General features: G+C 46.4%; 2 protein-coding genes across 2 annotated transcripts; both read right to left on the reverse strand.

Moving 5' to 3' along the window:
• Positions 1–26,382: 26,382 nt before the first annotated feature.
• LOC138666480 (zinc finger protein 84-like) lies at positions 26,383–30,270 on the reverse strand. The gene is made up of 6 exons (XM_069754698.1): positions 30,264–30,270; positions 27,824–28,036; positions 27,590–27,730; positions 27,161–27,448; positions 26,495–26,944; positions 26,383–26,396 (listed from the first exon to the last, which is right to left on the reverse strand). The coding sequence occupies exons 1-6, from the start codon at positions 30,268–30,270 to the stop codon at positions 26,383–26,385; spliced, it is 1,113 nt and encodes a 370-aa protein (XP_069610799.1).
• On the reverse strand, positions 27,834–54,040 carry LOC138663488 (gastrula zinc finger protein XlCGF66.1-like). The gene is made up of 8 exons (XM_069749728.1): positions 53,842–54,040; positions 53,046–53,195; positions 52,737–52,916; positions 52,531–52,654; positions 52,353–52,447; positions 40,758–40,848; positions 30,260–30,294; positions 27,834–28,279 (listed from the first exon to the last, which is right to left on the reverse strand). Exons 2-7 carry the CDS (start codon positions 53,121–53,123, stop codon positions 30,287–30,289), a joined length of 576 nt encoding a protein of 191 aa, XP_069605829.1. The 5' UTR covers positions 53,124–53,195; positions 53,842–54,040; the 3' UTR covers positions 27,834–28,279; positions 30,260–30,286.
• Between the last annotated feature and the right edge of the window lie 18,049 nt (positions 54,041–72,089).

Below are 72,089 nucleotides of genomic sequence, written 5' to 3' on the forward strand. Positions count from 1 at the left end.
TGGGCCACAGAAAGCCTAGTGTCTGTTTTTTTTTTTATTTGGTTTATAAATTCTCCCTGACAAAAAAAAAAAACAGTGGGAGATTAATATTGGCCTTTGTGGTTCTGTGCCAGTCCTGTGTGTGCCATCTCTCTCAAATAGTGGGCCACAGAAAGCCTAGTGTCTGTTTTTTTTTTAATTTGGTTTATAAATTCTCCCTGCCAAAAAAAAAACAGTGGGAGATTAATATTGGCCTTTGTGCTTGTGTGCCAGTCCTGTGTGTGTCATCTCTCTCAAATTGTGGGCCACAGAAAGCCTAGTGTCTGTTTTTTTTTATTTGGTTTATAAATTCTCCCTGACCAAAAAAAAAACAGTGGGAGATTAATATTGGCCTTTGTGCTTGTGTGCCAGTCCTGTGTGTGCCATCTCTCTCAAATTGTGGGCCACAGAAAGCCTAGTGTCTGTTTTTTTTTATTTTGGTTTTTAAATTCTCCCTGAAAAAAAAAACAGTGGGAGATTAATATTGGCCTTTGTGCTTGTGTGCCAGTCCTGTGTGTGCCATCTCTCTCAAATAGTGGGCCACAGAAAGCCTAGTGTCTCGTTTTTTTTTATTTTGTTTATAAATTCTCCCTGACAAAAAAAAACAGTGGAGGATTAATATTGGCCTTTGTGCTTGTGTGCCAGTCCTGTGTGTGCCATCTCTCTCACATTGTGGGCCACAGAAAGCCTAGTGTCTGTTTTTTTTTTTTTTTGGTTTTTAAATTCTCCCTGAAAAAAAACAAAAAACAGTGGGAGATTAATATTGGCCTTTGTGCTTGTGTGCCAGTCCTGTGTGTGCCATCTCTCTCAAATTGTGGGCCACAGAAAGCCTAGTGTCTGTTTTTTTTATTTGACTTATAAATTCTCCCTGACAAAAAAAAACAGTGGGAGATTAATATTGGCCTTTGTGCTTGTGTGCCAGTCCTGTGTGTGCCATCTCTCTCACATTGTGGGCCACAAAAAGCCTAGTGTCTGGTTTTTTTTTTGGGTTTTTAAATTCTCCCTGAAAAAAAAAATAAACAGTGGGAGATTAATATTGGCCTTTGTGCTTGTGTGCCAGTCCTGTGTGTGCCATCTCTCTCAAATAGTGGGCCACAGAAAGCCTAGTGTCTGTTTTTTTTTATTTGGTTTATAAATTCTCCCTGACAAAAAAAAATAAACAGTGGGAGATTAATATTGGCCTTTGTGCTTGTGTGCCAGTCCTGTGTGTGCCATCTCTCTCAAATAGTGGGCCACAGAAAGCCTAGTGTCTGTTTTTTTTTATTTGGTTTATAAATTCTCCCTGACAAAAAAAAAAACAGTGGGAGATTAATATTGGACTTTGTGCTTGTGTGCCAGTCCTGTGTGTGCCATCTCTCTCAAATTGTGGGCCACAGAAAGCCTAATGTCTGTTTTTTTTGGTTTTTAAATTCTCCCTGACAAAAAAAAATAAACAGTGGGAGACTAATATTGGCCTTTGTGCTTGTGTGCCAGTCCTGTGTGTGCCATCTCTCTCAAATTGTGGGCCACAGAAAGCCTAGTGTCTGTTTTTTTTTTTGTTTTTGTTTTTTGTTTTTTTAAATTCTCCCTGACAAAAAAAAATAAACAGTGGGAGATTAATATTGGCCTTTGTGCTTCTGTGCCAGTCCTGTGTGTGCCATCTCTCTCAAATAGTGGGCCACAGAAAGCCTAGTGTCTGTTTTTTTTTATTTGGTTTATAAATTCTCCCTGACAAAAAAAAAAACAGTGGGAGATTAATATTGGACTTTGTGCTTGTGTGCCAGTCCTGTGTGTGCCATCTCTCTCAAATTGTGGGCCACAGAAAGCCTAATGTCTGTTTTTTTTGGTTTTTAAATTCTCCCTGACAAAAAAAAATAAACAGTGGGAGATTAATATTGGCCTTTGTGCTTGTGTGCCAGTCCTGTGTGTGCCATCTCTCTCAAATTGTGGGCCACAGAAAGCTTAGTGTCTGTTTTTTTTTTGTTTTTGTTTTTTGTTTTTTTAAATTCTCCCTGACAAAAAAAATAAACAGTGGGAGATTAATATTGGCCTTTGTGCTTCTGTGCCAGTCCTGTGTGTGCCATTTCTCTCAAATAGTGGGCCACAGAAAGCCTAGTGTCTGTTTTTTTTATTTGGTTTATAAATTCTCCCTGACAAAAAAAAACAGTGGGAGATTAATATTGGCCTTTGTGCTTCTGTGCCAGTCCTGTGTGTGCCATCTCTCTCAAATAGTGGGCCACAGAAAGCCTAGTGTCTGTTTTTTTTTGGGGGGGGGGGTTTAAATTCTCCCTGAAAAAAAAATAAACAGTGGGAGATTAATATTGGCATTTGTGCTTGAGTGACAGTCCTGCGTGTGTGGCATCTCTTTCATTTGGTGCCACAGAAAACCGAGTGTGTAACATTGTGCCTGATTTTCCTTGCAGTCTCACCCACCTATAAAGGGATATCTAAATCCTACAGAAGTTAGAGTTCACCTTGTAAGTTGTTTTACAGTAACAAATACCATTACTTTGGTTACGTTTTTAAAACAATGAGGAAGTCTGGTGGAAGAGGTCGTGGCCGTGGGCGTTCATTGCCAGCTGGTAATGATGGTAGTGGCGGTGGAGCATCAGGTGGTCGTGGGAAAAACAATATAGCACCTAAGTCTCGAGCTGTGGAGCCAGGTTCGTCGTCTGGCTACACAAGGCCTCGAACGCTCCCTTTTCTGGGAGTAGGAAAACCGCTTTTAAAGCCGGAGCAGCAAGAGCAAGTTTTGGCTTACCTTGCCGACTCAGCCTCTAGCTCTTTTGCCTCCTCTTCTGAAACTGGTAAATGTAAAAGCAGCGCGTCGTTAGTGGATGTTCACGGTCAGGAACAAGTCGCTTCCTTGTCCTCTTCAGCAAAAACAACAACAGAGAAGGATGCGTCAGGCGACACAACGGGTTACTCCATGGAGCTCTTTACACATACCGTCCCTGGGTTAGAAAGTGAAACAGTTAACAGGCCATGCCCATTACAAGTTGAATCGGACATGGAGTGCACTGATGCACAGCCACAGCCAGATTACTATGCTGTTCCTTTGACTCAGACCACAACATTGCCCTCGCAGTGTACTGATCCAGAATCAGACCCTGATGAGACTATGGTGCCCCGTCACGAACGCTATACCACCGACTTACACGGTGACACAGACGAAGTTGCACACGAGATAGAAGAAGAGGTTATAGATGACCCAGTTGTTGACCCCGATTGGCAGCCATTGGGGGAACAGGGTGCAGGTGGCAGTAGTTCTGAAGCGGAGGAGGAGGGGCCGCAGCAGGCATCAACATCGCAACAGGTTCCATCTGCCGGGCCTGTATCTGGCCCAAAACGCGTGGCAAAGTCAAAACCTGTTGGAGGACAGCGTGGCCATCCGGTTAAAGCTCAGTCTGCAATGCCTGAAAAGTTATCCGATGCTAGAAAGAGTGCAGTCTGGCGTTTTTTAAACAACATCCAATTGATCAGCGCAAAGTCATCTGTCAAAAATGTTCAACTACCTTAAGCAGAGGTCAGAATCTGAAAAGTCTAAATACAAGTTGCATGCATAGACATTTAACCACCATGCATTTGCAAGCCTGGACTAACTACCAAACGACCCTTAAGGTTGTAGCACCCTCGGCCAATGAAGCTAGTCAGCAACGCTACATCCCTTCCGTCACTGTAAGGCCACCATTTTCCGCACCACCTGCAGTATCTGTGCACGTTTCGTTGCCAGGCGAAAGCAGTCAGGGTCAGGGAATCACCAGTTTCGTAGTAGGAAACACTGCATCTAGGGCACCGGCAAGAATACTGTCTCCAACCGTCTCTCAGTCTGCCATGTCCACCGGCACCCCCGCTAGTTCCACGATCTCCAGCTCTCCAGTCCAGCTCACCCTACATGAGACTCTCGTTAGAAAAAGGAAGTACTTAGCCTCGCATCCGCATACATAGGGTTTGAACGCCCACATAGCTAGACTAATCTCGTTAGAGATGATGCCCTACCGGTTAGTTGAAAGCGAAGCTTTCAAAGTCCTGATGGACTACGCTGTACCACGCTACGAGCTACCCAGTCGACACTTCTTTTCGAGAAAAGCAATCCCAGCCCTCCACCAGCATGTTAAAGAGCGCATCGTCCATGCACTCAGGCAATCTGTGAGTACAAAGGTGCACCTGACAACAGATGCATGGACCAGTAGGCATGGCCAGGGACGTTACGTGTCCATCACGGCACACTGGGTTAATGTGGTGGATGCAGGGTCCACAGGGGACAGCAATTTTGGGACAGTTCTGCCTAGCCCACGGTCTAGGAAACAGTTGGCTGTAGCCGTTCGCACCCCCTCCTCCTCCTCCTCGTCCTCCTGCAGAAGCGAGAGCTCGTCCACAGACTGCAGTCGCACAACCACTCCATCCGCAGCTGCCACTGTTGCACACCAGGTGTCCCATTATGGGACAGCTACTGGCAAGCGTCAGCAGGCTGTATTGGCTATGAAGTGTTTGGGCGACAACAGACACACCGCGGAAGTTCTGTCCGAGTTCTTGCAGAAAGAAACGCAGTCGTGGCTGGGCACTGTAGATCTTGAGGCAGGCAAGTTAGTGAGTGATAACGGAAGGAATTTCATGGCTGCCATCTCCCTTTCCCAACTGAAACACATTCCTTGCCTGGCTCACACCTTAAACCTGGTGGTGCAGTGCTTCCTGAAAAGTTATCCGGGGTTATCCGACCTGCTCCTCAAAGTGCGCGGACTTTGCTCGCATATCCGCCGTTCGCCCGTACACTCCAGCCGTATGCAGACCTATCAGCGGTCTTTGAACCTTCCCCAGCATCGCCTAATCATCGACGTTACCACAAGGTGGAACTCAACACTGCACATGCTTCAGAGACTGTGCGAACAGAGGCGTGCTGTTTTGTATTTGTGGGAGGATACACATACACGGGCAGGCAGCAGGATGGCAGACATGGAGTTGTCAGGTGTGCAGTGGTCGAAGGTACAAGACATGTGTCAAGTCCTTTAGTGTTTTGAGGAATGCACACGGCTGGTTAGTGCAGACAACGCCATAATAAGCATGAGCATCCCCCTAATGCGTCTGCTGATGCAAAGTTTGACGCACATAAAGGAGCAGGCGTCTGCAGCAGAGGAAGAGGAAAGCCTTGATGACAGTCAGCCATTGTCTGGTCACGGCAGTGTACAGGACGAGGCAGCGGGCGAACAGGAGGAGGAGGAGGACGAGGAGGATGATGGGGATGATTATTTTTATAATGAGGAAGCTTCTCCAGGGCCAATAGCAACTGGTGGCGTTGCAAGGCCGGGGTCAGGTTTTTTTAGGGAGACAAGTGACGTAGATTTGCCTGAAACTGCCCCTCAACCCAGCACAACCGCAGATTTGACAACTGGAACTTTGGCCCACATGGCGGATTATGCCTTACGTATCCTCAAAAGGGACACACGCATTTGTAAAATGATGGCCGATGACGATTACTGGTTGGCCTGCCTCCTTGATCCTCGCTATAAAGGCAAATTGCAAAATATTATGCCACATGAGAACCTGGAACAAATATTAGCAACCAAACAATCAACTCTTGTTGACCTTTTGATTCAGGCATTCCCAGCACACAGCACTGGTGATCGTTATCACACGAGCTGCAGGGGGCAGCAGGCCAGAGGTGTTAGAGGTGCACAAAGCAGAAGTGGCGTTGGACAGAGGGGTTTTCTGACCAGGTTGTGGAGTGATTTTGCTATGACCGCAGACAGGACAGGTACTGCAGCATCAATTCAAAGTGACAGGAGACAACAATTGTCCAGTATGGTTACTAACTATTTTTCATCCCTTATCGACGTTCTCCCTCAACCGTCATTCCCATTTGATTACTGGGCATCCAAATTAGACACCTGGCCAGAATTGGCAGAATATGCATTGCAGGAGCTTGCTTGCCCAGCAGCTAGTGTGCTATCAGAAAGAGTATTCAGTGCTGCCGGTTCAATATTGAATGTTGATGATCTAACCTTCATTAAAATGAACCACAACTGGATTTCGAATTCTTTTGCTCCACCTTTCCCGGCTGACACCTAGCTTTCCTATGAAAAGGTCTTGCTTGTGGACTGCTCTGACTGACTTTTCCAATCTCGTAATTTGCAGCAGCTGTTTGTCCAGCAGCATACATGTTTACACCTCCCTAAATGGCCAAACTCCCCCCACGGGGCCGTGGTCTCGCCACTTGGTGCAAGCACCCGTGAGAGTGCCGTTTGTCTGAAGAGGTGGGTGTGCACGCTTTTGGTCGACGGCACTGCCACTGCGTCCCTCATAGTACAATAAAGTGTCTCTGGCGGTGGTGGTGCGCACCCAACGTCAGACACACCGTTGTAACATGAGGGGCCCTGGGCCTGTACCGCCGGCCACAAGAGAGTCCCCCCCAGCTCAAACAGTGCTCTACCACTTGCAAAATTAGCTCTCACAGTTCCACCAATGTTTAGTCTATGCGCTGACATCCTTCAATGCCTGGCACTGACAATACCAATATGTTGACATGTATGATGGTACTTAAAATAGTCAGGGGCAGTGTCCTATATTTACACCAGTAAATACTTAGCGCCAAATTACTAGGTCTAAAACTCAGCAGAGGAGCCCACCCCTGTACCTAAGTATGCCACCCTTTTGTGTTTTGGTTTTGTTGTATTGCGAGACATTAACATCTATTTATTTTTTGTGAGTACTAACTGTCAGACACTCATTACATTCGGCCTCCGCTGACAACACCAATGCTGCCTGTGTACCCCTGGAACCTATTTTAAAGTGCCTACAGCCCACTTTTGTTATGTTAGGCCTACTAAGCCTGTCTGCGGTCCATGATAGAAATTGTCCTTCACTGACCACACCACTGCTGCCCGTGTACCCCTGGAACCTATTTTAAATTGCCTACAGCCTAATTTTGTTATGTTAGGCCTACTAAGCCTGTCTGCGGTCCCTCCTTTCACTAGTCCTCCACTGACCAGACCACTGCTGCCCGTGTACCCCTGGAACCTATTTTAAAGTGCCTACAGCCCACTTTTGTTATGTTAGGCCTACTAAGCCTGTCTGCGGTCCATTATAGAAATTGTCCTTCACTGACCACACCACTGCTGCCCGTGTACCCCTGGAACCTATTTTAAAGTGCCTACAGCCTAATTTTGTTATGTTAGGCCTACTAAGCCTGTCTGCGGTCCCTCCTTCCACTAGTCCTCCACTGACCAGACCACTGCTGCCCGTGTACCCCTGGAACCTATTTTAAATTGCATAGAGCATCCTTTTTTTAATAGTAGGCGTACAAAGTCTGTCTGCGGTCCATAATTGAAATTGTCCACCACTGAACAGACCAATGCTGCCTGTGTACCCCTGTAACCTTTTTTAAACTGCATTGAGCCAAATTTTGTGTTTAAGGCCTACTACCTGTGTCTGTCTGCGCCACTCAATACAGCTGTCCTCCTTTTAAAAAAGCTGAGCGTCAATAGTCTGGTTTTCAGCCTATAGGAATTTGAAAACTGCATTGGGGCTACTACTTCGGTAGGGCCTACTAACGGTGTCTGCTGCTCCAAGGTGTTCTCCAGGTTTCCTCTCCATAGCTTCGATCTTCTAGCTCTCGTTTAGTAGTTGTTGAAAACAACACTGCATTAGGCCTACAAGTTGGGTCTGGGTTGTAGAGACGGTGTCTGCCACTCCAAGGTGTTCTCCAGGTTTCCTCTCCATAGCTTCGATCTTCTAGCTCTCGTTTAGTAGTTGTTGAAAACAACACTGCATTAGGCCTACAAGTTGGGTCTGGGTTGTAGAGACGGTGTCTTCCGCTCCAAGGTGTTCTCCAGGTTTCCTCTCCATAGCTTCGATCTTCTAGCTCTCGTTTAGTAGTTGTTGAAAACAACACTGCATTAGGCCTACAAGTTGGGTCTGGGTTGTAGAGTCGGTGTCTTCCGCTCCAAGGTGTTCTCCAGGTATCCTCTCCATAGCTTCGATCTTCTAGCTCTCGTTTAGTAGTTGTTGAAAACAACACTGCATTAGGCCTACAAGTTGGGTCTGGTTTGTAGAGATGGTGTCTGCCGCTCCAAGGTGTTCTCCAGGTTGCCTCTCCATTGCTTCAATCTTCATGCTCGTCTTAAGTAGTTGTTGAAAACAACACTGCATTAGGCCTACAAGTTGGATCTTGGTTGTAGAGACGGTGTCTTCCACTCCAAGGTGTTCTCCAGGTTGCCTCTCCATTGCTTCAATCTTCATGCTCGTCTTAAGTAGTTGTTGAAAACAACACTGCATTCGGCCTACAAGTTGGGTCTGGGTTGTAGAGACGGTGTCTTCCGCTCCAAGGTGTTCTCCAGGTTTCCTCTCCATAGCTTCGATCTTCTAGCTCTCGTTTAGTAGTTGTTGAAAACAACACTGCATTAGGCCTACAAGTTGGGTCTGGGTTGTAGAGACGGTGTCTGCCGCTCCAAGGTGTTCTCCAGGTTGCCTCTCCATTGCTTCAATCTTCATGCTCGTCTTAAGTAGTTGTTGAAAACAACACTGCATTAGGCCTACAAGTTGAGTCTGGGTTGTAGAGACGGTGTCTTCCCCTCCAAGGTGTTCTCCAGGTTGCCTTTCCTGAGCTTCTATCTTCAGGCTCTTGTTAAATAGTTGTTAAATGGAACAACTGCATTTGGCCTACTAGTTGGGTTGGGGCCTACTAACAGTGTCTGCCGCTCCTTGCTGTTCTCCTGGTTTCCTGTCCTGAACTTCCATTTTCAGGCTCTCGTTAAGTTGTTGTTAATGTTAGACTGCATTTGGCCTACTAGTTGGGTTGGGGCCTACTATCGGTGTCTGCCGCTCCTTGCTGTTCTCCACTGAACAAAGCTGTGCCGCCTGTTTACTACTGTTGCCAATTTTGAACTGCATTTAGACTACTTACTGATTTGGGCCTACTCTCTGTGTCAGCCTCTCATTACAGTTGTCCTCCACTGAACAAAGCAATGCCCCCTGGTTAGTCCTGTTACCAATTTTGAACTGCATTTAGCCCACTTTATTCTTTGGGCCTATATCTGTGTTTCCTCCTCATCCTGCCCATTGCCCAGCCAGTGATAGATGAGTCTGCTGGTACATTGACCCATAACGCAACATTCCCCGTGCACGCTACACAGCAAGATTGTGACCCTGCTGAAAGTCAGGTTCCCCTTCCCGCATACCATACCACCTTACACGGGGACAAAGAGGAAGGTGCAGATGAAAGTGCAGGTTCCTTCATCAGGTGGGGGGAGGAATACTCATTGGCGGCGTCACTGGCACAGGGCCCCTCATAGTACGCAAAAGTGTCGCTGCCAGTGGGAGGCGCCCCCGCCGTGCAAACACACCGCCGTACTTTGAGGGGCCCTGTGCCAGTGCCAATGCCAATGAGTGGGCCCCCCCTGCTTGCTCAGGATCACAGCACTTGCAAAATTGAAATACTTACCTCTCCCTGCTCCACTGCCGTGACGTGGTCCAGATTTCCTGGGCCCACTAATTACTTGAACCAGCCCTACCCCCCACAACTTTAGCCAAATGACCCCCAATTTCCAATGCCTTACTATTATTATAAGGTAAATTAAGATTGACAAGCTTCAGTAACAAGAATGTATGTTTTTGCCATTAAAATGGGCACTGTACATGTTTTCCTGGCCTCCACTCACTGCCGACTATGCTCCCCCATTGACTTGTATTGGGTTTCGTGTTTCGGTCGATCCCCGACTTTTCGCAATAATCGGCCGATTCCACTCGTCTCGACTTTTGAGATAGTCGGGTTTCGTGAAACCCGACTCGACTCTAAAAAAGTCAAGGTCGCTCAACCCTACTCGTGGGTGTATGCCATCCGGACCTGGAGATTTATCTATTTTAATCGTATTTAGCCGGTTTCGCACCTCTTCTTGGGTTAGATTGGTGACCCTTAATATAGGGTTTTCATTGTTTCTTGGGATTTCACCTAGCATTTCATTTTCCACCGTGAATACCGTGGAGAAGAAGGTGTTTAATATGTTAGCTTTTTCCTCGTCATCTACAACCATTCTTTCCTCACTATTTTTTAAGGGGCCTACATTTTCAGTTTTTATTCTTTTACTATTGATATAGTTGAAGAACAGTTTGGGATTAGTTTTACTCTCCTTAGCAATGTGCTTCTCTGTTTCCTTTAATTAGTTTTTTAGATAAAGTATTTTTCTCCCTATAGTTTTTTAGAGCTTCAATGGTGCCATCCTGCTTTAGTAGTGCAAATGCTTTCTTTTTACTGTTAATTGCCTGTCTTACTTCTTTGTTTAGCCACATTGGGTTTTTCCTATTTAGGATGTTCTTAAACATTGTCCATTTATTATCTGTATTCTTATTTCTGAGGATATTGTCCCAGTCTACCAGATTAAGGGCATCTCTAAGCTGGTTAAACTTTGCCTTCCTAAAGTTCAGTGTTTTTGTGACTCCCTGACAAGTCCCCCTAGTGAAAGACAGGTGAAACTGTACAATATTGTGGTCGCTATTTCCTAGATGCCCGACCACCTGCAGATTTGTTATTCTGTCAGGTCTATTAGATGGTATTAGGTCTAAAAGTGCTGCTCCTCTGGTTGGATTCTGCACCAATTGTGAAAGATAATTTTTCTTGGTTATTAGCAGAAACCTGTTGCCTTTATGGGTTTCACAGGTTTCTGTTTCCCAGTTAATATCCGGGTAGTTAAAGTCCCCCATAACCAGGACCTCATTATGGGTTGCAGCTTCATCTATCTGCTTTAGAAGTAGACTTTCCATGATTTCTGTTATATTTGGGGGTTTGTAACAGACCCCAATGAGAATTTTGTTACCATTTTTCCCTCCATGAATTTCGACCCATATGGACTCGACATCCTCATTCCCTTCGCTAATATCCTCCCTTAAAGTGGACTTTAGACAAGATTTTACAGAGACAAACCCCTCCTCCTCTCCGATTTTTACGATCCTTTCTAAACAGACTGTAACCCTGTAAGTTAACTGCCCAGTCATAGCTTTCATCTAACCATGTCTCGGTTATTCCCACTATGTCAAAGTTACCTGTAGATATTTCTGCTTCTAGTTCTTCCATCTTGCTTGTCAGGCTTCTGTCGTTTGCGAGCATGCAGTTTAGAGGATTTTGTTTTGTTCCAATCTCCTCGCTGTGGATTGTTTTAGAAATGTTCTTACCTCCCTTCTGAGTATGTTTTCCTGAGTCTTCTTTGTTCGAGTCTAATGTTTTTCTTCCCATCCTCTCTTCTTCTAGTTTAATGCCCTCCTGATGAGTGTAGCGAGTCTTCTGGCGAATGTGTGTTTCCCAGGTTTGTTGAGGTGTAGTCCGTCTCTGGCGAGGAGTCCATCGTACAAGTAATTCACACCGTGGTCCAGGAATCCGAATCCTTGTTGTCTGCACCATCGTCTTAGCCAGTTGTTCGCATTAAGGATCCTGTTCCATCTCCTGGTGCCATGCCCGTCTACTGGAAGGATAGAAGAAAAAACTACCTGTGCATCCAGTTCCTTTACTTTCTTCCCCAACTCTTCAAAGTCCTTGCAGATTGTCGGTAGGTCCTTCCTTGCCGTGTCATTGGTGCCAACATGTATCAGAAGAAATGGGTGGACGTCCTTGGAGCTGAACAGCTTTGGTATCCTATCGGTCACATCCTTGATCATCGCACCTGGAAGGCAGCATACTTCTCTTGCGGTTATGTCCGGTCTGCAGATGGCTGCTTCTGTGCCTTTCAGTAGTGAGTCTCCCACCACCACCACTCTTCGTTGCTTCTTGGCTGTACTTTTTGCTGTTACTTGTTGCTGTGTGCCCTTTTCTTTTTTGCTTGCTGGTATTGCTTCATCCTTAGGTGTGCCATCTTCATCCTCTACAAAGATTTGATATTGGTTCTTCAGTTGTGTGGTTGGTGATTTCTCCATGGTCTTCTTGCCTCTTTTGGTCACATGCTTCCACTCATCTGCTTTTGGAGGTTCTCTGACACTTTTTTCACCTTCTGTGACCTGTAGAGATGCTTCTGTTCTGTCTAGGAAGTCTTCATTCTCTTTGATGAGTTTCAAAATTGCTATTCTTTCTTCCAGACCCAGCACCTTTTCTTCTAAAAGGGCCACTAGTCTACACTTCTGACAGGTGAAATTGGATTCTTCTTCTGGTCAACCAATATTGATAGTCTGGCTCTCCTAAGGGGTTAATGGGGCAATCATATTTTGATAGCTATTGCTCCCCCTCATAAATCCCTAGAGAAGTACCCTACCTACCAGCGGAGGTTGGCACCCCCTTGGACTCAATGTGCCCCCGCTCCTCGGCAGCTAACCCTGGGAGCCCTGAAAGTCCCTTAACAACTTGCAGTATTGAACTCAGTCTCAAAACAAAAACACTACAGAAAAATTACCTCAGATCAGCTGGAATCTGTAAACCAGTCTAACGAGCAGACCAACAATTAGGGGACTATGAATTGGGAAGACTCACAATTTATTACCAGTATCAGCCACCAATGAAATTCACTGCCAAGTATAAATACCCAATATTGATAGTCTAACGCTCTTAATGGATCTTGATCAGCTGGAAAAAACTATAATAAAGAATCATAGTGCAACATATTCAGAAAAATATGATTATCTCAGAGAGGTCTCCAGTTATAAGCCCCAAATCGAAATATAATCATCAAAAATCAATGGACATAAACTCTCTGTACAGTGCAAACATATCCTTTCAGGCTAGGTCCTAGTCCCTCAATAATATATCGCTGGGAGTTAAATAAACCTTACATTGAAAGCATCATAACTAAAACTATATCTGAGATTGCATGTCCATCATAATTGAGGTATTTAACAGCATGCCTATATAAGTGCAACCCTAATGAAGCACATCCAAGATTAATAGTTATTGCAACATGCCCTTAACAGAGAAAATATCCTAAATCCATATGCAAAGGATAAACATTTCTTGCACTATGCCGAAAGTAGGTCAACAGATATGATTATAAAACCCAGTCAATACTGGCAAACTTATCTGTACTTTGTTTCTACTTTGTGACTGATGTTTTTAAGGGGTTAAATGACTTTGGGCCACTGATACCACAGTACATACATATAGAACAGGGAGCCCCACATGAAAAGCAGATCCCTCAAGCCTGGCCCAAATGGGTTCTGGGCATCAGAATTGGCATCAAACCCAGGTCTAGTGTGAGATCAAAATTAAAAATATCAGTTACTTATTCAAATGGCCAAAATCGATTGTCAGCCCACTTTGATGCCAGTTCTGATACCCAGAACGCATTTAGGCCAAGCTGGAGAGATCTGCTTTTGATGTGGTGCTCCCTGTTATTTATATATTCACTGTGGTATCAGTGGTCCAAAGTCATTTAACCCCTTAAAAACATCAGTTACTTATTCAAATATGTGAAAATGAGCTGTTTGCAGACTTTGATGCCAATTCTGATGCCCAGAACCCATTTGGGCCAGGCTAACGGGACCTGGCTTTGATGCAGGGCCTCACTATCTGTGTATTTTAAGTGTCAGATCAGTGGCCCAAAGTCATTTAACCCCTTAAAAACATCAGTTGCTTAGTCAAATCTGTAAAAATCGGCTGTTTGCCCACCTCAATGCCAATTCTGATGTCCAGAACCCATTTGGGCCAGGCTGGAGGCACCTGGGTTTGATGCAGGGCATCACTATCTGTGTATTCTAAGTGTGAGATCAGTGGCCCAAAGTCATTTAACGCCTTAAAAACATCAGTTATTCAAATCTGAGAAAATGGGCTGTTTGCCAACTTTGATGCCAGTTCTGATGTCCAGAACCCATTTAGGCCAGGTTAGAGGGACCTAGATTTTTTGCAGGGCATCACTATCTGTGTATTCATAGTGTAAGATCAGTGGCCCAAACTTATTAAACCCCTTAAAAATGCCAGTTACTTAAATGGCCAAAAATCGATTGTCTGCCCACTTTAATGCCAGTTCTGATGCCCAGAACGCATTTGGGCCAGGCTGTAGAGACCTGGTTTTGATGTGGGGAGTCCTGTTCTATATGTCTGCACTGTGATATCAGTGGCCCTAAGTCATTTAACCAATTAAAAATGCCAGTTACTTAAATGGCCAAAGCTTGACTGTCTGCCCAAAGGCATTTAACCCTTTGATTAACGCCCTTTGGTGCCCACTTTGATGCCCCTTTTTTGTGCCAGTTTTATAATTTTTGTAGCTGTTTTTAAGTGTATTCACATTAGGGCACCTCGCTGTATTTAGAGTTTCTGCTGCCCTAGGCACTTTTAGTGCTGCCTCCCCCTTTGGTGAGTATGACACTATCGGCAGTGACTTTGGCAAAAATCGCTGATGTAAAAGTCGCCTTTTGAAGCAGATCCGACAGTTTTTTCGCATCTGCCGCGTAATGGATCACTTACGGCAACACTGTGTTCGGCCTCATTCATTCCCTATGGGACTTGCAGACATGTGCGGCACTTGCGGTTTTGCCGCCATCCGGCAAATGCGGTACTTGCAGCAATGGGAAAAAACACTGCTAGCAGTGTTTTATGTATCACCGTAAGTGCAAAACCGCAATTGCCGCACATGTTCGCAAGTAGCCATCACTACCTGTCCCTGCACCTTGCTAGCTCATCCCTATCCAACCCTCCCTGACCTATAACTACACTATAAAGCTTCAGAAAAGCAATTTATTAACTGACATATTCCTATGATAATGAGGGCTCTAGGCTACGGCGTAGACTGGAACGGGCAGTCTCAGGGTCTCCATTCTCTCTGTGCACACCCTCAGTCCCTGCCTCACTGCCTGTGCACAGACCTCCCTCCACCGGACCCCGTAATCGCCGCTCGCAGTAGCATACCAGCAGAGGTGTATCTAGGGTTTCTGGCACCAGCGGCAAGAATTCATTTTGGTGCCCCCCCTCCGCCAAGGACATATGCGATTTGCACACTCAGTCATGTGCCCACGAGCTCCTCTCCCTAATGCTCTCAATGTTCAGTGAAAAACTAAGAGAAGCAGAAGAGAAGCTCGTTGTCGCAGGACCATAAGGGTATGTGTCCACGTTCAGGATTGCATCAGGATTTGGTCAGGATTTTTCATCAGTATTTGTAAGCCAAAACCAGGAGTGGAACAATTAGAGGAAAAGTATAATAGAAACATATGCACCACTTTTGCATTTATCACCCACTCCTGGTTTTGACGTGTCCATGTGACAACTACTGGAACCTGCAGAGCTGAATCCGGACACCGCAGCTTCTGAATTCTCACAACGCATGCACTGCACACTTTTAGGATTCTCCCTTGCCGGTGGACGGTCATGTCAGCACAAGTATGCGATTTGTATACTTCTGACCACATTCCGACTAGACGTGCCCGGCCTCGCTCAGTTCATTTTCAATGATGGAGGCCACACATGTCTAGTCAGCACGTGACCGCATTAATGTAAATCCCCAGCATGAGAGAATCCTGACAGCGTGCAGTGCGCACTGTGAGAATTCAGAAGTCTGCAGTCACAAAGAATGACTGCAGACTCATCACAAGCCTGGACATCCCCTTTAAATCTCCTAACATAAATAAAAATCATGAGAGTTAGCATCACAAATAACATTTACATCCAGGTACCTGATAGATGACGTCGCCTCTGGAGTCGTTCTCCTTTTCTTCATCTTGTCCAGATCCCATGATGAGTTTTCTCATCCACAGCCGTCTCTGCAGACTTCCATCTTCGCCGCTCTTTTGCAGAAAGTCTCCACATGACGCCCTTAAAGATACAAGTGTCATTATAATGCTCCCAAATAAAAAATTGCCCCTCACTATATTGTCTGCACAAAATATGACCCCCACACTGTCCCTCTTATGGTACATACTCTTCACACTGACCTCTCCTTTCTATACCGGTCCCCTCTTCACACTGTCCTCTCACACTGTGTCCCCCCTATAGGGCCCAGTATTTATACTCCATATTTATACTCCATCCTCCCACACTGCGTTCATGGCTCCCCCATCCTCCCACCCTGCGTTCATGGCTCCCCCATCCTTCTCCCCTGCGTGCATGGCTCCCCCATCCTCCCACCCTGCGTTCATGGCTCCCCCATCCTTTTCCCCTGCGTTCATGGCTCCCCCATCCTTCTCCCCTGCGTTCATGGCTCCCCATTCTTCTCCTCTGCGTTCATGGCTCCCCCATTCTTCTCCCCTGCGTTCATGGCTCCCCCATCCTTCTCCCCTGCGTTCATGGCTCCCCATCCTTCTCCCCTGCGTTCATGGCTCCCCATCCTTCTCCCCTGCGTTCATGGCACCCCATCCTTCTCCCCTGCGTTCATGGCTCCCCCATTCTTCTCCCCTGCATTCATGGCTCCCCCATTCTTCTCCCCTGCGTTCATGGCTCCCCCATTCTTCTCCCCTGCGTTCATGGCTCCCCCATCCTTCTCCCCTGCGTTTATGGCTCCCCATCCTTCTCAGCTGCGTTCATGGCTCCCCCATCCTCCCCTGCGTTCATGGCTCCCCCATCCTTCTCCCCTGCGTTCATGGCTCCCCATCCTTCTCCCTGTGTTCATGGCTCCCCAATTCTTCTCCCCTGCGTTCATGGCTCCCCCATTCTTCTCCCCTGCGTTCATGGCTCCCCCATCCTTCTCCCCTGCGTTCATGGCTCCCCCATCCTTCTCCCCTGCGTTCATGGCTCCCCCTTTCTTCTCCCCTGCGTTCATGGCTCCCCCATCCTTCTCCCCTGCGTTCATGGCTCCCCATCCTTCTCAGCTGCGTTCATGGCTCCCCCATCCTTCTCCCCTGCGTTCATGGCTCCCCATCCTTCTGCCCTGCGTTCTTGGCTCCCCCATTCTTCTCCCCTGCGTTCATGGCCCCCCATTCTTCTCCCCTGCGTTCATGGCTCCCCCATTCTTCTCCCCTGCGTTCATGGCTCCCCCATTCTTCTCCCCTGCGTTCATGGCTCCCCCATTCTTCTCCCCTGCGTTCATGGCTCCCCCATTCTTCTCCCCTGCGTTCATGGCTCCCCCATCCTTCTCCCCTGCGTGCATGGCTCCCCATCATTCTCCCCTGTGTGCATGGCTCCCCCATCCTTCTCCCCTGCGTTCATGGCTCCCCCATTCTTCTCCCCTGCGTGCATGGCTCCCCATCCTTCTCCCCTGTGTGCATGGCTCCCCATCCTTCTCCCCTGCGTGCATGGCTCCCCATCCTTCTCCCCTGTGTGCATGGCTCCCCCATCCTTCTCCCCTGCGTGCATGGCTCCCCATCCTTCTCCCCTGTGTGCATGGCTCCCCACCTTTTTTCCCTGTCATACTCACCTCTCACCGCGCAGCACAGAACTTCCTGGCATCTCTGCAGCATCTTCCTTCCTGTCTTCAGCGGTCACATGGTAGCGCTAATTAAGGTGAGATGAATATGCGCATATTCATCACCCTTAATGATCGGTACCATGTGACCGCTGAAGACAGGACGCGTTGTCGGCGCTGAGACGCAGTTGAAGCCACCGCTGGAGGAAGGTGAGTATTACGTCTTCAGGGAGGGGGGTGGGAAGGAGGGAGGGGGGCGGGAAGGAAGGAGGGAGGGAGGAGGGGGGGCGGGCACTTGACCCCGGAGTTTTATAAAAAAAAAAAGATAAGAAAAAACCTAGCTCAAGTGCGCCCCCCCCGCATCCCGCTGCCCTAGGCACGTGCCCTCAAGTGCCTAGTGGCAAATACGGCCCTGCTCCTTGGTATACTATCCTCTCCTGACTGTGCCCTTACACTGTCCCCCCATGCTACGAACCCACTACTCAGTTTCTATTCTGTGCTCACTCACTTTTCTCCCCCATACTGTCTCCTCACACTATTCCCCTCCCTCCTCATACTGTCTCCTCTCACATCCCTCCTGTTCACCAAACTGTCTCCTCATATACCGTATATACTCGAGTATAAGCCGAGATTTTCAGCCCAAATTTTTGGGCTGAAAGTGCCCCTCTCGGCTTATACTCGAGTCAAGGTGGGTGGCAGGGTCGGTGGGTGAGGGGGAGAGGGCGCTGAGGCATACTTACCTAGTCCTGGCGCTCCTGACGCTCCCCCTGTCACACTGTCTTCGGGTGCCGCAGCTCTTCCTGTTAGCGGTCACGTGGGACCGCTCATTAGAGAACTGAATATGAACTCCACTCCCATAGCGGTGGAGCAACATATTCATTCCTCTGAGCGGTGCCAGTGACCGCTGACAGGAAGAGCTGCGGCACCCGAAGACAGTGCGACAGGCAGGGGGAGCGTCAGGAGCGCCAGGACTAGGTATTTTATATTCACCTGTCCGCGTTCCACACGCCAGGCGTCGCTCCATCTTCCCGGCGCCGCTGTCTTCCCGGCGTCTCTGCGCTCTGATTGTGCAGGTCAGAGGGCGCGATGACGCATATAGTGTGCGCGGTGCCCTCTGCCTGATCAGTCAGTGCAGAGAGACGCTGGGACGAGACGCCGGAACGAGACGCCGGGAGCTGCAATCAAGAGAGGTGAGTATGGCTTTTTTTTTTATTATTGCAGCAGCAGCAGCAATGGCACAGCTTTATAAGGAGCATATATGGGGCAATAATGAACGGTGCAGAGCACTATATGGTACATCTATGGGGCAAGAATGAACGGTGCAGAGCACTATATGGCACAGCTATGAGGCAAAAATGAACGGTGCAGAGCACTATATGGCACAGCTATGGGGCAATAATGAACAGTGCAGAGCACTATATGGCACAGCTATGGGGCAAGAATGAACGGTGCAGAGCACTATATGGCAGAGCTATGGGGCAATAATGAATGGTGCAGAGCACTATATGGCACAGCTATGGGACAATAATGAATGGTGCAGAGCACTATATGACACACCTTTCTATGGTACATCTATGGGGCAATAATGAACGGTGCAGAGCACTATATGGCACAGCTATGGGGCCATAATGAACGGTATGGAGCATCTATTTTTATTTTTGAAATTCTGCATTTTCCACCCTAGGTTTATACTCGAGTCAATAAGTTTTCCCAGTTTTTTGTGGCAAAATTAGGGGGGTCGGCTTATACTCGGGTCGGCTTATACTCGAGTATATACGGTATTTACCCCTCACTTTCTATACTGTCTGCTCACCTGACTCTCTATACTGTGTCTGCACACATCCCATCACCCTCACTCCCCGTACTCTGTCCACATACATTTTTCACATCGCTACTCAGACTGTGTCCGCATACATTCCCCCGTTCGCTCCTCATACTGTCTGCACCCATCCCCCATACTGTTTCCTCTGATATGCCCCCCATTCTCCTGTACTGTTTCCTCATACATGCCCCCAATTACCCAGTACTGTTTCCTCATACATGCCCCCAATTCTCCTGTACTGTTTCCTCATATATGCCCATTATTTTCCTCTACCCCACCCCATCATTGCTCTCTTCACCACCTCCATCTTTGCCTTCTCCACCACCACTATCATTGCTTTCTCCCCCACCACCCCATAATTTCCCATTCAACCACCTCCATCATTTCTTCCTTTGCCTTTTCCACCATATCCATTATTTTCTCTTCCCCCCACCATCCCCATCTTTGCCCTTTCCACTACCATCATCATTGTCCTTTCTGCCGCCATCACCATACTTGCCCATTCTACCACCTCCATCATTTTCTCTTCCTCCAATATCATCAGTGTGCTTTCCACCACCACCATCCTTGTCCATTCTACCACCTCCATCATTTCTCCCCCCCTCATTATTGCCATTTCAACCACCTCCATGATTTCCTCCTCCTCACCACCATTGCATTCTCCCCCCACCCCCATCATTGCCCATTCCAATTTCCACCTCCATCATTGCCCATTCCACCACATCCATCATTTCCTCCTCCCCCTCCATCCCAATTATTGCACTCTCCGTCAGCCCCATCATTGCCCTCGCCTCTCCTCCCCGTACACACACACACAAAACCATTTACGTCTCTGCACATTCACCCGCAGGGCTACGCATGCACGCACAAACACACACATATTGCGTACAGTATAATGGCCACACCTAGTTACTCCAACACACGCGGCTGAGCTCCGTACACCTTGCACACACGGCTCCACTCCGTACACGTGGCTCCACTCCATACACCTCGTATACACGTGGCTCTGCTCCGTACACCTCGTACACACGTGGCTCTGCTCTGTACACCTCGTACACACGCGGCTTCGCTTCATACACCTCATAGACACACACAACTCCGCTCCATACACCTTGCACACACGGCACCACTCCGTACACCTCGTACGCACATGGCTCCGTTCCGTACACCTTGTACACACGGCTCCGCTCCATACACCTTGCACACACCCAGTTCCACTCCGTACACACACGGCTCCGCTCTGTACACCTTGTACACATACGGCTCAGCTCCATACACCTTGCACACACCCAGTTCCACTCCGCACACCTCGTACACACACGGCTCCACTCCATACACCTTGCACACACCCAGTTCCGCTCTGTACACGTACACATACGGCTCCGCTTTGTACATACCCAGCTCCGCTCCATACACCTTGCACACGGCTTCCGCTCTGTACACCTCGTACACACACGACTCTGCTACATCCACACAAACCACTCCTGACCCCACACAAAAGCTGACCCTCGTCCAGCACCGAGCACCATGACAACCAGCAGAGTCCTGCACTATACGGAGGCCCTTGATCATGTGACTCCTGACTTCTCCCCTCCTGTGACCTCATCACAGGTCCTGTGCCCACAGAGCTGCGGCAGCAACAGCTGTGGTGTGTGGATCTCAGCGGTGGAGGGGCTCTGCTGCGTGACAAGTGCAGTCCCACAGGCGGCCCGCTGGTGCCCCCCTGTCGGCTGCTCCCGGGGCACATGCCCCAGCTGCCCCCCCCTGGATACGCCACTGCTTAAGCCTCCTTGGACCGCCGCATTAACATGCAGCCCGCTGGCGCCCCCCTGTCAGCTGCGCCCGGCTGCCCCCCTCTGGATACGCCACTGCTCAATACATACAGTGCACTTAATCTCATTTCAACCTTGATAGTGACACTCTCTTAGGAAAATATTTAGAATTGAGAGTCCTCAGTGGTTGATACCTTTTAATGGCTAACTGAAAAGATGGTAACAAATTGCAAGCTTTCAAGACTACTCAGGTCTCTTCATCAGGCGTAGACTAATAGAAATTCTGATAAATCACATATTTATACACAACACAGCACAGAAATAATACAACACGTAAGACAAGTGACGTAAAGCATAACTATTATTATGGGAGAGCGATAAACGGTGGTGGCCATAAATATTGGAACACTTCATAGATTAGGAGTGTGAAAGTTTTATTGCTCTCTGATAGGGGTCTGGTTCTGTGTTGTGATGCCCCCACAAGGTCTGAGGAGCAAATTTCTTAATTGATGTAAAAAGACATGAATCCATGCAACATATTCATTCCGTTATTGAGTGTGTCTAAGCTTGTTATGAGTTTATGCTCCCAGATCCTTCTGTCTCTCTGAGATTTGAAGTTTCCTTTTTAATACAAGTAATTTCATGTCCATGGTGCTGTGGTCAGGACTACAAAAATGTTTTGCCACAGGTAGAGCCATTCTTTTTTCTTTCATTGTGTGGCGGTTAGAATTCATCTTGTTCTAAGCTTTTGCCCTGTCTCCCCCACATACAGACCCCCAGTTAGACATTTGGTACAAATAATCAAGTATACCACACTTACATAAAGGCAACAGGTTTCTGCTAATAATCAAGAAAAATTATCTTTCACAATTGGTGCAGAATCCAACTAGAGGAGCAGGACTTTTAGACCTAATACTATCTAATAGACCTGACAGAATAACAAATCTGCAGGTGGTCGGGCATCTAGGAAATAGCGACCACAATATTGTACAGTTTCACCTGTCTTCCACTAGGGGGACTTGTCAGGGAGTCACAAAAACACTGAACATTAGGAAGGCAAAGTCTGACCAGCTTAGAGATGCCCTTAATCTGGTAGACTGGGACAATATCCTCAGAAATAAGAATACAGATAATAAATGGAAAATGTTTAAGAACATCCTAAATAGGCACTGTAAGCGGTTTATACCTTGTGGGAATAAAAGGACTAGAAATAGGAAAAACCCAATGTGGCTAAACAAAGAAGTAAGACAGGCAATTAACAGTAAAAAGAAAGCATTTGCACTACTAAAGCAGGATGGCACCATTGAAGCTCTAAAAAACTATAGGGAGAAAAATACTTTATCTAAAAAGCTAATTAAAGCTGCCAAAAAGGAAACAGAGAAGCACATTGCTAAGGAGAGTAAAACTAATCCCAAACTGTTCTTCAACTATATCAATAGTAAAAGAATAAAAACTGAAAATGTAGGCCCCTTAAAAAATAGTGAGGAAAGAATGGTTGTAGATGACGAGGAAAAAGCTAACATATTAAACACCTTCTTCTCCACGGTATTCACGGTGGAAAATGAAATGCTAGGTGAAATCCCAAGAAACAATGAAAACCCTATATTAAGGGTCACCAATCTAACCCAAGAAGAGGTGCGAAACCGGCTAAATAAGATTAAAATAGATAAATCTCCGGGTCCGGATGGCATACACCCACGAGTACTAAGTAATGTAATAGATAAACCATTGTTTCTTATTTTTAGGGACTCTATAGCGACGGGGTCTGTTCCGCAGGACTGGCGCATAGCAAATGTGGTGCCAATATTCAAAAAGGGCTCTAAAAGTGAACCTGGAAATTATAGGCCAGTAAGTCTAACCTCTATTGTTGGTAAAATATTTGAAGGGTTTCTGAGGGATGTTATTCTGGATGATCTCAATGAGAATAACTGTTTAACTCCATTTCAGCATGGGTTTATGAGAAATCGCTCCTGTCAAACCAATCTAATCAGTTTTTATGAAGAGGTAAGCTATAGGCTGGACCACGGTGAGTCATTGGACGTGGTATATCTCAATTTTTCCAAAGCGTTTGATAGCGTGCCGCACAAGAGGTTGGTAAACAAAATGAGAATGCTTGGTCTGGGGGAAAATGTGTGTAAATGGGTTAGTAACTGGCTTAGTGATAGAAAGCAGAGGGTGGTTATAAATGGTATAGTCTCTAACTGGGTCGCTGTGACCAGTGGGGGTACCACAGGGGTCGGTATTGGGACCTGTTCTCTTCAACATATTCATTAATGATCTGGTAGGTTTACACAGTAAAATATCGATATTTGCAGATGATACAAAACTATGTAAAGCAGTTAATACAAGAGAAGATAGTATTCTGCTACAGATGGATCTGGAAAAGTTGGAAACTTGGGCTGAAAGGTGGCAGATGAGGTTTAACAATGATAAATGTAAGGTTATACACATGGGAAGAAGGAATCAATATCACCATTACACACTGAACGGGAAACCACTGGGTAAATCTGACAGGAAGAAGGACTTGGGGATCCTAGTTAATTATAAACTTACCTGGAGCAGCCAGTGCCAGGCAGCAGCTGCCAAGGCAAACAGGATCATGGGGTGCATTAAAAGAGGTCTGAATACACATGATGAGAGCATTATACTGCCTCTGTACAAATCCCTAATTAGACCGCACATGGAGTACTGTGACCAGTTTTGGGCACCGGTGCTCAGGAAGGATATAATGGAACTAGAGAGAGTACAAAGGAGGGCAACAAAATTAATAAAGGGGATGGGAGAACTACAATACCCAGATAGATTAGCAAAATTAGGATTATTTAGTCTAGAAAAAAGATGACTGAGGGGCGATCTAATAACCATGTATAAGTATATAAGGGGACAATACAAATATGTCGCTGAGGATCTGTTTATACCAAGGAAGGTGACGGGCACAAGGGGGCATTCTTTGCGTCTGGAGGAGAGAAGGTTTTTCCACCAACATAGAAGAGGATTCTTTACTGTTAGGGCAGTGAGAATCTGGAATTGCTTGCCTGAGGAGGTGGTGATGGCGAACTCAGTCGAGGGGTTCAAGAGAGGCCTGGATGTCTTCCTGGAGCAGAACAATATTGTATCATACAATTATTAGGTTCTGTAGAAGGACGTAGATCTGGGTATTTATTATGATGGAATATAGGCTGAACTGGATGGACAAATGTCTTTTTTCGGCCTTACTAACTATGTTACTATGTTACTATGTTACTCATTGCTTGGCAGACCGCAGCATGGGCATTAGTTAGAAGCTGCTAATGATCTTTGGAGCAGGTAAGTTTCCTTGAGTGGTATATATTGGGCCATCTGAAAACGGAGTTCAGTCTAGGACAATTTGCCTGCACTACTAATAGACATCTGCTACAATACCAAACTAGTGCAGGCCCTATAGGATAAAAAACAATAATTACCGTATATACTCGAGTATAAGCCGACCCGAGTATAAGCCGACCCCCCTAATTTTGCCACAAAAAACTGGGAAAACTTATTGACTCGAGTATAAGCCTAGGGTGGAAAATGCAGCAGCTACCGGTGAATTTAAAAAATAAAAATAGATGCTTCATACCGTTCATTATTGCCCCAAAGGAGGTTCCATATAAAGCTGTGCCATATATAATGCTCCATACCATTGATTATTGAGCATTCTATATGGCACAGCCCAAAAATTTGGGCTGAAAATCTCGGCTTATACTCGAGTATATACGGTATATTGTATTTTCACATACTTTCTATTCCTGACTGACCGCCACTGCAGTGGCTTATAAACTTACGAAGTATATAGTTTGACGTCTGGGATTTGCCTATATATGGCTAGTTTTCTGACTGTTTTGGGTAACATGATACACGATTTTAGTTTTTTTCCCCATCTAGTCTGGCGTGAATATAGGTCAATATTAAATTAAGTCTCCCGATGAGTCGTCTTTGGTGAGGACGATGAAACCCATAGAAATGAGAGGCTTTGATAGTGAGTTTGTATACCTCACCTCACCCTATATACTAAAATGTGGGGTATATGTTTTTTCGGTTAGTCACCTTCTGACTAACCTTCAGGGGGTGAATTATGGGTATAGTTTTACATTTGGAATTAATAAAGTTTAGTTTCATCTTTTTGTCAGCAAACATGAAGAATGACATGAGACAACCCCTTTAAGAAGATCCAATTTTGCTTAACCCCTTCATGACCGTGGGATTTTTTGTTTTTCCGTGTTCGTTTTTCGCTCCCCTCCTTCCCAGAGCCATAACTTTTTTATTTTTCTGTCAATTTGGCCATGTGAGGGCTTATTTTTTGCGGGACGAGTTGTACTTTTGAACGACATCATTGGTTTTAGCATGTCATGTACTAGAAAACGGGAAAAAAATTCCAAGTGCGGTGAAATTGCAAAAAAAGTGCAGTCCCACACTTGTTTTTTGTTTGGCTTTTTTGCTAGATTCACTAAATGCTTAAAATGACCTGACATTATGATTCTCCAGGTCAGTATGAGTTCATAGACACCAAACATGACTAAGTTATTTTTTACCTAAGTGGTGAAAAAAAATTCCAAACTTTGCTTAAAAAAAAAAAATAAAAAAAAAATTTGCGCCATTTTCCGATACCCGTAGCGTCTCCATTTTTCATGATCTGGGGTCAGTTGAGGGCTTATTTTTTGCGTGCCGAGATGACGTTTTTAATTATAGCATTTCGGTGAAGATACGTTCTTTTGATCGCCCGTTATTGCATTTAAATGCAATGTCGCGGCGACCAAAAAAACGTAATTCTGGTGTTTCGAATTTTTTTCCCGCTACGTTGTTTAGCGATCAGGTTAATGCTTTTTTTTAATTGATAGATCGGGCGATTCTGAGCGCGGCGATACCAAATATGCGTAGATTTTATATATTTTTTATTGATTTATTTTGATTGGGGCGAAAGGGGAGTAATTTAAACTTTTATATTTTTTTTATTTTTTTAACATTTTTTTCAACTTTTTTTTTTACTTTTGCCATGCTTCAATAGCCTCCATGGGAGGCTAGAAGCAGGCACAGCACGATCGCCTCTGCTACATAGCAGCGATCTGCTGATCGCTGCTAGGTAGCAGAAATGGAGGTGTGCTTTGAGCGCCGACCACAGGGTGGCGCTCACAGCCACCGGTGATCAGTAACCATAGAGGTCTCAAGGACCTCTATGGTTACAATGGAGACGCATCGCCGACCCCCGATCATGTGACGGGGGTCGGCGATGACGTCATTTCCGGCCGCCCGGCCGGAAGCGGTAGTTAAACGCCGCTGTCTGTGTTTGACAGCGGCATTTAACTAGTTAATAGGTGCGGGCAGATCGCGATTCTGCCCGCGCCTATTACGGGCACATGTCAGCTGTTCAAAACAGCTGACATCTCCCGGCTTTGGTGCGGGCTCACCGCGGAGCCCTGCATCAAAGCAGGGGAGCCGACATCGGACTGTATAGTACGTCCGATGTCGGTAAGGGGTTAAAACTATTCCAACATTATGAACGTAAAAAAGCTTCTCCCCCATGTGACATCTTTGATGTTTATTAACAGTTGATTTCTAAGTAAAATGTTTCCCACATTAAGAAAATTAAAAAGGCTTCTCTGTGTGACAGCTCTGATGTCTAACAAGACGCTCTTTCAGGTTAAAACATTTACCACATTTTGAACAGGAAAAAGGCTTCTCCTCCGTGTGACTGCTCTGATGTCTAAAAAGATGCTCTTTCCGATTAAAACATTTCCCACATTCTGAACAGGAAAACGGCTTCTCCTCTGTGTGACTGCTCTGATGTCTAATAAGATGCTCTTTCCGATTAAAGCATTTCCCACATTCTGAACATGAAAAAGGCTTCTCCTTTGTGTGAGTTCTCTGGTGCTTATCAAGATGCACTTTCTGGTTAAAACATTTCCCACATTCTGAACATGAAAAAGGCTTCTCCCCTGTGTGACTGCTCTGATGTCTAACAAGATGCGCTTTCTGGTTAAAATATTTCTCACATTCTGAACAGGAAAAAGGCTTCTCTTCTGTGTGAGTTCTCCGATGTGTAACAAGAAGAGTTTTCTGGTTAAAACATTTCCCACATTCTGAACATGAAAAAGGCTTCTCCCCTGTGTGAGTTCTCTGGTGACTAACCAAATCTGATTTCCAGCTAAAACATTTCCCACATTCTGAACAGGAAAAAGGCTTCTCTCCTGTGTGGGTTCTCTGGTGCTTAACCAAATCTGATTTCTGGATAAAATATTTCCCACATTCTAAACAGGAAAAAGGTTTCTCCCCTGTGTGGGTTCTCTGGTGCCTAACCAAATCTGCTTTCTGGATAAAACATTTTCCACATTCTGAACAGGAAAACGGCTTCTCCCCTGTGTGGGTTCTCTGGTGCGTAACCAAATTTAATTTACAATTAAAACATTTCCCACATTCTGAACAGGAAAATGGCTTCTCTCCTGTGTGAGTTCTTTGGTGTGTAACAAGATTTGTTTTCCATTTAAAACATTTCCCACATTCTGAACATGAAAAAGGTTTCTCCCCTGTGTGAGTTCTCCGATGTGTAACAAGAAGCGTTTTCTGGTTAAAACATTTCCCACATTCTGAACATGAAAAAGGCTTCTCCCCTGTGTGAGTTCTCTGGTGACTAACCAAATCTGATTTCCAGCTAAAACATTTCTCACATTCTGAACAGGAAAAAGGCTTCTCTCCTGTGTGGGTTCTCTGGTGCTTAACCAAATCTGATTTCTGGATAAAATATTTCCCACATTCTAAACAGGAAAAAGGTTTCTCCCCTGTGTGGGTTCTATGGTGCTTAACCAAATCTGCTTTCTGGATAAAATATTTCCCACATTCTAAACAGGAAAAAGGTTTCACCCCTGTGTGGGTTCTCTGGTGCCTAACCAAATCTGATTTCTGGATAAAACATTTGTCACATTCTGAACAGGAAAACGGCTTCTCCCCTGTGTGGGTTCTCTGGTGCGTAACCAAATTTAATTTACAATTAAAACATTTCCCACATTCTGAACAGGAAAATGGCTTCTCTCCTGTGTGAGTTCTTTGGTGTGTAACAAGACTTCTTTTCCATTTAAAACATTTTCCACATTCTGAACATGAAAAAGGTCTGTCCCCTGTGTGCTTTCTCTGGTGAGTAACAAAATGTGATTTGCATGTAAAATATTTCCCACATTCTGAACATGAAAATGACTTCTTTGCTTTAGGACCAGTTTCTTTTTTAATGCCTCTTTTGTGACTTTGATTACCCTTAGTAGTCAGTAGTGAATCAGAAGAAGGGACCTGTTTCAAAGGATCAGCTGACAGATCTTTGCTGTGAATGGATGATGTTATATCTGGAGTAATAGTATTCACTTCATTTGTATCTTGTAGGATCTCAAGATCATCAGATTTAAAAACTGAAGATGTCAGCTGTCCTTCTGATCTCCTGGTACAGTCATCTGCTAAGATAAAAAAAAAATATTTTTTAATAAAATATCCTTGAGTTTTATATTTTTGATCATTTCTAATTAAACAGTCCATAAAAATGGCAAGCTATGTAAAAAACTTTAATTATTTACCAAGACAATGACAGTTCACAGTCTAATAGAAAACCTTATTAGATGAACCAGTTGTGTGTGGTGTTCAACTGTTTGTTCATTCTGCCACCCAAATATAGAATAAAAAGAAACCAATCAATGTTATGCAGGCAAAAAATAATACCAATTCTTATCTCGCAAAAAATAATACCAATTCTTATCTCACAAAAAATAAGTCCAAACAGGTCCATCATATGTGAATGGAAAAACATTAGGCTATGTGCACATGCTGCGGATTTTGATGCGGATCCGCAGGGTTTTTGGACGCGCAGAATTGCATCAAATCCGCAGTGTAGTGCACAAGCAATATTAGTCAATGTGAAATTGACATTTGTTGTGCACATGCTGGGGAAAAAAATGCCCGGAATTACAGTTTTTTTCCGCAGCATGTCAATTCTTTTTGCAGATTTGCAGCATTTCTGCACCTATTGACTTCCATTGTGTCAGGCCAATCCTCAGCAAAGCTGCAGGTTTAAGGGTATGTGCACACGTTGCAGATTTCCTGCAGAACTGCAGCTTTTTTTTTCCACGCAGAAACGCTGCAGATCCGCAAGTGATTTACAGTACAATGTAAATCAATGGCAGAAAAAAATGCGGTGTAAATAATGGTGCAGAAAAATCTTTACGGAAAACGCAGCAGATTCAAAAAAAGGACCATGTCAATTTTGGGCACCGGTGCTCAGGAAGGATATAATGGAACTAGAGAGAGTACAAAGGAGGGCAACAAAATTAATAAAGGGGATGGGAGAACTACAATACCCAGATAGATTAGCGAAATTAGGATTATTTAGTCTAGAAAAAAGACGACTGAGGGGCGATCTAATAACCATGTATAAGTATATAAGGGGACAATACAAATATCTCGCTGAGGATCTGTTTATACCAAGGAAGGTGACGGGCACAAGGGGGCATTCTTTGCGTCTGGAGGAGAGAAGGTTTTTCCACCAACATAGAAGAGGATTCTTTACTGTTAGGGCAGTGAGAATCTGGAATTGCTTGCCTGAGGAGGTGGTGATGGCGAACTCAGTCGAGGGGTTCAAGAGAGGCCTGGATGTCTTCCTGGAGCAGAACAATATTGTATCATACAATTATTAGGTTCTGTAGAAGGACGTAGATCTGGGTATTTATTATAATGGAATATAGGCTGAACTGGATGGACAAATTTCTTTTTTCGGCCTTACTAACTATGTTACTATGTTACTATGTAATTATTTTTGCAGATCTGCTGCGTTTCTGCATCCATTCCATAATAGAAATCTGCAGGGTTAAAAAAAAGGAAGAAATCCGCACAAAAATCTGCAATGTGTGCACATACCAAAAAAAGGTGCAGATTCTGACCTGCGTTTTCTGCCAAGAAATGCAGAATCTGCACAGAAAATTCCACAGTCAAATCTGCAACGTGTGTATATAGCCTAAAAAAGATCTGCGGATGTGCCTGCGAGAAACGCTGCAGATCGGAGAGGGAAGAGTGTGTGGGTGGAGACTGTGTGTACGGAGATGTGCGTGTCTGTGTGCGAGTGTTTGTGTGTATCTGTGTGTGTGTGGCTCTGCGGGGCTATGTGTGTGTGTGTGTGTGTGTGGCTCTGCGGGGATATGTGTGTGTGTGTGTGGCTCTGCGGGTGTGTGTGTGTGTAGGCATCTTCCGATCGGACTATGCCACCTGCTACAGTGACAGGAAGCCGGATGGTGTGTGTGTGTGTGTGTAGGCAGGCAGGCATCTTCCGATTGGACTATGCCTGCTACAGTGACAGGAAGCCAGATGATGGGACAGTAATAGTCCCATCATCTGGCTACTGTGTTCAAGTGTATAAAAAAAACAAACACATATACACATACAGTACATACTCACGATACATCTAGTCCCTGAAGCCTTCAATCACCTGTAAAAAAAAAAAATTAAAATAAAAAACCAACAGTATACTCCCTGATCCAATGTAATCCATGTATTAACGAACGACCGACGACGATCTTTGTTTATTTAACCCATTAACAACTACTGCATTAGTAATGGATAGGTATCTTATTGATGACTCTCCATTACTAAGCCAGATTGATGTCACCTTACAATTCAAAAGTGGTATCAACCCCCAACCACTACCCCATATGCCACCACTACAGAGCAGTGGGAAGAGAGGCTAAGTGCCGGAATTGAAGCATCTTATAGATGTGCCATTTCTGGGGCGGCTGAGAGCTAGTGTTTGTAGCCGGGGGTAGGGGGGAAGGGGGATGCAATACCCATGGCTCCTTCCTAGGCTATGAATATCAGCCCGCAGCTGTCTGCATAGCCTTTTCTGGCTATTAATTATAGGGGGACCCCATGTTGTTTTTTGGGGTGGTCCCCCTAATTTAATAGCCAGTAAAGCTAAATATACAGCTGCGGGCTAATATTCATAATAAGATCCATGGGTATTAACCCCTTCCCAAGCTATCCATTTTCAGGCTATAAACATCAGCCCCTAGTCGCTGGCTTCTCCTCTCTGGTGCAGAAAATCGCGCGGGAGCCCAACCCATTTTTTAAAATAAATTAAACATATTGCGTTTAAAGCCGGGGTCACACTTGTGAGAAACTCGCACGAGTCTCTCGCATCAATACTCGGGACTGGAGCGTGCAGCTCCATGTATTTCTATGCAGCTGACCGCTCCAGTGCCGGGTATCGAGGTGCGAGACTCTTGCGAGTTTCTCACAAGTGTGACCCCGGCCTAAAGCAGATTGTGTGTGTGTCTTTATTTCACTTTTTATGTACCGTTTAATTATGTTTATTACTAAATATCGGGCTTGGTATTTATCTATCTATCGATCTATAGATAGATAGATAAATCTATAGATAGATAGATCAAATCTGCAACATGTGCACATACCCTTAGTGGCTCAAAGGCTGTTGAAAATCAACAGGGTTTCTATAAACCAATCCAGCAAAATGTCACCGTCTATGGCAGCGCCTGCGTAGTAGCATCTATAAGTAAGAGATAGATGCTACTGGACAGGCGCCGCCGGTGTCACAATATTATAGGCATTATCAACAATAATATCAACACTAATATATGAATTATGTAAAATAGGGGTCAGGTCACTGAGGGATCAGTAACCTGTCATAAGCCAATACCGATGCATATGTAATCATAGAACATAAATCCACATCCACAGCCCCGCTACAAAGCACGAGAATCTCACTAAAAAAACTACAAATAAATATTAAACAACAACCACAAGACAGATTTCATCACCAGGTATCATAGTAATCAGTATAATGGCGCCGACCTCTCAGTGTCTGTAGGTTACTGTGCACAATCCTGCTGACAGGTTCACTTTAAATTTAGACCTTAGGCATTTGGAAGAGGCGATGGAGAGCTTTTTTAAGACTATTAGTTACACACTCACATAAGTGAGACAGGCCGATCCCACCACAATAAAACTATCATACAGAATGAACAGGTAAAAAAAGGACAGAATAAAAACATATGTAATTTATGACGTGGAGTGAATCCATGAAACCAGGTCTCGAGCCTTGACAACACATCTCCTGCAGGGGTGAATAAATGTATATTACAGCCATCAGCCACGCACAGACGCACAGCTTAGAGATCTATCATGGTACAGGTGTAATGTATTTTGTATGTAGTTTATCACAATCCTGTTTGAAGTTAGTTGGTTTTAATAGAAATGTAAAAGTCAGGATAAAGGGAAATTCTGTTATTGTACAGAAATTCACACTTGGCCTCACAGCACATTCAATGTTGTCGATCCTAAAAGCAAAGTTTGGCCAGAAAGACTGGACCTGGTCTTGTAGGGACCATATGAGCACATTCAGCAACACAGAAGGGAGGGGAGGGAGATTCATCCAATACGATATCAGGGATCTAGGAAGCCAACAGCATCATTACCCTCCGCTTTCTCTTACAGACCCATCATAATATATTTCTTCCAGTGATTTTCTAACTTGTCAGCACATTCTACGTACGCCGTCTTGACTTTGTAGTTTACAGATCTGGGCAGGTAAGGGTCAGCATCTTCTAACCCCAAGGGGTAGGTGGATCCTCCAGATGTTAAGATCTATAGAAAGTAGGAATTAGTCCTACCAGTAATGTAATTTCCAGGAGTCCATCCTGACAGCACCACCAGGAAGTTTTCCTTCCTGTCCCTATCAAGGATATGAAAACAGAAGAGGTTAAATAGCCCATCCCCACCTCCACCCTTCAGTGTCTTTTCCAAGTACCACACCAGGATGGATGCAACGCCATTTTATTAAATTTCCATTACAAATGTTTTACACCACATCAGATAGGAAATATATGGGAGGGAATATAAGGGGTGCTGTCAGGATGGACTCCTGGAAATTACATTACTGGTAGGACTAATTCCTACTTTTCCAGGACGTCCCTCCTGACAGCACCACCAGAAGTACCAAATAAGTACTATTAGGGCGGGATTACTGCTTGGAGGACTTTCCTCCTAAAGGCCGTCTGTTGGTTTGACAGAACGTCCAGTTTGTAATGTCTACAGAAAGTATCTATTTTGGACCAAGTCGTGGCCCTGCAAATTTGATCCATGGAAGCCAATGCACTCTCTGCCCAAGAAGCCGAGACTGCTCTCAGCAAGTGGGCCTTAAGTCCTTCGCGCGGAATTTTTCCTGCTGAGGAGTATGCTGTGGAAATGGCTAGTTTTTTTCCACCTAGCTAAGGTGGCTTTTAGTGCCTTCCTCTATTTTTCCCTGCCATCTGGACGAAGAGATGTGAATCTAATCTCCAGCCTTCTGTGAGTTTCAGGTATTGTAGGACTGTTCTTTTAACATCCAGAGAATGGAGTGCACGTTCGTTCTCGTTTTGATAGTCCTGACAGAAGGTGGGCAGTATTATTTCCTGGCTCCTATGAAAGTCAGTTACTACCTTTGGAAGGAAGGCTGGATCTAGCTTAAGAATGATACAGTCATCCTATATCCTTAGATATGGGTCTTTTATGTAAAGGGCTTGAATTTCCCCTATACGTCTGGCTGAGGTTATCGCCACCTGAAACACTATTTAATTGTTACCGAACTGAGATCTTCTTGATCTAGGGGTTCGTAAGGATTTTCCCGTAAATTATTCAGGGCTAAATTTAGGTCCCAAGGAGGGTTGGAGCTACATATTGTGGCTCTAATAAACCTTACCACCCAAGGGTGTTCTGCCAGCGGGCAATCAAAGAAGCTCAGAGCCGAGATTTGTACTTTTAGGGTCACGGGCTTTAGACCCTTGTCAAAGCCAGCCTTAAGAAAATCTAAGATTTGAGGAATATCAGGTTCCTGTTTAAGGGAAATTGGGCCTGTACAATATGAGCAGATTTTTTTCCAGACTTTAACCCCTTAATCCCATATGACGTACTATCCCGTCAAGGTGACCTGGGACTTAATTCCCAGGAATGGGATAGTATGTCATAGCGATCGGCCACGCTCCCCCCCTTAAGCTCCCCCCTGACTATCACAGCTGACATCCGGCACTATGTGCCAGGAGCGGTCACGAACTGCCCCCGGCACATTGCGATCAAACATGATAGCAGTGTTCCAGGGGCTTAGGGACGCATCGCGATCTGACCTTATAACATGATGCCACTGGGACAATGTTATAAAGTAAAAAAAAAAATATTTAGATGTGTAAAAAACAATTCCTAAATAAAGAAAAATAAAATATTGTTCCCATAAATACATTCCTTTATCTAAATAATAAACAAAAAACAATAAAAGTGCACATATTTAGTATCGCTACGTCTGTAACAACCTGACCTATCAAACTGTCCTACTAGTTAACCGCTTCAGTGAACACCGTAAAAAAAAAAACCGAGGCAAAAAACAACGCTTTATTATCATACCGCTGAACAAAAAGTGGAATAGCACGCGACGATATAACCATGGTACCGCTGAAAACATCATCTTGTCCCGCCACACAGCATCACCAGCGAAAAAATAATAAAGTTATAGTCCTCAGAATAAAGCGATGCAAACATAATTCTTTTTTCTATAAAATAGTTTTTATCGTATAAAAGCGCCAAAACATAAAAAAATGATATAAATGAGGTATCGCTGTAATCGTACTGACCCGAAGAATAAAACTGCTTTATCCATTTTACCGAAGGCCGAACGGTATAAACGCCCCCCCCCCCAAAGAAATTCATGAATAGCTGGTTTTTGGTCATTGTGCCTCACAAAAATCGGAATAAAAAGCAATCAAAAAATGTCACATGCCCAAAAATGTTACCAATAAAAAGTCAACTCGTCCCACAAAAAACAAGACCTCGGAACAAAATATGGAAAAATTAAGCTCTCAAAATGTGGTTAACGCAAAAAAATATTTTTTGCAATAAAAAGCATCTTTTAGTGTGTGACAGCTGCCAATCATAAAAATCCGCTAAAAACCCACTATAAAAGTAAATCAAACCCCCCTTCATCATCCCCTTAGTTAGGGAAAAATAAAAAAATTAAAAAAATGTATTTATTTCTATTTTCCCATTAGTGTTAGGGTTAGGGTGGGGCTAGGGTTAGGATTACATTTACGGTTGGGATTAGGGTTAGGGGTGTGTCAGGCTTAGGGGTGTGGTTAGGGTTATGGTTGGGATTAGGGTTAGGGGTGTGTTGAAATTAGGGGTGTGGTTAGGGTTAGGGGTGTGGTTGGGATTAGGGGTGTGTTTGGGTTAGGGTTTCAGTTAGAATTGGGAGTTTCCATTGTTTAGGCACATCAGGGCTCTCCAAACGCTACATGGCATCTGATCTCAATTCCAGCCAATTCTGCGTTGAAAAAGTAAAACAGTGCTCCTTCCCTTCTGAGCTCTCCTGTGCGCCCAAACAGGGGTTTACCCCAACATATGGGGTATCAGCGTACTCAGGACAAATTTGACAACAACTTCTGGGATCCAATTTCTCTTGTTACCCTTGGGAAAATAAAAATTGAGGGGGGCTATAAAAACATTTTTGTGGGGAAAAAAATGATTTTTTATTTTCACGGCTCTGCGTTATAAACTTCTGTGAAGCACTTGATGGGTCAAAGTGCTCACCACACATCTAGATAAGTTCCTTAGGGGTCTACTTTCCAAAATGGTGTCACTTGTGGGGGGTTTCAATGTTTAGGCACATCAGGGGATCACCAACGCAACATGGTGTCCCATCTCAATTCCAGCCAATTTTGCATTGAAAAGTCAAACGGCGCTCCTTCCCTTTCGAGCTCTGCCATGCACCCAAACAGTGGTTTACCCCCACATATGGGGTATCAACGTACTCAGGACAAATTGAACAACAACGTTTGGAGTACAATTTCTTCTGGTAACCTTGGGAAAATAAAAAATTGGGAGAGAACAGTTCATTTTTGTGAAAAAATATATTTTATTTTTACGGCTCTACATTATAAACTTCTGTGATGCACTTGGTGGGTCAAAGTGCTTACCACACATCTAGATAAGTTCCTTAGGGGGTCTACTTTCCAAAATGGTGTCACTTGTGGGGGGTTTTAATGTTTAGGCACATTAGTGGCTCTCCAAATGCAACATGGGGTCCCATCTCAATTCCAGCCAATTTTGCATTGAAAAGTCAAATGGCGCTCCTTCTCTTCCGAGCTCTTCCAAACAGTGGTTTACCCCCACATAAGGGGTATCGGGGTACTCCGGACAAATTGTACAACAACTTTTGGGATCCATTTTCTCCTGTTACCATTGGTAAAGTAAAACAAATTGGAGCTGAAGTAAATTTTTTGTGAAAAAAAATTAAATGTTCATTTTTTTTAAACATTCCAAAAATTCCTGTGAAACACCTGAAGGGTTAATAAACTTCTTGAATGTGGTTTTGAGCACCTTGAGGGGTGCAGTTTTTAGAATGGTGTCACACTTGGTTATTTTCTATCATATAGACCCTTCAAAATGACTTAAAATGTGATGTGGTCCCTAAAAAAAAAAAAGGTGTAAAAATGAGAAATTGCTGGTTAACTTTTAACCCTTATAACTCCCTAACAAAAAAAAATTTTTGTTTCCAAAATTGTGCTGATGTAAAGTAGACATGTGGGAAATGTTACTTATTAAGTATTTTGTGTGACATATCTCTGTGATTTAAGGGCATAAAAATTCAAAGTTGGAAAATGCGAAATTTTCACCAAATTTCCGTTTTTTTTCCACAAATAAACGCAAGTAATATCAAAGAAATTTTACCACTATCATGAAGTACAATATGTATCAAGAAAACAATGTCAGAATCACTGGGATCCGTTGAAGCGTTAAAGAGTTATAACCTCATAAAGGGACAGTGGTCAGAATTGTAAAAATTGTCCCGGTCATTAACGTGCAAACCACCCTCAGGGCTTAAGGGGTTAAGATATATGGCTGAAGTGACTGGCTTCCTACTCTTTTGTAAGGTAGATATGACTGATCCCGAGAGGCCTCTCAATTTTAGCATTTCCTTCTCAGGATCCAGGCTGAAAGCTGTAGGAATTATAGATTGTGATGAACAAGAGGGCCCGGTGTCAGGAGATTTTGTTGTAGTGGTAGAAGGATTGGATCTTCCACAGCCATCTGCTTTAGTACTGGAAACCAGCTTCTCCTGGGCCAGTACGGCGCTATTAGAATAACCGTTGTCAGACTCTCCTGAATCTTCCGTAGAACTCTCGGAATTAAGGGCAGTGGAGGGAAGGCATAAGCCAGTTCCATATCCCAATCGTGGGCTAAGGCGTCCACTGATGTCGGGTTGTCTCCTGGATTTAGTGAAAAGAACCGTCTTGTTTTTTAATTTATCCTTGAAGCGAATAAATCTATCTCTGGGAAGCCCAGATGTCGGTAAGATGTAGAAAGACTTCTTGATTTAAGGCCCACTCTGTGGGTTGGATTTTCTTCCTGCTGAGAAAATCTGCTACTTGGTTTCTGTCGCCCTTCAAATATACCGCCATTAGGGATCTTACATTGAGTTCGGCCCAAGAGAATATTACGTTTGAAGATGACGATGTCTTGGACCTCCTTGATGTAGGATGAAAGAGACTGTAGTTGAATTGTCGGAGAATATTCTGACGTGAAGGTCATTGCGCTGTTGCTGAGATCTGCTCAGTGCTTCCCAAACTGCTCTGAGTTCTCTGAAGTTTGAGGAGCTGTCGCTTATCCATGAGGGCCATGTTCCCTGAAGATAACGACCTTCTATATGAGCTCCCCAGCCACTGAGACTTGCGTCCGTAGTTATATTTATGCATGGAGACACTCGCCAGATTTTGCCCTGCTGCAGATTTGAGATGTTGATCCACCAGGACAGGGAGCATCTTCCTTCTATGGTTAAGGATATTTTGTCGTCCAATTACGTCTGTTTTCCATCCCATCTGGCAAGTAATCGCTGTAATCCCCTTGAGTGGAACTGGCTCCACTGGACGCACGGAATGCATGAGGTCATCAGGCCCAGTAGTCTCATGGCCTTCCTGATAGTGGTGTACTGTCTTTTTCCCAACATCAGAGCTTCTCGTGAGACGGCTAGACGTTTGTGAGCTGGAAGAAATGAATACTTTTTCGTGAGCTGGAAGAAATGAATACTTTTTCTCTGAGTCCAGAATCACCCCCAAGAAGATTCTCGGAGCTGATGAGAGTCCGAATGGCAGACACTGAAACTGGAAATAAAGAATTTCCCCTCGGTCTTTTATAGTGAACCTGTGGTATTTCTGGTGTAGGGGATGAATGGGCACATGATAATATGCACTTTTGAGATCCATTGTACACATTATTGAATCTTTCTTTATTAATGGTATGACGGATCTGATGGTCTCCATTTTGAAGCGTTTGTAAAGGACCCACTGATTCAGTGGTTTTAAGTTTATTATGGTCCGGTACTCGCCTCCTGGCTTTTTTATAGAAAAGAGACTGGAATAGTGGCCATGGAGTTGTTCGACAGGGGTACCGGAACTATGGCTATTTGTATGAGCTCTTGTATGTCTTCTAGAAGTCTTTGATGGACCTCTGGAGATTGTCTGCGGGTCAGACAATATCTTCAGGGGGGTATTTGAGTAAATTTTATTTTGTACCCTAGAGAGACTGTTTGGAGTATCCAACGGTTTGGGGTAATACCCTGCCATCCTTCCATGAACCGTTGAAGTCTTCCTCCAATGCGCCTGCCGTCATTGTTTACCTGACCCGGTACCTTGGTCACGAAAGGAGCCTCTACCCCTGCTTCCTTTAGGCTTCCGGTTTTACCCTTGCCACTATAATCCTGCCTTGGATTGAATCGGGGCCTCCGGATCACTGGCTTTTTGTTTTGTTTCTGTTCTGGGAAGCCTTCTTCTTATCAGATGATTTGTCCAGTAAGTCATCCAATACTGGGCCACATACATGGAGACCAGAAAATGGGATTGAGCAAAGTTTATTTTTGGATTGAGTGTCTCCTGACCATGACCTTAACCGTACCGCACGCCTTGCGGCATTGGACAATGCATTGCCCCTGGCTGCAAAGCGGACTCCTCTGCCATGAAATCAGTTGCGGTCTTCAGCAGTGGTAAGGATCTTAAAATTTCCTCTCGGGGAGTTTTATTTTTTATTTGATTTCTAACTCTTCAACCCATATATACATTGACCTTACTACTGAGGTCGCCGCTACATTAGCATTCATAATTGCCGCTGAAGCTTTGCATGATTTTTTAAGGAGATCCTCCGTTCTTCTGTCCATCGGCTCCTTAAGGCCTGAGGAATCTTCGAATGGGATGGCCGTCTTCTTTGACACTCTGGCTACTGGTATGTCAATTTTTGGAACCGTTTCCCACATCTTAGTATCCTCAGGATTAAAGGAAAGTCAGAATTTAAAGTCTTTTGGGACTATAAGTTTTTTCCCCACATCTTCCCATTCCTCTAATATCATGGCTGATATGTGATTATTCATGGGGAAGACCCTATCTCTTCGATCCCTTAGTCCTCCGAACATTTCGTTCTGGACTGTCATTGGCTCCGTGGATTCTTCCACTTTCATGGTGTTTTGGACTGCCTGTAACAGGGTGTCCGTGTCTTCGGAAGAAAATAAATAACTCTTCCGATCACCGGAAAGAAGTACAGAGGAAGATTCGCCTTCCGCTGAGTCTAGATCAGAGTAGCCGGATACTTCTCCTTCCTCGGCGCTTAGATCCATGTTCCATCTGGGTCTCTTAGGCGAGGGAACCTGGGGCGGTTCAGTACTAGCTATAGTGGCCTAAACCTCTTCTCTGATCATGGTGTGTATATTATCCAATAAGGATGCTTGCTCATGTTTGAGCAATTTGGCGATGCATGACTCGCACAGCTTTATTTCGTATGCATCTGGAAGTCTCGTGGCGCATAATGGGCACTTATTAGATCTTCTCTTGACCGCTGTTGTGGAGCACTTAGTTGTTTCCTTATCCTAGAAAATATGGAAAAGGAAGGTCCTATAGCTAACTGTGTATAGATTGCCTTGGAAGGTGCTATCGTAGCTCACTCACGTGGTCCAAGGGAGATTCGGACTGGACGTCAGGACGGCTAGCACTCTCCATCTTACTGGGTCAGTGTGTGCTGTCGGTCTTAAATAGTCTGTTTTACCCGGCTACAAGACATCTGAATCGTCCTCATTCCGATCACAGCTGCTGATCGTTTGGATCCCGCTGTCACTTTTGACAGTGCATGCACCCCGTGGAACGCACCATGGATATTGGATCTTTGCTTAGAAGTCGTGCCCCTTCCTGGAGCGCCCGCCAGCCCATTCAGTACCGCCCCCGGAAGTCGTCACTACGCGACTTCCAGTGTCATGGCGCCGCACTGGAGAGACGCTGACCCGGCGAGTGGCAACTTCCCAGCCACCTGCACTGGCGCCGCATCGCTGGAACAAGCATCTAGTGCGCCCGCCCATAGGGTGCCGCGCAGCAACTGCAGCCCAGTGTCCTCGGAGGGAATGTGGCTGAATTTGGGAGCACCCGACTGCTGAGGGACCTCTTGCGGTATTAGCGGTACTGAGGGCATACCATCTCGCCCTCTGCCTCTGCCCCAACCCCGAGGCAGGAGCTGGAGCCCAGGTAAACTGTATCTTCGCATGCCTGTGCTCCTCTTTCTGCGTCTGTCCCTGATAGGGACAGGATAAACACTGAAGGGTGGAGGTGGGGAGGGGCTATTTAACCTCTTCTGTGTTCCTATCCCCATCAAGGATATGAAGGACAACCTCCTGGTGGTGCTGTCAGGAAGGATGTCCTGGGAAAAGGGCTTTCAATGCCCAAAGTCATTTAAACAGTTTTGGTGGAGAATATTGTGGTCGGGAGGCAAAATGATGATCACACAATTGTGATACGGCAGGACCACACTACCACAGATAAAGCTGCCACAGCTGGTGACGAAGGAGAATCTGTGACTTCTCTGCATTTAGTGGTTACTACTCACTTGGGTAGTCATATGTAGGAATCTCCTCTTTATACCGCTCATCACCCCTCACATATGTCTCTGTAGTATTAATATGGGTTAGATCTTCACCCTGAAACAAATATTGTAAAAGTCACAGACAGATGGAGAAGTCACATCTATGATGAGCTCTAATCCTGCCATTTCCACTGTTCTCATTACATAAGTATAAAACATATAATACTGGTGGATAAAACAAGACTGAGCACAAGACCTTCACAGCCGTCTACATATCACAGGGGAGGTCTCATGAGTAGTGTTGAGCGATACCTTCCGATATCGGAAAGTATCGGTATTGGATTGGATCGGCCGATATTCAAAAAATATCGGATATCGCCGATACCGATACCCGATCCCAATGCAAGTCAATGGGACCAAAATATCGGAATTAAAATAAACCCTTTCTTTCCTTGTAGGTTCATTCTACATGAAGGAAAACAACTAAGAATAATGTAGGATGTATTTGGGGAGGTGGCGGAGACATTAAAGGCATAGAGGTTTAACCCAATCAAATAGAATAGCAGGAATTTTATTTTTTTTAAGACGTTCGGAGTTACAAAGATATTGACTATGTTAAGATTTTTTTTATTTTGTCAGATATTGATGTTTCACTACTTCCACGCCCTTCACCTTTTTTTTTTACTTTTCCCAAACTTTCATCTTCATCATCATCAGCATCCTTGACATCAACTTCTTCTTGACCTTATTCATCTTCTTCTTCATCTTCTACCTATTTTTTTTGTTTGTTACATTCTTCATACTCATTTTATTCAACTATTATTATTCTTCCTATTCTACTTCTTCATCATATTCTCATTTGTGACATGCATTCCCGTAGTTGTTATCTATAAAAGTTTGAAGATTACACCTTCCGTTCTGCCTGTCACAAAAGTTAAATTTGTCCGCGTTCAGTTTGGCCTGCAGCATCAGGCTTTATCCAGGGGCACCACGAGGAAGAACGGACTCACCCCCATAAACTGCTTAGTCTTCTTTTGCATATAATTTAGATAATATCTTTTGCTCTGATATTAAGTGTTATGCTTAATGTTCTTCTGCTCTTTGTTCTGCAGCCTCTTGTTCTTCTGCTTCTCGGTCTTCCATGTCGTCGTCTCCAGGGTCGTCGTCTCCAGGGTCATCGTCTCCGCCGTCGTCGTCGTCGTCATCATGGTGGTATTCAGGGTCGTCGTCTCCAGGGTCATCGTCATCTCAGTGGTTGTCGTCTCTGGTGTCGTCGTCATCTTAGGGGTGGTCTTCCGGGTCGTCGTCTTTAGGGTCTTGAACTTGGAAATGTAGCAGAAGGTACAAGAAGGCTGAGAAAATGCTGAGAACCAGCTGATGGAACTGGAACTCGGATGGCTACCCGAAGGTCCAAGAGCCAATGGAACTACCGAGGACCAGGTGACGTTACTGGAACCCGGTTACTAAGCAGGAGGTACCCGTGCTAAAAAGCACTACCAAGGACCACCTGACGTTGGCGGAACTCGGATACCCAGAAGGAGGCACCTAAGCCAAAGGCTCTGCCCGGAACCAGCTGACGTTACTGGAACCAGGATGGGGAGCAGAAGGTACAAGAGCAAAAGACACTGCCGAGAACCAGCTGACGGTACTGGAACCCGGATGCGTTGGCCAACTGTGCAAGAGCCAATGGCACTACCAAGGACCAGCTGACGGCGCTGGAACACGGTTACAAAGCTGTAGGTACCCGCGCTTAAAAGCACTAACAAGGACCGCCTGGCGTTGGCGAAACTCGGATACCCAGAAGGAGGCACCTAAGCCAAAGGCTCTGCCCGGAACCAGCTGACGGTGCTGGAACCAGGATGTGGACCAGAAGGTCCACAGGAGAGGAGAGAACAGCTAGGCCGCAAGGCTGCCGCAGTTACCGAACACCAACAGTCCTACAGGGGGAGCTTGGCCTACTGGCACTACAGAACCAGCCTTGATTGCCAATTCCCGCAGCCCACATAGGAAGCTCCTAAACTGGAGGCACCATAGAGTTGGCTAACCCGACCGCAACACGACGGGGCAACGTATAGGCATCTAAGTGACCTTGACACTACCCGGAACCAGCTGACGGTGCTGGACCCAGGCTGGGCACGAGGGAGTACCCATGACAAAGACACTGCCGAGAACCAGCTGACGGTACTGGAACCCGGATGCGTTGCCCAAGTGTGCAAGAGCCAATGGCACCGAGGACCAGCTGACGGTGCTGGAACACGGTTACAAAGCTGTAGGTACCCACGCTTAAAAGCACTACCAAGGACTGCCTGGCGTTGGCGGAACTCGGATACCCAGAAGGAGGCACCTAAGCCAAAGGCTCTGCGCGGAACCAGCTGACCGTGCTGGAACCAGGATGTGGACCAGAAGGTCCACAGGAGAGGAGAGAACAGCTAGGCCGCGAGGCTGCCACAGTTACCGAACACCAACAGTCCTACAGGGGGAGCTTGGCCTACTGGCACTACAGAACCAGCCTTGATTGCCAATTCCCGCAGCCTACATAGTAAGCTCCTAAACTGGAGGCACCATGGAGTTGGCTAACCCGACCGCAACACGACGGGGCAACGTATAGGCGTCTAAGTGACCTTGACACTACCTGGAACCAGCTGACGGTGCTGGACCCAGGATGGGCACGAGGGAGTACCCATGACAAAGACAATGCCGAGAACCAGCTGACGGTACTGGAACCCGGATTTGGACCTTTTCAAGATTGTCTTCCTAGAGCCACAACTAGCGGTGTTGGAGCAAAGGATAAGCAGGGGGAGCAGAGTGTAGGCCGAAGCCTGCACTGGAGGCAGTTTTGTGTCTGCGTTGCATTTGCAGGACACGTTGCCGGCTACACAGCAGGGGAACAGCTGGCGTTGCTGAACCCCACTGACACAATGGCGGGTGTTTTTCTCTGTGCAGCCATCACTTCCGGGCACCAACTGGCGGTGTTAGACCCCAGGGTCAGCAGGAGCAGAGTGTAGGCCGAAGCCTAGTAGAACCAATTTCAAAGGTAACCTTTAACCCCCCCTCAGGTGTTACAAACTAGAAGAGCCACACCTTGTGCAGCATTAATGCTGCACAAGTAAAAGGTTGCTCTATGAATTTTTCTACTTGCAAACTATATTGGAGGCGTGACTTGCCTTTTTAAGGAGACGCAGCACAGGTGTCAAAATTTACACCTAGGTGCTGGGCGCAGACTATTAAGCGTCGTTATTTGCTGTACAGTAGTCTGCGCTCTTGTGTTTTCCCTTGGCCATGCGCTGTGAGCGCTGCCTGTCTTCTCACCTCATTTCATGTCGGCCGGTGCGGTTAGCGATGGCCAGGAATCCCAGACCCGCAGTGTCTTTTCATAAAGTCACACTGCAGGGCTGGGATTCATGGCCTTGCGCAGTAAATATGTTCGCCGCTCACACATGTCCTTACACGTGCTTCAGACTGGGCGGCCTCAGCCGATCCCTTATCGCATGCCGCGGCCATGAGACGGCACAGTCTGAAGAAGGCGGAAGGAGATGAGTGAAGACAGGCGAACATATGCACTGCACATGCCCATGAATCACACCCTCGCAGTCAAAATATATCAGACAATGAGGGTCGTTGTGTCGGCAGGGCGGACGCACAGGCACAGCCAGCCAACCAATGATGTCAGAAGACGGCCAGCGCTACCAAGGGGGGTGCAGCATGTCATTTAAAAAGGAAAGTCACACCTCAGGGACAATGTAATGGTCTCTAATGAGACACATTTTGTACGTGTTCGGTTCGACGTGTGCATGGAGAAAAAGTGAGCCACCTTGTACAAATGCAGCATTACCGCTGTACAAGGTGGCTGTTATACATACAAACGCCTGGGGGGGCAGGGTCCCTTTAATTTCAGTTCAGGTGCCTGCGTGGCGTTTGCAGGACACGTTGCCGGCTACACAGCAGGGGAACAGCTGGCATTGCTGAACCCCACTGACACAATGGCGGGTGTTTTTCTCTGTGCAGCTAGCACTTCCGGGCAACAACTGGCGGTGTTAGAGCCCAGGGTCAGCAGAAGAGAAGCAGAGTGTAGGCTGAAGCCTGCACTGGTGGCAGCTTTAGGTCTGTTGTGCCAGCGTGGCTTGTGCTGGACACATTGCCGACTACACAGCAGGGGAACAGCTGGCGTTGCGGAACCCCACTGACACATCAGCGAGTGTTTTTTCTGTGTAGACAACACTTCCAGGTGACAACTGACAGTGTTGAAACCGAGGGAATCAAAGAGAAGCAGAGTGTAGGTCGAAGCCTGCACTGGAGGCAGGAAAATGTCTGTTATTGTGCCAGCGTGGCTTGTGCTGGACAAGTTGCCGGCTACACAGCAGGGGAACAGCTGGCGTTGCTGAACCCCACTGACACATTGGCGGGTGTTTTTCTCTGTGCAGCTAGCACTTCCGGGCAACAACTGGCGGTGTTAGAGCCCAGGGTCTGCAGTAGGGGCAGAGTGTAGGCCGAAGCCTGCACTGGAGCAAGTTGAAAGGGAACCTTTAACCCCCCCCCAGGCATTTGTTGCTGAAAGAGCCATCTTGTACAGCAGTAATACTGCAAAAGGAAAAAGGTGGCTCTTTAAATTATGCTCCTTGAAAACGCTGAACTACACACTCATATAATGTGTCCCCTCACACTGTTAAACCGTCCCGGAGATGGGACTTTCCTTTGTAATGTGACACAGCACAGCCGTCATTCCAACCCCCTTGGTGCCGTGCGCCGCCTCCTCAGCGTTGTTTGATTCTGTCACGGAGCCCGCGCTGTAATGTTATCCCTTGGCCATGCACACTTAGCGGTGCCCGTCTTCTGACATCATTTAGGTGTCAGTCTGGCAGTGCCTGTGCGTCCAAGCTGCCCAAGATCCAACCTCGCAGTGTCATCTAATGTAATCCCACTGCGGGCCTGGGATCCATGGGCATGCGCAGTGTATATCATCGCCTCTCACTCCCCTCCTTCCTGCTTCTTCAGACTGTGCGGCGTCACGGCCGTGGCATGCTATTAGGGATCAGCTGACACCGCCTAGTCTGAAGAAGCGGGAAGAAGGGGAGTGAGAGGCTAGTATATGCACTGCACATGGCCATGGATCCCAGGCCCACTGTGGGATCACATTAGACGACACTGCGAGGTGGGATTTCGGGCAGCGTGGACGCACAGGCGCAGCCAGGCCGACAACAAATGATGTCAGAGGACGGGCAGCGCAAACTGTGCATGGCCAAGGGATAACATAACAGCGCAGGGTCCGTGACAGAATCAAACAACGCTAAGGAGGCGGCGCACGGAGCCAAGGGGGTAGGAATGACGGCTGTGCTGCGTCACATTACAAAGGAAAGTCCCACCTCCGGGACGGTTTGACGGTGTGAGGGGACACATCACATGAGTGTGTAGTTCAGCGTTTCCAAGGAGCATAATTTAAAGAGCCACCTTTTCCTTGTGCAGTATTGGTGCTGCACAAGGTGGCTCTTTCAGTAACAAACGCCTAGGGGGGGGGGACAGGTTCCCTTACATTTTAATTGTGCCAGCGTGGCGGTCGCATGACACGTTGCTGGATACACAGCAGGGGAGCAGCAGGCGTGACTGAACCCCACTAACACATTGGCGAGGTGTTTGGCTCTGTGCAAATAGCACTTACGGGCATCAACCAGCAGTGTTGGAGCCCAGGGACAGCAGGAGCAGAGTGTAGGCCGAAGCCTGCACTGTAGGCATGTAAATGTCTGTTAGTGTGCCAGCGTGGCGGTCGCATGACACGTTGCCGGATACACAGCTGGGGATCAGCTGACGTTACTGAACCCCAATAACAGAGGAGCGACTGTTGACTGTGCAGACAGCACTTCCAGGCACCAACTGGCGGTGTTAGAGCCCAGGGACAGCAGATTGGAGGTATTGCCGCACACACAGCTGGGGATCAGCTGACGTTACTGAACCCCAATAACAGAGGAGCGACTGTTGACTGTGCAGACAGCACTTCCAGGCACCAACTGGCGGTGTTAGAGCCCAGGAACAGCACGAGTAGCAGAGGAACAGAGTGTAGGCCGAAGCCTGATTGTAGCAAGTTGAAAGGGAACCATTAAACCCCCCCCCCCAAGGCGTTTGTAGCTGAAAGAGCCATCTTGTGCAGCACTAAGGATGCAAAAGGAAAAGGTTGCTCTTTTAATTATGCTCCTTGCAAACACAGAAGTAAACACTTATAAAATGTGTCCCTTGATACCGTAAAACCGTCCTGGAGGTGGGAATTTCCTTCGTAATGGGACGCAGCACAGCTGTCATTCCTATCCCCTTGGAGCTGTGCGCCGCCTCATCAGCGTTGTTTTAAGCTTTCACGGAGCCTGCGCTGTTATGTTATCCCTTGGCCATGCACACTTAGCGGTGCCCGTTTCTGACATCATTTAGGTGTCAGGGTGTCAGTGCCTGTGCGTCCACGCTGCCCGAGATCCCACCTCGCAGTGTCGTCTAATGTAATCCCACTGCGGGCCTTGGATCCATGGGCATGCGCAGTGCATATCCTCGCCTCTCACTCCCCTCCTTCACTCTTCTTCAGACTGTGCGGCGTCACGGTCGTGGCATGCTATTAGGGATCAGCTGACGGCGCACAGTCTGAAGAAGGCGGAGGGAGATGAGCGAGAGCCTGAGGGGAAGATATGCACTGCGCATGTCCATGGATCCCAGGCCCGCAGTGTGATTAAATCAGAAGACACTGCGAGGCGGGATCTCGGGCAACGCGGCCGCACAGGCGCAGCCAGCCTCACACCAAATTATGTCAGAAGACAGGCAGCGCAAATTGGGCATGGCCAAGGGATTACAGAACAGCGCAGGCTCCGTGACAGCTTAAAACAACGCTGAGGAGGCAGCGCACGGCACCAAGGGGGGAGGAATGACGGCTGTGCAGCGTCACATTACGAAGGAAAGTCCCACCTACAGGACGGTATAACGGTATCAGTGAACACATTTTATAAGTGTTAAGTTCTGCGTGTGCAAGGAGCTAAACTAAAAGAGCTACCTTTTCCTTGTGCAGCATTACTGCTGCACAAGGTGGCTCTTTCAGTAACAAACACCGGGGGAAGGGGGGACAGGTTCCCTTACATTTAGGTTGTTGTGCCAGCGTGGCGGTCGCAGGACACATTGCCGGCTACACAGCTGGGGATCAACTGACGTTACTGAAACCCAATAACACTGGGTCGTATGTTTTGACTGTGCAGCCTGCACTTCTGAGCCGCAACTGGCGGTGTTGGAGCCCAGGAATTGCAGTTCAGGTGGTAGAAAGATGAACACATCAGGAGACCTGGATGACACCCAATTACTTAATCAGGCAAAGGAGTGGCAAATTCCTGCGAGATCCAGGCCTGGTTCACTTCAGAAAAGTAAGCCGGTCAACGTTATCGGAGGATAGTCGCATGCGACGGTCTGTTATTACACCACCTGCGGCACTAAAGACACGTTCCGATAAGACACTAGCCGCAGGGCAAGCCAGCACCTCCAATGCATACTGGCTTAGCTCTGGCCATGTATCCAGCTTAGAGACCCAAAACTTGAAAGGGGAAGAGCCGTCTGGGAGAACAGTAAGAGGGCAAGACATGTAGTTTGTCACCATCTGACGGAACCGTTGCCTCCTGCTGACTGGAGCCGCCGGTGATGGTGTAGACATTTGTGGCGGGCACACAAAACGTTTCCACAGTTGGGCCATACTGGTCTTGCCTTGGGCAGAGGCACTGCTTCTGCTCCCTCTTTGTGCAGAGCCTCCTCCACTGCCTCGACGCATTGAGCTACTTTGTAAAGCACTAGCAGCACTCCTCTCAGTTGGACTGGAGAAGATGATGGAATTCACCAGTGTGTCGTGGTACTCCCGCATTTTACGCTCCCGGGTCAACGCTGGGATGAGGTTTTAGATGTTGTCCCGGTAGCGAGGATCGAGGAAGGTGTACACCCAATAATCAGGCATGTTGAGAATGTGGTCGATGCGGCGGTCGTCTCTCAGGCACTGCAACATGAAATCAACCATGTGCTGCAGACTGCCAACTGGCCCAGAAACGCTGTCCCCTGCTTGAGACATGATCTCTGCCCGCTCTTCATCACCCCACCCTCGCTGTACACACTGACCACTGGACAATTGTGTAACTCCCTCCTCTGGACGGAGCTCTTCCTCCTCCATTGACTCCTCCTCATCCTCCTCACAAAGTGTCCCCTGCCTACCCCTTTGTGAGGAACCACGTGGCGCTGACTCTCCAGAAGCTGATGGAAAAGGTGACTCATCATCCTCCACCTCTTCCGCAACATCATCCCTTAACGCTTGCAGTGTTTGTTGAAGCAGGCAGATAAGGGGGACAGTCATGCTGACTAGTGCATCATCTGCACTTGCCATCCGCGTGGAATAATCGAAAGGACGCAAAACCTGGCAGACGTCCTTCATAGTGGCCCACTCTGTGGTTGTGAAGTCTGATCGGCGCTGACTGCGACTTCTTTGCGCCTGATGCAGCTGGTACTCCATTACTGCTTGCTGCTGTTCACACAACCGCTCCAACATATGTAACGTGGAATTCCACCTGGTAGGTAGGTCACATATGATGCGATGTTCCGGAAGGCGAAATCGGCGCTGCAGAGCAGCAATGCGGGATCTTGCCAAGCTGGAACGCCGCAAGTGAGCACACTCTAGGCGGGCCTTGTGCAGCAGTGCATCAAGATCCGGATAGTCCCTCAGAAAACTCTGCACAACCAAATTGAGCACATGTGCCAGACATGGGATGTGAGTGAGGTTGCCAAGGGCCAAAGCTGCCACCAGATTTCGGCCATTGTCACACACTACCATGCCTGGCTGGAGATTTCGCTGGCACAAACCACACATCGCTCTCCTGCTTGATGGCATTCCAGAGCTCCTGCGCTGTGTGGCTTCGATTCCCCAAAGAAACTAATTTCAAGACGGCCTGTTGACGTTTGGCCACGGCTGTGCTCATGTCGGTCGTAACAGGTAAACGTTCATGGGTCCATGTGGAGGTGGACTGTGACGGCTCCTGCAGCGATGATTCTGAGGAACTTGTGTATGAGGAGGAGTCAATGCGTACAGACTGGATTCCTGCAATCCTTGGAGTGGGCAGGACACGTCCTGCACCACTCGCACGATCTGTACCCGGCTCAACAACATTAACCCAATGGGCAGTGAGGGAAAGGTATCGCCCCTGTCCATGTTGACTGGTCCACGCATCGGTGGTGAAGTGGACCTTGCTACTGACGGCGTTCAGTAGCGCGTGTTTTATGTGTCCCTCCACATGCTTGTGCAGGGCAGGGACGGCTTGCCTGCTGAAGTAAAAGCGGCTGGGCACCTTGTACTGTGGGACTGCCAATGCCATCAAGTCACGGAAGCTGTCAGTCTCCACCAGCCTGAATGAGAGCATTTCCAGTGACAGAAGTTTGGCAATGCCTGCATTCAGAGCCTGTGCTCGGGGGTGGTTTGCCGAGAATGCCCGCCTTTTCTCCCATGCCTGTACTACCGATGGCTGTAGACTAGGCTGGGAGTGTGAGGATGACTGGGAACGTGGTGCTGTGGGTGGAATTACACTAGGTCTCTGGACAACAGTGCCAGAGGTTCTTCCATGGCGATCCTGGGAGGAAGCCGAACCAGCTGTGTGTGAGCTGGAGGAAGAGGCAACACGAGCTGGAGAGGTGGTAGCTGCCGCTGTTGGTTGGCCTAGGTCTTCAGTGTGTTTTTGTAACTCCACCGCGTGCCTGGTCCGCACATGTTTCCATATATTTGTGGTATTGAGGTTGCTGACACTTTTCCCTCTTTTGACTTTCTGATGACACAGCTTGCATTTGACAAAACAAATGTCATCTGCATCTGTGTCAAAAGAGGACCAGGCACTGCAAGTCTTGGGAGCGCCCTTTTTGGCTTTTGGAAGAGACAGGCTCCAAACGGGTGCCAAAGTGGAGGCTACAGGCTCCGCAGTTTTCCCCTTCCCTCTCCCTCTTTGGCCCGTTCGGGGAATCTCTTCCTCAGAGCTGCTCCCACCACCTTCCTGTTCCTCACGCCACGATGGGTCAAGGACCTCATCATCTCCACTACCCTCTGCCACCAACTGCTCCTCCTGGGTAGTCTCGGCAGCACAGTACGCACCAGAAAGCGGCACCTGAGTTTCATCATCAGATGCGTACTGTGCTGTGGTCACCGGAGGCACTGGCCCACCCGCCTCTTCAGAGTCAGAGAGACAAAGCTGTTGGGCATCACTGCACACTGCCTCTTCTTCCATTTCTCCAATGCTGCTTGGCTGGCCCCGTTTCCAAGTCAAGAGATTCAGAGAACAGAAGTAGAGACGGCTCCTGTCCTGGGCTCTCTGACTGCCTGGCCAATTTGGCAGGTGGTGAAGAGACAGATGGCTGGTCTCCAGTGGTCTGTGCCTGAGAGGATGTGGCACTAATTGAAGTCGATGCCGATGCGTTAGCTGCCATCCATCCAACAACGGCTTCAATTTGATCTTCACGCAGCAGCGGTGCACGGCGCTCTCCGACAAAGCTGCGCATGAAGGACTGTTCCCTGCTGAAACTGGGTGATGATGAGTCACCGGTGCCCGCAGCAGGCACAGAATCACCACATCCTCTCCCTGCTCCGCGCCCACGCCCACGTGCCTTACTCCCTGCCCTCTTCATCTTGGTTCACAGATAAAGATAAGCAGAAAAGTATTAAGGCCTTAGTGTGCTTATTCCTGAAATGCTCCTCCTAACAGGTGTAAGAAACACTAATGTTGTAAAGTGTGGACTAGACTTTATTATTGATAAAATGTGGCCTACACAAGTGTTAAGTGGTGTTTGGTGAACTTTACTTTTTTTTTTCTGCAGATCGGGCTACAGAGCGAGTTTCACTCACACGGAGACCGTGCATACGGCCGTAAACGGCGCTGCAAGGCCCAAAAACACTCTTATAGGTTATCCTATGTAGTGTTTTTCCACAATTTAGCTGGAGACGGGTGGAAAGCCACTAATAGGAAATTTGAAAAAAAATGTGCAGCAGGCTGCACTATGAGCAAAAAAGGACAATGGATAGAACTGTATGAGGCAGTGTGAACCCCCCTGAGCTGAATACAACCGGCTATGGCTGCACGCAGACTACAGAGTGAGCTGCACACACACACACACACACAAGAGAGACCTTGCAGAACGCTGTTAAAACAGTGCTGCAAGGCAAGAGCAAGGTGAACAGTGAACACAGCGGTTGCTAAATTAGCCTGGGAAAAGCGCAATGAAGCAATTCGCTATCTCAACTGGCCCTCAGTTAGAACACAGCGTCCTGTCCCTAACTGAAATCACAGCAGAGTGAGCGCAAAATGGCGGCAAGCGTTTTTTAAAGTGCATCATGACATCATTTCAGCAGCCAATCACAGCCTTGCCAGTAGTTACATGCCCACCATGCTAAACAGGATGTGCCCACACTTCCATTCATTCCTCATTGGCTACTGCGTGCAGTTTGAATTCTGGGAACTTCCGATTCCGGTATCCGATATGCGGTAAATATCGGAAATCGGTATCGGAATTCCGATATCGCAAATATCGGCCGATACCCGACACTTGCGGTATCGGAATGCTCAACACTACTCATGACACCTTCTCTCCATCTACCTGATGATCCTGAGGAGCATTGGGATCTTCTTGTTTACAGTTCTGTGGAAGAAGACTGGGACATCTCTCTGGTGTTGTCCTCTTACTGGATAGATCTAGAGGAAACACATACAGGGACTGAATTCATTATTTACATACAGATAATTATAGGCCGTGTGTATTTAGTCCTGTCTATTACCTGGTGATGTGAGGGGCTGGGGAACCTCCATCATGACATCCTTGTACAGATCTTTGTGTCCTTCTAAATACTCCCACTCCTCCATGGAGAAATAGACGGAGACATCCTGACACCTTATAGGAACCTGACACATACAATGATACCATCATCCCCCAATCCCTTCATAGCGTTACTGTATAATGTCCCAGCATTCCCAGCAGTGTCACCTCTCCAGTCAGCAGCTCAATCATCTTGTAGGTGAGTTCTAGGATCTTCTGGTCATTGATGTCCTCATGTATCAGGGGGTGAGGTGGAGGCCCCATGATTGGGCTCAGGGGTTTTCCCAATCCCTCAGACATAGGGTCCTGATGTCGCTCACTAGAGGTCTTCTTCACTACTGTGTAATCCTGGTTATGGAGAGACACATTAATAAATCTCACTACATACATTTCCAGAGTCCTCACCTCTCCAGTTCTGTCCATCTGTTATTCCCATAGATAAGAATGATGTAATGTGACGTCATCAGAATTTCTCACCTCTCCAGTAAGCCGGAAGAGGATCTCTAGGGTGAGGTGTAATATCCTTTCCGCCATCTTGTCTCTACCCATATCCATCTTTGATGGGTAAATCAGGAAAATTCTCTTATATAGAAGATCTTCACTTAGAGGATCCGATATTGTAGGGACCTGAATGAGAAGAAGATGAGCCGATGTAACATCATAAAAATCCTGTGTAATAATACAATAACTGGAGATAATAAGGGAAACATATGAGGAGATTTATTATTTTACATTATTTAGTTTTTCCTGACATCTACTAATAAAACCTATATATGTTTAGGCCACAGACAACAAGCAGTTTCTTCCTTGGAGTCGGCAGCTGAATATGTTCCTCATAGACTCATCTTCCATAACGCTAATTCTCGTCTCATTTACCGACACTGGAATCGGCATTAGCAATACTGCAGGAGATATTCATTACACGTGACATGAGAAATAACTACTTCATGATGAGGACGACATCTTCATCTTCTACTATGGCTCTAGAAACATATTTGTCCAGAGTCGGTCACTGACTCCATCACCACCGGCCGTCTATATGAAGGTTTCCCGTCTTCCCCGCACTGTAATCTTCTATCACGTTAGGTCTCAGGTCTGATTCACACACAGAAGTTTGAGGCTTTTTTTTAGGAGATTGTTGGTAACAACCAAGACAGGAGATATATGAGGCCAATGTCTCCATGTACAGGCTTTCTTTTTCTCAGGATATGATGGTTTTTCTTTGGTACTTTCCCCCATTAGAAGGGACACCTGAGGATATTGGGGTCTTTACCTGCTACAGTCCTGGTGGGATTTACTCGGTAAAGTGGACAGTAGACAAACGTCACCATCAATTACCATCAGACTGAAGGAACATCGCTCCTCTATTCAGATCTAGGATGAAATCCACTGCGGCCCCTGCAAGAAAAGAATGAGAAAGAGCAGAAGTCGGGTGAGACCACCGTGGCCTGAGATTTCTATGGCTGCTCTGTGAGCACAGGACCTGTGATGAGGTCACAGGAGGGGAGGAGTCAGGGGTCACATGATCAGGGGCCTCAGTGTATGCAGGACTCTGCTGTGCTGGTTGTCATGGTGCTGGATGAGGGGAAGATTATGTGTGGAGTCAGGAGGGGTTTACAGTGTGGATGTAGCAGAGCCGTGTGTGCACGAGGTGTACAGAGCGGAGCCATGTGTGTACGAAGTGTATGGAGCGGAGCCGTGTGTGTACGAGGTGTACGGAGCCGAGCCGTGTGTGTATGGAGCAGAGCCGGACGTGTACAGAGCAGAGCCGTGTGTGTACAGAGCAGAGCCGGACGTGTACTGAGCGGAGCCCTGTGTACGGACCACCATGTACGCTTTATGCACCGATATACCCACAGCTTCAATCGTAGACCCCTCTGTGTATGCTGTATACACCCGTATACCCCCAGCTTCGGTCACAGACCCCTCTGTGTATGCTATATACACCTGTATACCCCCAGCTTCGGTAGCAGACCCCTCTGTGTACGCTGTATACAACCGTATACCCCCAGCTTCGGTCACAGACCCCTCTGTGTATGCTGTATACACCTGTATACCCCCAGCTTTGCTCACAGACCCCCGGCTCTCTATCCCCCTGTAGAACTGACCCCGGACACACACGGTAACACTGCAGCTGTCGGTCTCTCGTCTCTCGCACATACACTCATAACATACGATGGAGTCAGACGAACCTGGAGCGCCCCCAGACGCAGGGCCGTGGGTTACTCGGTACCAGTCCTCTGCTGGCTCCGTTCTGGGGATGTCACGGTGGCTGGACCCGGTTCGTGACCCTGCTAAGGAGCGTCCAATGAAAGGTGATACAAGTCTGTCAAGGTTTCGTGACGCCACCTGTGGTATTCGGTCAGGGTGACCGACGCTGCTTTGGGTCCACTGGGGTGATGTGATGGCAGCTGGATGGTTTACCTTCCCACAGGTGAAGTATGTCCCCAGGGCTTCCCAGTAAGATGGATGGTGATGGTGTGGGGTGCAGACAATAACGAGGACACAGGGTTGCAGTCTCTTTACTGATGACTTCAGGATCCTCAATCCAGAGCACAGTTAACAGGGCTGTCTGAGACCGGCCGGTCTGAAGGCACATCCAGAGTTCCCTTTGCAGGTGGAAATCGTTGCCTACCACTAGCGCCTGTGTGTTGTAGTGCTTCCCTGCTGAGCATTCGGGATAGTCCTCACAACTTCTATTCTCGTTTGTTCCAGTTCTTTCTATTCACTGTCCCCCAGGTATGTTATGGCTAGGACGCACCCGTTTGACGGGAAGGCTCGGAGCTCTTCCGGGACCCTAGAGACGCCCCTCTCCACGCGTTGCCCCCTATGTCTGCTTAGGTGATGTAAGGTAGACAGCCAACCTATAATTAACTGTCCTGCGGTATTTGAAGTAAGGCATAAAGTCAGTTACTCCCTCGGTGTTCCGGGCACTGGCTACGCGCCTCAGTAGGATGTTGTCGTTCTCCGGGCACGAATCCTACTGGCTCTCCTTTGTGCTTGATCTCGTTTCTCACTGTCCACAATATCCTTCGCTTCATGTCTCTTTCTTAGGATACCGCCGCAAGGTAGTGCAGGCGCGGTTCCGTAACGTTCTGTTCTTGTCGCTAGGTACCTGCCAAGTTCCCACGCCTGGCAGGGACCCCCCTGAATCTTCCCCCTGCAACACCCCCTGCCACGGGATGTTGCCTGAACAAAACCCAGTCAGCTTCTGACTAACTTCCTATCCAACCCCTAGTTTTACCAGTGTGAGGAGTGGCCTAATAAATAAAACCTTTTGCTCCCCCTAGTGGCCGGAGAGTGAAGTGTAATGTGTGCTGGTGATACCTGGTCAGATGAACTCCTTTAGTGCCATCAGATGTACCATCACTCCCCTTAGTGGCAGAGCGACGTTACTGCAACGACCAGGTATCTGGGGCGCTGCACTCCCCCCCGGTTAAATTCAGTACTCCTGGACACGGAAGAAGAACAACAATACATGTTAGCAAAAGACATACAAAATTTTGGAATGCTTGAAACAAGTAAATTTAACAATGCTTCCCTTTATGGGAGGTGAGGACACTTGAACGTTACAAACAAAACAAGGTTAAATATTTTAAATAACACTCTGACTATAAATAACTTCTGGTACCCTGCCGGGTATTCTACTAAGTGCAAATCCTGAACAATATTTAACTTCTCCTTTAAGGGCGTATAGGCTGAACCCACTAAAGGCTTACTATAAAGTACTTTAATACAAACTCAACTTTTTCTTTATTTTCTAACTTCACCAATGCAGGACCGCCTAGCTCCTTGGCTGGGCCTACTGTCATTGTTTTTCTATCAGCAGCCAACCATCTTTCTATGGTTCTCAGGAGGACTCTCTAACCCCTATGGGTTCACTATGTGGAACTTCGGTTTTCAACTTTTCCTGTCCACAATCTCTAGTAACATTATCAACAGTTTCTAAATCTCAACAATATTACAATTTTAACTTAAGTGCAACATGTGAACATTCCCTTTAAGAGGGAACCAAGTCTCTTTGAGGTAGTGCAGATTCTCTCTGTCTGCAAGTCCGTTTGAAAGCAAGACCTTCTGTGCTGTGTTCAAAAACAGTCTCTTCACAAAGCCTTCTTTCGTTGTAAAACCAGTAGAGGGCACCTTTAATAAGGTGCGAACTATATACAAAGCAGTTTGTGAATAATTCACCGTCCATCATTCGGCAGTCTTTTAAAACAGAGATGAACAAACAGGCCAAAAACAAGAGGGATTCCGGGTAAACGAAGGGATCCCTAGAGTTAACCCTGGACGGGTTTTAGCAGCAAGCAACAAGAAGAACAAACAGTTAGATAACTATGTACAAGTTAAGGTCTTCGAGATTTATTCCTGCGATTTTGGCGGCTGTAGCTCTGCAGGCAGCAGTGGGTGGGGCCATCCACCCGGATACCTGCGGGCACTAGGTGTGGTCCCAGGAGCCCCTTCGCTCCAGGCAGGGGTTTGGGTGGCTATTGTTCTGGACCCCGGAACAGCCTGGGTACTAACCACTCCTGAATCCCATCCCTCAGCTACCACTGTGGTAGTGGTATCCACGGTGCAGGTGGTGGTCCTGACGACGGTGCATGTTGGAGTAACCACCGTTGTCTTGGTGACAGTGGTTGTCCGGTCGCAAGGGGGCGCCTTTGCTACGGGGGATGGCTTCTCCGACACTTTAGTCGGGCAGGTCACGAGGACTTGCCACTTGTAAACATTCAAGGCGGACCACCCCCTTTCCCCAAAGTGCCGGGTGTAGGTGACCTCTTCCCCTGGGTAGAGATCCTGGTTGGGGTGTCCCTCTCTGAGATGGGACTCCACATCCCTCCGGTTCACGAAGACCTCTGCATACAGGTCCGGCTCCTTGATAAAGCCCCATCCTCCACGGAGCTTGAAGTCCACGACGGTGCCCGGCCTGGTGGGTGGTATGGTCTTTGCGGGCCCGGTCCTTGACCGCGAGGTCTCGCTGGTAGTGGGCCTTTCGCTGGGCCTGGTACTCCCTCTCCTTCTCCCACTGTCGGTCCAGCTGGGCCTGGTATTCTTTCCAGCTGAGGGACTCCACCATCTCCCCTTCCTGTGTCTTCACCCCGGGGAACCCCATGAAGTCAGATCCCGGGTTCACCCAGCGACACACTGTGCGCTCTGCATAGACCTCGCCTGGCATAACGATCGGCGAGATCGGGGCCTTTAGAAAGTGCTCCCTGCCTGTGGCCCGATCCCAGTGTGGGAGGCGCTGGAGCGTATGGGTCCCAGGGAGAGGGGGCACTGCGACGAGGCCTATTAACAGGTCCTCCACCTGCGGGATGGGGTCGGCGGACTCACCGGTTGGTAGGGCTTCCTCCCTCACAGCTGGCTCCGGTGGCGGCAAAGGAACCGATGTCGGGGGGTCCTCCGCCGGTGCCTCCTGGCACGAGGCCTTGGTCTCCAGCCGCAACTGGAGGAGCTGCTCCATTAAGTCCTCCATCTCACCCTACAGGAGACTGGTCCCCGCCGTGGAGATCTGGCTGCTGTGCTCGTCCGGGTAGCTCTGGGAGCCCTCTGCTTCAACCCCGCATTCTGGGTCTGAGCGACTGGCCATGGCGTCCTCCACGTGGGTCGCTTCCTGGTCTCTTTCCCGCTCTCTCCTTCGTGGGCGGTTCCGTTTTCTCTGTCTGCCCTCCATTGAGAATCAGGAGGCGGATCTCGGCCGCTGACGGACACGTCCTCAAGGTACAGAAATATTTAGACTGGGCGGTCATTTTCGTTCGTGCTCTTCAGCTTATTCACGCCCACTTCCACGCCCTTCTTCTTCTCCTGCGCTCCTCGTGGCGCTGTAATGGCGGCGATTTTGGCGGGAATCTTGCGGCAATTAGCAATACGCAGTCCTTGCAATAAATCACGGTTCAAGCACAATTCAATCACAGTTCCAAGGCACACATGACCTGTTTCTCAGGCTTAAGTAGGTCCTGTTCATGACGTCAAGTTGGAGCACCCCCAGACGCAGGGCTGCGGGTTACTCGGTACCGGTCCTCTGCTGGCTCAGTTCTGGGGATGTCTCGGTGGCTGGACCCGGTCCGTGACCCTGCTAAGGGGCGTCCAATGAAAGGTGATACAAGTCTGTCAAGGTTTTGTGACATCACCTGTGGTATTCGGTCAGGGTGACCGACGCTGCTTGGGGTCCACAGGGGTGATGTGATGGCAGCTAGATGGTTTACCTTCCCACAGGTGAAGTATGTCCCCAGGGCTTCCCAGTAAGATGGATGGTGATGGTGTGGGGTGCAGACAATAACGAGGACACAGGGTTGCAGTCTCTTTACCTCTTTACTGATGACTTCAGGATCCTCAATCCAGAGCACAGTTAACAGGGCTGTCTGAGATCGGCCGGTCTGAAGGCACATCCAGAGTTCCCTTTCCAGGTGGAAATCGTTGCCTACCACTAGCACCTGTGTTGTAGTGCTTCCCTGCTGAGCATTCGGGATAGTCCTCACAACTTCTATTCTCGTTCGTTCCAGTTGTTTCTAGTTCTTTCTATTCTCCGTCCCCCAGGTATGTTATGGCTAGGACGCACCCGTTTGACGGGAAGGCACGGAGCTCTTCCGGGACCCTACAGAGGCCCCTCTCCACGCGTTGCCCCCTATGTCTGCTTAGGTGATGTAAGGTAGACAGCCAACCTATAATTAACTGTCCTGCGGTATTTGAAGTAAGGCATAAAGTCAGTTACTCCCTCGGTGCTCTGGGCACCGGCTACGCGCCTCAGTAGGATGTTGCCGTTCTCCGGGCACGAATCCTACTGGCTCTCCTTTGTGCTTGATCTCGTTTCTCACTGTCCACAATATCCTTCGCTTCATGTCTCTTTCTTAGGATACTGCCGCAAGGTAGTGCAGGCGCGGTTCCGTAACGTTCTGTTCTTGTCGCTAGGTACCTGCCAGGTTCCCACACCTGGCAGGGACCCCCCTGAATCTTCCCCCTGCAACACCCCCTGCCACAGGATGTTGCCTGAACAAAACCCAGTCAGCTTCTGACTAACTTCCTATCCAACCCCTAGTTTTACCAGTGTGAGGAGTGGCCTAATAAATAAAACCTTTTGCTCCCCCTAGTGGCCGGAGTGTGAAGTGTAATGTGTGCTGGTGATACCTGGTCAGATGAACTCCTTTAGTGCCATCAGACGTACCATCACTCCCCTTAGTGGCAGAGCGACGTTAGTGCAACGACCAGGTCTCTGGGGCGCTGCAAACCCTCCTACAAAACGTGAGAACAAAGTCATTACTACAGGACTGTATGAGAAAGGGAACTATTCTACAGGAAACATTGGGGCCACAAATGAGAGAATCCGGGCCCCGTGGCTGGATACTTCTGGCCCCCAGCGTGTTAGGACCAGACGGGGTCTTTGTCCCTGGAGCTACTCGGTATAATGAGACTCTGATCTCGGTCACATAAAGAGGGTTGGAGTAAAATAGAGATCGTGCTATTCTTCTGTATAATGGGGCATGGTGCTGAGTCCTGAATATGAGACCTTGTCTGATCTCTGTGTCCTGTGTAAGAACTATGGAGATCGCGCTATTCTTCTGTATAATGGGGCATGGCGCTGGGGCCTGAATATGAGACCTTGTCTGATCTCTGTGTCCTGTGTAAGAACTATGGAGATCGGGCTATTCTTCTGTATAATGGGGCATGGCGCTGGGGCCTGAATATGAGACCTTGTCTGATCTCTGTGTCCTGTGTAAGAACTATGGAGATCGCGCTATTCTACAGTATAATGGGGCATGGCGCTGGGGACGGAATATGAGACCTTGTCTGATCTCTATGTCCTGTGTAAGAACTATGGAGATCGCGCTATTCTTCTGTATAATGGGGCATGGCACTGGGGACGGAGTATGAGACCTTGTATGATCTCTGTGTCCTGTGTAAGAACTATGGAGATCGCGCTATTCTTCTGTATAATGGGGCATGGTGCTGGGGCCTGAATATGAGACCTTGTCTGATCTCTGTGTCCTGTGTAAGAACTATGGAGATCGCGCTCTTCTTCTGTATAATGGGGCATGGCGCTGGGGTCTGAATATGAGACCTTGTCTGATCTCTGTGTCCTGTGTAAGAACTATGGAGATAGCGCTATTCTTCTGTATAATGGGGCATGGTGCTGGGGCCTGAATATGAGACCATGTCTAATCTCTGTGTCCTGTGTAAGAACTATGGAGATCGCGCTATTCTTCTGTATAATGGGGCATGGTGCTGGGGCCTGAATATGAGACCTTGTCTGATCTCTATGTCCTGTGTAAGAACTATGGAGATCGCGCTATTCCTCTGTATAATGGGGCATGGTGCCTGGGCCTGAATATGAGACCTTGTCTGATCTCTGTGTCCTGTGTAAGAACTATGGAGATCGCACTATTCCTCTGTATAATGGGGCATGGTGCTGGGGCCTGAATATGAGACCTTGTCTGATCTCTATGTCCTGTGTAAGAACTATGGAGATCGTGCTATTCTTCTGTATAATGGGGCATGGCGCTGGGGCCTGAATATGAGACCTTGTCTGATCTCTGTGTCCTGAAATGAGGAGCAATATTATTTTCTCTACTCTTCTGGTCAGGACCCATAGTAGATCCAATGGTCCACCATAAATGAGTGCAACTCTGCTTTAGTATTGGAGTTCTCCCCTCGTACATACGTTGTTGTTGGTGATTTAACATCCTTTTTTATTCTGTCTTTTTTTTACCTGATCACTCTGTATGATAGTTTGATTGTGGTGGGATCGGACTACCTCACTTATGTGAGTGTGTAACTGATAGTCTTAAAAAAACTCTCCATTGCCTCTTCGAAATGCCTAAGATTTAAATTTAAAGGGAACCTGTCAGCAGGATTGTGCACAGTAACCTACAGACAGTGTCAGGTCAGCACCATTATACTGATTACAATGATACCTGGTGATGAAATCCGTCTTGTGGTTGTTTAATCTTTATTTGTAGTTTTCAGTGAATGAGATTCTTTTGCTCTGGCGAGGCTTTATGTGATGCTCTGATTAAATATTCATCTGTATTGGCTTATGGCAGGTCACTGATCCCTCAGTGACCTGCCTCCTGTTTTACATAATGCATATAATAACGTTGATATTATTGTTGATAATGCCTATAATATTGTGGCTATTGGGAGACTTAGAAAAAAAATTACATCCAGCAAAATGACACCGGCGGCACTGTCCAGTAGCATCTATCTCTTACTTATAGATGCTACTGCGCAGGCGCCACCATCGCCGTTGACATTTTGCTGGATTGGTTTATGGAAACCCTGTTGCTTCTCAACAGTCTTTGAGCCACTACAGGTATGTGCACACGTTGTAGATTTGCATGTGAAATTTTCTGCGCAGATTCTGCATCTCTAGGCAGAAAACGCAGGTAAACATCCGTACAGAGTTGATGCGGATTTTCATTCGGTTTTTTTTGGCGGATTTGTATGCATTTTTGAAAGCTAAATAGAGATCTATTATTGAAAGAAAAAAAAAAAAAATTGTGATGTAATTTCTTGTCCAGCCTCTTCATTTACATACTCCATTGAACAATAATGTTTACACACACAGAAAGATAGATAGATAGATAGATAGATAGATAGATAATAGATAGATCTATAGATAGATAAATAATACCTAGCCTGATGTTTAGGAATAAACATAATAAAGTAGTACATAAAAAGTGAAATAAAGACACACACACACAAAATCTGCGTTAGGCCGGGGTCCCACTTGCAATAAACTCGCAAGAGTCGCGGACTTTAATACCCGGCACTGCCGCCGGCACTCGGGACTGGAGCGGTAAGCTGCATAGAAATACATGCAGCCGTACACTCCGGTCCCGAGTGCCGGTGGCAGTGCCGAGTAATCATGCGAGAGACTTGTGAGAGTTTCTCACAAGTGTGACCCTGGCCTTAAACGCAATATCTGTTTAATTTATTATAAAAATTTAAAGAATGGCGTGTGCTCCCGCGCAATTTTCTGCACCATAGAGGGAAAACCAGCGACTAGGGGCCAATGTTTACAGCCTGAGAGGTTTACAGCCTGAGGTTACCTGAGTTTAGGCTCTCACTTTACGGCAATGCTGCATGAGAATTTTCCCACGCAGCGGTGCCGCAAGTGACAGTATGAACTATACTGAACTCACGGCGGACGGATACAGTGCGGAGGATTACCTCCTCTCATTGTATCACCGGAGCCCCTGGAGAGAGGTCGCATCTGCCGATGTCACAGCTCTCCACGGGAGATCGTCATTGGACGCTCGTTATTACATGGATTACATAGGATCAGGGAGTATACTGTTGTTTTTTTATTTACATTTTTTTTACAGGTGATGGAAGGCTTCGGGGACTAGGTGTATGGTGAATATGTACTGTATATGTATGTGTTTTTTTTTTTGTTGTTTTTTTTTTACACTTGAACACAGTAGCCGGATGATGGGACTACTACTGTCCCATTATCTGGCTTCCTGTCACTGTAGCAGGCATAGCCAGATGGGACAAATAGACCGATTGGAAAATTCCTGCCTACACAGCCACATACACACACACAGCCCCGCACAGCCACGCACACAGACACACACATCTTCTCCGTACACACGGTCTCCGCACAAACACAGTCTCCGACCACACACTCTTCCCCCGATCTGCAGCTTTTCTTGCAGGCACATCTGCAGCACATCCGCAGATCTTTTTTAAACCGGCAGCTTTGTTGCGGATTGGCCTGACACAATGGAAATCAATGGGTGCCGAAACGCTGCAAATCCGCAAAGAGAATTGACATGCTGCAGGAAAAAAAGCTGCAATTCCGCGCATTTCTTTCGGCAGCATGTGCACAACAAATGTCAATTTCACATTGACTAACATTGCTTGTGCACTACACTGTGGATTTGATGCAATTCCGCACGTCCAAAAACTCTGCGGATCCACATCAAAATCTGCAACGTGTGCACAAAGCCTAATGTTTTTCCATTGACAGATGATGGACCTGTTTGGACTTGTTTCTTGTGAGATGAGAATTGGTATTATTTTCGCCTACAATACATTGATTGGTTTCTTTTTATTCTATACTTGGGAGGCAGAATGAAAAAACAGTTGAACACCACACACTAATAAGGTTTTCTATTAGACTGTGAACTGTCATTGTCTTGGTAAATAATTAAAGTTTTTTACATAGCTTAACATTTTTATGGACAGTTTAATTAGAAATGTTCAAGAATATAAAACTCATGGATATTTTATTAAAAAATAATAACAGTTTTTTATCTTAGCAGATGACTGTACCAGGAGATCAGAAGGACAGCTGACATCTTCAATTGTTAAATCTGATAATCTTTAGATCCTACAAGATACAACTGCAGTGAATGCTATTACTCCAGTTATAACATCATCCATTCACAGCAAAGAACTGTCAGCTGATCCTTTGAAACAGGTCCCTTCTTCTGATTCATTACTGAATACTAAGGGAAATCAAAGTCACAAAAGAGGCATTAAAAATCAAACTGCTCCTAAAGCAAATAAATCATTTTCATGTTCAGAATGTGGGAAATATTTTACACAGAAACCAAATTTTGTTACTCACCAGAGAACTCACACAGGGGACAGACCCTTTTCATGTTCAGAATGTGGGAAATGTTTTAAATGGATATCAAATCTTGATAAACACCAGAGAACCCACAGAGGGAAAAAGCCTTTTTCCTGTTCAGAATGTGGGAAATGTTATAAATGGAAATCAGATTTGGTTAAGCACCAGAGAATTCACATAGGGGAGAAGCCTTTTTCCTGTTCAGAATGTGGGAAATGTTATAAATGGAAATCAGATTTGGTTAAGCACCAGAGAATTCACATAGGGGAGAAGCCTTTTTCCTGTTCAGAATGTGAGAAATGTTTTAACCAGAAAGCGCTTCTTGTTAGACATCAGAGCAGTCACACAGGGGAGAAGCCTTTTTCCTGTTCAGAAATTGGGAAATGTTTTAACTGTAATGGGAATCCTGTTAAGTACCAGAGAACTCACACGGGGAGAAGCCTTTTTCATGTTCAGAATGTGGGAAATGTTTTACCCAGAAAGCGCTTCTTGTTAGACATCAGAGCAGTCACACAGGGGAAAGCCTTTTTCCTGTTCAGAATGTGGGAAATGTTTTAACCTGAAAGAGCGTCTTCTTAGAAATCAGAGCCGTCACACAGAGGAGAAGCCTTTTTGATTTTCTTAATGTGGGAAATATTTTACTTGGAAATCAACTGTTAATAAACATCAGAGATGTAACATAGCGGAGAAGCCATTTTTACGTTCATAATGTTGGAATAGTTTTAACCAAAATTGGATCTTCTTAAATGGGTTGTCTCATGTCATTCCTCATGTTTGCTGACAAAAGGATAAAACTAAACTTTATTAATTCCAAATGTAAAACTATACCCATAATTCACCCCCTGAAGGTTAGTCAGAAGGTGACTAATAGAAAGAACATATATCCCACATTTCAGTATATAAAGTGAGGTGAGGTATACATACTCACTCTCAAAGCCTTTCATTTCTATGGGTTTCTCATCGGGAGACTTTATTTAATATTGACCTATATTCAAGCCAGACTAGATAGGAAAAAAAAAATAAAATAGTGTATCATGTTATACAAAACATTCAGAAAACTAGCCATATATAGGCAGATCCCAGACTTCAAACTATTAAAGGGACTCTGTCACCTGAATTTGAAGGTGCCTTGTGCAGGCATGTACTACGGAGGACAGAGAGTGAACTTCAATCCAATATTGCAGCCAGCATGCAGCCAGCGGGTAAGGAAAGGGTGAATCAAACACCCGAAAACCCCGCCTCTTTGGCTGAAAATTGTTCCCTCCAAATTCAGGTGACAGAGTCCCTTTAACTTCGTAAGTTTATAAGCCACTCCAGTGTTAGGAATAGATAGAATGTGAAAATACTGTATAATTATTAATTTTTTTCTCCTATAGGGACTGCACTAGTTTGGTATTGTAACCACTCAGGGAAACTTACCTGCTCCAAAGATCATTAGCAGCTTTTTACTAATGGCCATACTGTGATCTGTCAAGCAATGAGTGCAATATCTTTATAAAGACTAGGGATATGTGCAACTATAATGTCTGGGAATTCTGTGCAACTACTTAGTAATGAATATGGAAATTATCTCTGGAAGTTGTGTTCCCTGAGCGGTATATACTGTATTTTCATATACTTTTTATTCCTGACACTGGAGTGGCTCATAAACTTACGAAGCATATAGTTTGAAGTCTGTGGTCGGCCAATATGTGGCTAGTTTTCTCACTATTTCGGATAACATGATACATGATTTTAATTTTTTTTTTCGCCTAGTCTCGCTTGAATATAGGTCAATATTAAATAGTCTCTTGAGACGTGATTGGGGAGGACGATGAGACGGAAAGCTTGGAGAGTGAGTGTGTGTATGTCACCTCACCTTATATACTGAGATGTGGGGTAAATGTTTTTTTCTATTAGTCACCTTCTGACTAACCTTCAGGGGGTGAATTATGGGTATAATTTTACATTTGGAATTAATAAAGTTTAGTTTTATCCTTTTGTCAGTGAATCTTCTAATCAAGGGATAATTATATACATATACAGTACATACCAAAAGTTTGGACACACCTTCTCATTCAAAGATTTTTCAGTATTTTCATGACTATGAAAATTGTACATGCACACTGAAGGCATCAAAACTATGAATTAACACATATGGAATTATATACTTAACAAAAAAGTGTGAAACAACTGAAAATATGTCTTATATTCTAGGTTCTTCAAAGTAGCCACCTTTTGCTTTGATGACTGCTTTGCACACTCTTGGAATTCTCTTGAGGAGCTTCAAGAGTTAGTCACCGGAAATGGTTTTCCAACAATCTTGAAGGAGTTCCCAGAGATGCTCAGCACTTGTTTGCCCTTTTGCCTTCACTCTGTGGTCCAGCTCACCCCAAACCATCTCGATTGGGTTCAGGTATGGTGACTGTGGAGGCCAGGTCATCTGGCGTAGCACCCCATCACACTCCTTCTTAATCAAATAGCCCTTACACAGCCTGGGGGTTTGTTTGGGGTCATTGTCCTGTTGAACAATAAATGATGATCCAACTAAACGCAAACCGGATGGAATAGCATGCCGCTGCAAGATGCTGTGGTAGCCATGCTGGTTCAGTATGCCTTCAATTTTGAATAAATCCCCTACAGTGTCACCAATAAAGCACCCCCACACCATCACACCTCCTTCTCAATGCTTCACGTGGGAACAAGGCATGTAGAGTCCATCCTTTCACCTTTTCTGCGTCGCACAAAGACACGGTCGTTGGAACCAAAGATCTCAAATTTGGAAGCATCAGACCAAAGCACAGATTTCCACTGGTCTAATGTCCATTCCTTGTGTTCTTTAGCCCAAACAAGTTTCTTCTGCTTGTTGCCTGTCCTTAGCAGTGGTTTCCTAGTAGCTATTTTACCATGAAGGCCTGCTGCACAAAGTCTCCTCTTAACAGTTGTTGTAGAGATGTGTCTGCTGCTAGAACTCTGTGTGGCATTGACCTGGTCTCTAATCTGAACTGCTGTTAACCTGCAATTTCTGAGGCTGGTGACTCGAATAAACTTATCCTCAGAAGCAGAGGTGACTCTTGGTCTTCCTTTCCTCGGGCAGTCTGTTATGACCTGGTGATTAGGACAATAATGGACCAGGTGGTAAAGAGCACACGGAAAGACCTGATAGTTAATAATAATACAGGACAAGCTCTGGGACATGGGAACTCTGCTGACCACAATCCCTAATCCTATCACACACACTAGAAATAGCCGTGGATTGCTCCTAACGCTCCCTATGCAACTCGTCACAGCCTAAGGAACTAGCTAGCCCTAAAGATAGAAAAATAAGCCTACCTTGCCTCAGAGAAATTCCCCAAAGGAAAAGGCAGCCCCCCACATATAATGACTGTGAGTTAAGATGAAAATCACAAACACTGAGATGAAATAGATTTAGCAAAGAGAGGCCCGACTTACTGAACAGACAGAGGATAGGAAAGGTGACTTTGCGGTCAGCACAAAAACTACAAAAAAAACCACGCAGAGGGCGCAAAAGACCCTCCGCACCGACTCACGGTGCAGAGGCGCTTCCTCTGCGTCCCAGAGCTTCCAGCAAGCAAGACAAAAATCAAAATAGCAAGCTGGACAGAAAAATAGCAAACAAGAGAAAAACAAGCAGGAACTTAGCTTCTGCTGGAGAAGACAGGTCACAAGAACGATCCAGGAGCGAACAGACCAATACTGGAACATTGACAGGTGGCCTGGAGCAATGATCTAAGTGGAGTTAAATAGAGCAGCCAGCTAACGAATTAACCTCGTCACCTGTGGAAGGAAACTCAGAAGCCGCAGCCCCACTCACAACCACCAGAGGAAGCCCATGGACAGAACCAGCCGAAGTACCATTCATGACCACAGGAGCGAGCTTGACAACAGAATTCACAACAGTACCCCCCCTTGAGGAGGGTCACCGAACCCTCACCAGAGCCCCCAGGCCGACCAGGACGAGCCAAATGAAAGGCACGAACCAGATCGGCAGCATGAACATCAGAGGCAAAGACCCAGGAATTATCTTCCTGACCATAACCCTTCCACTTGACCAGGTACTGGAGTTTCCGTCTCGAAATACGAGAATCCAAAATCTTCTCCACCACATACTCCAACTCCCCCTCAACCAACACCGGGGCAGGAGGATCAACGGATGGAACCAGAGGCGCCACGTATCTCCGCAACAACGACCTATGGAATACATTATGGATGGCAAAAGAAGCTGGAAGGGTCAAACGAAATGACACAGGATTAAGAACCTCAGAAATCCTATACGGATCAATGAAACGAGGCTCAAACTTAGGAGAGGAAACTTTCATAGGAATATAACGAGACGACAACCAAACCAAATCCCCAACACGAAGTCGAGGACCCACACAGCGCCTGCGGTTAGCGAAACGTTGAGCCTTCTCCTGGGACAATGTCAAATTGTCCACTACATGAGTCCAAATCTGCTGCAACCTATCCACCACAGTATCTACACCAGGACAGTCCGAAGACTCAACCTGCCCTGAAGAGAAACGAGGATGGAAACCAGAATTGCAGAAAAACGGCGAAACCAAAGTAGCCGAGCTGGCCCGATTATTAAGGGCGAACTCAGCCAAAGGCAAAAAGGACACCCAATCATCCTGATCAGCAGAAACAAAGCATCTCAGATATGTTTCCAAAGTCTGATTAGTTCGTTCGGTTTGGCCATTTGTCTGAGGATGGAAAGCCGAGGAAAAAGACAAATCAATGCCCATCCTAGCACAAAATGATCGCCAAAACCTCGAAACAAACTGGGAACCTCTGTCCGACACGATGTTCTCCGGAATGCCATGTAAACGAACCACATGCTGGAAAAACAACGGCACCAAATCAGAGGAGGAAAGCAATTTAGACAAGGGTACCAAATGGACCATCTTAGAGAAGCGATCACAAACCACCCAAATGACCGACATCTTTTGAGAGACAGGGAGATCCGAAATAAAATCCATAGAAATATGCGTCCAGGGCCTCTTCGGGACCGGCAAGGGCAAAAGCAACCCACTGGCAACCCCAGCTGGACACAGACATAGATTTCCAATCCATTACTGGATTATGGACCTGTAGCCATGGCAACCCCAAAACGACCACATCATGCAGATTATGCAACATCAAAAAGCGAATATCCTCCTGATGTGCAGGAGCCATGCACGTGGTCAATTGGGTCCAGTACTGAGGCTTATTCTTGGCCAAAGGCGTAGCATCAATTCCTCTCAATGGAATAGGATACTGCAAGGGCTCCAAGAAAAAACCACAGCGCCTAGCAAACTCCAAGTCCATCAAATTCAGGGCAGCGTCTGAATCCACAAATGCCATAACAGAATAGGATGACAAAGAGCAAATCAGAGTAACGGACAAAAGAAATTTCGACTGTACCGTACCAATGGTGGCAGACCTAGCGAACCACTTAGTGCGCTTAGGACAATCAGAGATAGCATGAGTGGAATCACCACAGTAAAAACACAGCCCATTCCGACGTCTGTGTTCTTGCCGTTCAGCTTTGGTCAAAGTCCTATCACATTGCATAGGCTCAGGTCTATGCTCAGATAATACCGCCAAATGGTGCACAGTTTTACGCTCACGCAAGCGTCGATCGATCTGAATGGCCAAAGACATAGACTCATTCAGACCAGCAGGCATGGGAAATCCCACCATGACATCCTTAAGGGCTTCAGAGAGACCCTTTCTGAAAATTGCTGCCAGGGCACATTCATTCCACTGAGTGAGTACAGACCACTTCCTAAACTTCTCTACCTCATCCTGACCCTGACAAAGAGCCAGCAAGATCTTCTCTGCCTGATCCACTGAATTTGGTTCATCATAAAGCAATCCAAGCGCCAGAAAAAACGCATCAACATCACGCAATGCCGGATCTCCTGGCGCAAGGGAAAATGCCCAGTCTTGAGGGTCGCCACGTAACAAAGAAATAATGATTTTCACTTGTTGAACAGGAGCGAGGTTTCAAAGCAAGAAACAATTTACAATTATTTTTGAAACTCTGAAACTTAGATCTATCCCCAAAAAACAAATCAGGAACTGGAATCCTAGGCTCTGACATCGGATTCTGAACCACAAAATCTTGAATGTTTTGTACTCTTGCAGTGAGATTATCCATCCAAGAGGACAGACCTTGAATGTCCATATCCACACCTGTATCCTGAACCACCCAGAGGTCTAGGGGAAAAGAAAGGCAAAACACAGTGCAAAGAAAAAAAAATGGTCTCAGAACTTCTCTTATCCCTCTATTGAGATGCATTAATACTTTTGGCCACCTGTACTGTTATGACCTGGTGGTTAGGACAATAATGGACCAGGTGGTAAAGAGCACACGGAAAGACCTGATAGTTAATAATAATACAGGACAAGCTCTGGGACGTGGGAACTCTGCTGACCGCAATCCCTAATCCTATCACACACACTAGAAATAGCCGTGGATTGCTCCTAACGCTCCCTATGCAACTCGTCACAGCCTAAGGAACTAGCTAGCCCTAAAGATAGAAAAATAAGCCTACCTTGCCTCAGAGAAATTCCCCAAAGGAAAAGGCAGCCCCCCACATATAATGACTGTGAGTTAAGATGAAAATCACAAACACAGAGATTAAATAGATTTAGCAAAGAGAGGCCCGACTTACTGAACAGACAGAGGATAGGAAAGGTGACTTTGCGGTCAGCACAAAAACTACAAAAAAAAAACACGCAGAGGGCGCAAAAGACCCTCCGCACCGACTCACGGTGCAGAGGCGCTCCCTCTGCATCCCAGAGCTTCCAGCAAGCAAGACAAAAATCAAAATAGCAAGCTGGACAGAAAAATAGCAAACAAGAGAAAAACAAGCAGGAACTTAGCTTCTGCTGGAGAAGACAGGTCACAAGAACGATCCAGGAGCGAACAGACCAATACTGGAACATTGACAGGTGGCCTGGAGCAATGATCTAAGTGGAGTTAAATAGAGCAGCCAGCTAACGAATTAACCTCGTCACCTGTGGAAGGAAACTCAGAAGCCGCAGCCCCACTCACAACCACCAGAGGAAGCCCATGGACAGAACCAGCCAAAGTACCATTCCTGACCACAGGAGGGAGCTTGACAACAGAATTCACAACAGCAGTCCTCATGTGAGCCAGTTTCTTTGTAGCTCTTGATGGTTTTTACAACTGCAGTTGGGGATACTTTCAAAGTTTTCCCAATTTTTCAGACTGACTGACCTTCATTTCTTAAAGTAATGATGGCCACTCGTTTTTTCTTTACTTAGCTGCTTTTTTCTTGCCATAATACAAATTCTAACAGTCTATTCAGTAGGACTATCAGCTGTGTATCCACCAGACTTCTGCACAACACAACTGATGGTCCCAACCCCATTTATAATGCAAGAAATCACACTTATTAAACCTGACTGGGCACACCTGTGAAGGGAAACCATTTCTGGTGACTACCTCTTGAAGCTCATCAAGAGAATGCCAAGAGTGTGCAAAGCAGCAATCAAAGCAAAATGTGGCTACTTTGAAGAACCTAGAATATAAAACATATTTTCAGTTGTTTCACACTTTTTTTCTAAGAATATAATTCAACATGTGTTATTTCATAGTTTTGATGCCTTCAGTGTGAATGTACAGAAAAATCTTTAAATGAGAAGGTGTGTCCAAACTTTTGGTCTGTACTGTATATACATATACCGTATATACTCGAGTATAAGCCGACCAGAGTATAAGCCGAGACCCCTAATTTTGACATAAAAAATGGGAAAACTTAATGACTCGAGTATAAGCCTAGGATGGAAAATGCAGCAGCTACCGGTAAATGTCAAAAATAAAAATAGATAACAGTAAAAGTAAAATTAATTGAGACATCAGTAGGCTACGTGTTTTTGAATATCCATATTGAATCAAGAGTCCCATATAATGCTCCATACAGTTCATGATGGGGCCTCAT

The sequence above is a fragment of the Ranitomeya imitator genome, chromosome 2 (assembly GCF_032444005.1).
Source record: "Ranitomeya imitator isolate aRanImi1 chromosome 2, aRanImi1.pri, whole genome shotgun sequence".
In the NCBI taxonomy this organism is placed as follows: Eukaryota; Metazoa; Chordata; class Amphibia; order Anura; family Dendrobatidae; genus Ranitomeya; species Ranitomeya imitator.

Coding starts and splice junctions, on each gene's coding strand:
- LOC138666480 (XM_069754698.1), bottom strand. Junction 27,449..27,589: donor ACCTTTTTCCTGTTTAGAAT/GTGGGAAATATT, acceptor GAACTCACACAG/GGGAGAAGCCTTTTTCATGT. Junction 26,945..27,160: donor CTGTTCAGAATGTGGAAAAT/GTTTTATCCAGA, acceptor GAACTCACACAG/GGGAGAAGCCTTTTTCATGT.
- LOC138663488 (XM_069749728.1), bottom strand. CDS start 53,123: ATGGATATGGGTAGAGACAAGATGGCGGAAAGGATATTACACCTCACC. Junction 52,917..53,045: donor TCTTCCGGCTTACTGGAGAG/GTGAGAAATTCT, acceptor CTCCATAACCAG/GATTACACAGTAGTGAAGAA. Junction 52,655..52,736: donor TTGAGCTGCTGACTGGAGAG/GTGACACTGCTG, acceptor TGTATGTGTCAG/GTTCCTATAAGGTGTCAGGA.